This window comes from Nelusetta ayraudi, unplaced genomic scaffold, assembly GCF_046127955.1.
Source record: "Nelusetta ayraudi isolate G7.1 ecotype Tasmania unplaced genomic scaffold, CSIRO-AGI_Nayr_v1 ptg000114l, whole genome shotgun sequence".
NCBI lineage: Eukaryota > Metazoa > Chordata > Actinopteri > Tetraodontiformes > Monacanthidae > Nelusetta > Nelusetta ayraudi.
In genome coordinates this window covers 823,825-880,000 of record NW_027466164.1, presented here as the reverse complement: position 1 = coordinate 880,000, position 56,176 = coordinate 823,825, and the positions used below count along the sequence as shown (strand labels likewise).

Below are 56,176 nucleotides of genomic sequence, written 5' to 3'. Positions count from 1 at the left end.
AGAAGAAGAATCTTGAGCAGGCACAGTGTTTTTTTTTGTTTGTAAGTGCATGAAAAAGACTCAATATCACAGAAAACAAATGAAGATTTTGGCTTTACTCAGCCACGTCAACAAAGTGTGTAAAAAAAACCAAAACAAAACAAAAAAAAAGACAGAAAGACAGAAAGACAGAAAGACAGAAAGACCGGGGCAACAAGTGAAAGGCCCAGCAGTGTGAGACGTCGGTGCGTCACGCAGCCACAAGGTTGGATTGACTGGACAAAACATTTGAATCCATGTGATGTTACATTTTTCCCTTCAAGCAGCTGTGATGTCAGTGTCTTCAGGCTGCTGGCAGTCATTATTATTATTAGCCAATGCGAAAACACAACACTTACAAACGTGATATTTTTTCTCCATTCCATTTCATGTCAATATGACTTTCATTTTTTACACACACTGGGCCTTTCATTCGTTTCATTCATTATTAAATAATTTCTAAAAAAAAAAAAAAAAGAAAAGAAAATCCACTCCCCACTAATTTCCACTGAGTAACACCAGAATAATCTCCCTCAAAAGCTTTATTTTCTCACAAAACTTGAAAGCAGTTGTTGAAATTGCCCTCGGAGGAGAAAAAATTCTGACCAATTACTGACTCCGAGTTAAATGAACTAAAAAAAAAACATTTTTTAAAAGAAAAAAAAATAACCATCGAATTCAAACTTTGGAAGCACAAAAAATATTTTCACCTGTTTATTATTCTCTCTCTCTCTCTCTCTCTCTCTCTCTCTCTCTCTCTCTCCAATCATTATGACTCCCCTCTCCCCCCAAAAACGCGCGTGCACGGACTCACACCTCGCGAACACGCGTGTTTGTTTATTATCATTTCTCCATCCTTTATCACGCGCACATCTCTGCTTTTTTCCCTTTTGTGTGTGTGTGTGTGTGTGTGTGTGTGTGTGTGTTGCCCAGCGGTCCCACGGGAGCCAGAGCGCTTCAGGGCTTGAGGGGCGTGAAGAGGGAGGGAGGGAAGAGGAGGAGGAGGGGGAGGAGGAGGTGTGTGATGGAGGGAGGGATGGAGGGAGAGAGAAGGAGGGAGGGAGGGAAGAAGGCGGTGTTAGACAATACCATTCCTCAAATCTATTCCGTCCCCTCGCTCCGTCCCTCCTCCAGTCAGCCTTTATTAGTGTGGCAGCAGCGCTCGGTTCTTCCATCCATCCATGAGTGAGTGAGTGAGTGAGTGAGTGCGTGCGTGCGTGTGGCTGCTGGAAGAAAGAAGCCGGAGCAGCGAGCACAGAGGCGGATCAGCCGCGAACCCGGAGCCCCGGATACCCCGGATAGCGACCACCACTCCTCCAGCATGGACCACTAGCCCTGGCTGCTGTTGCTGCTGCTGCTGCTGCTGCTGCTGCTGCTGCTGCACTTTGTCCACTATCTATCTATCTGTCTATCTATCTGTCCATCTCATCGGCACCCATTGTCTCCTCTCCCCGTCGCCGGGGATCACAAGCTGGGGGTGACTGACTGATCCCTGATCCCGGATCAACGCTCTTATCAACCCTCATCTTTATTATTTTTTTATTATCTTGTTCAGTCGACTGATCATCTGTGAGACTTCCGGGGCTGATTTTTTTTTGACGAGGTGTGACTCCGACGTCTGCTCAAGAACTGTTTTTTTTCTTCTTCTTTTTTTCCCCCTAAACAATAATAATTAATTTAATTCTTATTTATTTATTCGTTTATTTGTTTATTTATTTATTTATTTATTTTATTGTTCGATTGTCGCCGCAAGACCAAAGTTTCGACATCTGCAGCGCCTGTGTTTTTGTTTTTGTTTTTGTTTTTTTCCGCCAGTGGAATATGAGTTCAAGAACATTTTGAAGTTGCTCTCCAGCCAGACAATTTGCCCCAAACTCTTTGTTAAGGTGAGTCGATTTTTTTTACTTAAAAAATAAAACCGAATTACTCTTTTTTTTTTATGACAGGCTTATCTGTAATTGTTTTAAAAGTATTTTAACACTATTTTAGTGTTTTTATTAATTAATCGTGAATGTAGCAACAATTTCTTTTTTTTTTTTAAATTGCTCAATTGATTTCATGTCTAGCAGATGTCAACATTATTTTTTTTTGCCTTCACATGCTGTCAAGTCAGTGCGACCTGAGCCAAGCAGATGTGTTCATCACACTGTGACAGATGGCCACTTCTGATTATGTTAATTCACAATAAAGGGGACTTTACTTTCTTCCTCGCAAATAATCACAACTCGCTCGCCGTTAAATTAACAAATAAGAAAATGTAAATGAAATCGAGGGAGGGGAAAAAAAAAATGTAAATCGAAAAAGAAATCTGAGGGTGTTTCTGCTTCATTTGGGGGGATGTTTAGGCTAATAAATTAACCATTAACCGCGAGTTTTTCCGAGGCCTTGCATTATTTATGGAGTTTAATGTTATTATGCAACGCATGTAGACTGTTTGGTGGTGGTGGTGGTGGTGGTGGAGGGGGGTGCTTGGCACCTAAACAAGCTCCCACTATGGGGTTTCTCATGTTCGGGCCTCAGGGCGATGGGCAACACTGACGACAATTACCTTATCATTGACATTTGCTTGCTTTCTCTGCGGTTATTGAAACTTATAAGAGCAGGCGATTGAAATGATATTTTAGACCAGGCGTGGGCAAGCCACATGTGTCCCGTTACGCTTTTCAAATGATATTAATAGTCAGTAAAGTCGTAAAATAGCTGTATTTCAGCCATTTATTTCCCCGTGTTTTCAGATTCATTTCAATAAAGAGCTAAACTAAATATTGCGGGGCTTCAAAGACACCGTTTTGTTTGCAACTTGGCTTTGGTTCATTTTCAATTGAAATTAAAGCAACATGTTTATTTTACACATCCCATGATGTATTTTCTCCTCCTGTGAGGTGGCTCACCACAACACTCCATCCATCGACTGCTGCTCCGCTACCCCCCCCCTCTGTCACATTTTAGAACCCATTTGTCAAAAAGTTTGCCCAGCCCTGCTTTAGACTGATGCTACACGCACGTCACGTCGTTTAAATCTGTAAAAGTTGTTTTTTTATTAATAATATTACTGCTATTCTCATTATTTATCGTCACTGTTCACAGTTTCTCCAGGAGCAGCGAGCCTCACAAAAGCCCATCAAGATGATGCTGAGCCCGGACCAGACCGAGGCGGACCTCTGCTGGCCGCAGTCCGACCCGGAGACACTGCTCAACGGCCTCAAGTCGGCGAGCTGCGGCTCGGACGAGCCGACCGAGGGCGAGGACCGGCCCAAGTGCAAGGCCGACCAGCCGCTGAGCCGCGAGGAGAAGAGGAGGCGGCGGCGGGCCACGGCCAAGTACCGCTCGGCGCACGCCACCAGGGAGCGCATCCGGGTGGAGGCCTTCAACGTGGCCTTCGCCGAGCTGCGGAAGCTGCTGCCCACGCTGCCCCCGGACAAGAAGCTGTCCAAGATCGAGATCCTCAGACTGGCTATCTGCTACATCTCCTATCTCAACCACGTGTTGGATGTCTGAAAGTGGGAGCCCCCGAACCCCTCATTGCGCCTCATGAGCCGGTGGAGAAAATGGACTCGAAGCGCACAAGTGGGCAATTTGGGGTCATTTGTATGATTTTATAGCATATAGTGCAAGCGGTTATTAGCTTCAAAAATGAACACGGCCGTTAGGAACAACAACAAAATCCAAACCCTGCATCAGCCTCGCAAAAGAAAATCTAAAAAAAAGATGTGATTATCGAAGGTAACTTCCCCCACCCCCCCCCTCTCCTCCCCCCCCCCTCCTCCTCATTCTCGTTCCAATCGCTGTTTATCAGTCCGATTCCAATATCAAACCCCCTCAACGTTTATCCAGCAGCCGATGCTGTGGACTTGTCATACCTTCTAAACGCCTATAATATGTAGTTTGAGTCGGTGCAGGTCAAACTCCGGGGAAAAGTGTTTTCCGAGTGCGCGTTTGCACATCGGAGAAGTGCAACAACAAAAAAAAAGAAGAGAAAGTGTGCAAAGCGCCGAAGTCGCTGGATGCAATAAAGACTGATGGTTACGCCCCCCGCCCCCACCCACCCCGATTGGTACAAGTGTAGAGGGGGAACCCCCCCCCCCTTCACACACACACACACACACCACTGTACAATCGCCTTTTTAAACAATTAGTTCGTCGGACTGACTTTAATCCGATCATTTCACACAAGTGATATTAGTTTACCAAATGTCAGGGGGTGATTTTTACAGCCCCTGGAATCGAAGTACGAGCCCTCTCACCCTCTCACCCTCTCACCAGCCACCTCACCCCACCCCCACCTTCCCTCCGTGCGTCAATCAGTCCGACAGAACAAACACTGGGGGGGGCGGGCGGGGGTGATTTCAAAAAAAACGGATGTAAACGACGTATAGCTGCTTCTATAGCTTCTAGATTAGGTGATGTTTTCCGTAAGGGAATGAAAATAATGATAATAACAATAAAAAAAAAACAAAAAAAAAAACGATTCAATGCGGAAGTGCCACTTATGACTGATTATAAATTGTGACCTTAATCTGTTTTGTTTTTAATTTCTTTAAAAAAAAAAAAAAAAGTGTATGGGATTATTTATTTTATTGTGTTTAATATTTAATGCTTATTTATTTATGTTGGTATAGGCTGGCGTCTCTTCTTTCTGTATAAGTGTATATTTGTTTGTCGCTACTATACTTTAGACTGTAAAACTGGACAGTGATGGTGTTCTAACTCTGCAGAAAAAAACTGGCACTTTGTGTTCAACCATAATTTATTGGGTTCGATGTTCGCTCGGTGTTTTGTCGTTAATTTTCTGTTTTAATTTAAATGTCTGCCGTCTATCAATAGCAACGATAAGCACTTCATGATGGGGCTGAGCGGCTCCCAAAAAAATGTTTATTTCCCTGAATTATTATTTCGTCCAGAGGTTGCGCCATGAACACAGATTTGACAGCTTAAAATGAATAGACGGATTAATGGAATGAAGTTTCACAATTAAGAAGCAAACCTCTTTTATTTTTTTTTGCTGTTACCAAAAATAGAAGTAATAATGAGGGGAAAAAATAATAGTCTGACTTTAATATCTTCAATGTTTTCGATGTTTTTTATTTTTATTTTGTTTTTTGATGAATCAGTTCATTTGTCCGTCTGCTTTGTATGACTAAATTCAACGAGTAATTTTATAGTGAAGGGAAGAAAACATATCCTCTATCCAAAGATTCTTTGTCTCTTCAGGGTTGAGTAGACTGAACTTGTTGCTTTATGCAGATCTTTTGTAGTAGAGGTGTCGTGTGACTGCTGGTTTCTAATGGACAGACTTTTCATATTTTCCGGTGTTATTTTTAATTAAAACGGAAATACTAAAAAAAAAACACACAAAACAATTTCGAGTCACGTTTTCTTTCTTCTTCTTTTTTTTTTATTTTTTATTCCAGAGAATAAAAAGTGTTAATTTCTGCGGGGTGACGTCACCGCAGCTGGTTAGCAACAACTTCCGCCTCTTGACGGAAACACGCGTTCACTTTGACGCACGCACCCACACACACACACGTACTCACACACACACACACACGGAGGGAGATTGGCAGTGGTCAGCAGCTAAAGGCAGCAGCTCCGAGGCTGCTGCTGCTGCCGCTGCTCCTGCAGGCTGCTGCTGCTGCTGCTGCTGCTGCTGCTGCTCCGTCCCTCCCCAGAGAGGAGGCAGGTGTTACTCCAGACGAGCCAAGACAACCAAATTACTGGCCGTCTGGCACCTCCCGTGGGAAACCCGGGGAGAGAGAGAGGGAGAGCAAAGGCTGGAAATTTATGAGCGAGCAAGCGCTGAGATGTAATATTGCCAAATGGTATGAACCGCAAAAAAGAGAAGGGACCAAAATATTTATATTCATTTTTAAAGGTTCCATAAATATTTACCCCTTGGTATAAAATATGCTATGCATGAGTTCCAGCAGCTATGTGAGGGGATGCTTGGAAGATCTTTTTTTTTTTTTGATCATCATATTAGAGTGGATGAACCTTTTCTCTCTCTCTGTTTTTTCTTTCTGTACTAGCATTAGCAGCCCCGGTGGGACTGGAACCCCCTCGCCCTGGAACTGCCACTGTTAAGCTGCTCCAATTGAGCAACAGAATGTCATGTGATGTCAAAATATGCATCGCTAGAAAAACCATCCGTTGCTACCTGCCTCCTCCGTCCTCGGGCAGCAGCTGCACTCTGTCTTTCTTTCCTTTAACCCCCCCCCCCCCCCCCCCCTTGCAAAGCCACATTTCTCATTTCAGATCTTTTTATCCGTGGAAATGAAGGTAGCATGAAATGCGCTCTCAGTTCAAGGGCCTCCCGTGTGTCTCTCTCTCTCTCTCTCTCTCTCTGGCATCTGCGACTTCTTCACTCATCTGGCCGTGCAAAAACTTTGGATTTCACATTTTTGGGAATCCACCTTAATGCAGAGACAGTGCGTGCCGTATAGACTCCAGTGGGGGGGGGTAGCACTTATTCGACGCTGTGCTTTTATAAGTGGCAATATAAATAATCCCTTCCATTCATTGTATGTGAGCGCTAATCCTGCTCTCAGGGTCACCGGGGTCGCTGGATCTCGTCCCAGCAGTCTTGGGCTGAAAGTGGTGTTGCATCCCCTGGACAAGTCAACAGTTAAGTGCGAGGCCCCTTTGAGACCAACAGCCATCCACCTTCACAACCTCCACCTCAGTCAGCCTTAAAGGAGCAGTGTGTTAAATATGAAAGCGCGTTTCATATTTAGGGCACGTCAGCTTCCTGAAAAAATGACAGCGCAAGATGGCAGCTAACTGGGAGCAAGACCTGTATTGCTCGATTTATATACATGTATATATGTATATTTATGTATATATATATATATATATATATATGTATATATATATATATAAAACATGCATGTGAGGTCAATTGAACATTCTAAATTGTCCGTAGGTGTGCATGTGAGTGTGAATGGTTGTCTGTTTCTATGTGGCCCTGCGATGAACTGGCCACTTGTCCAGGGTGTCACCTGCCTTCGCCCTAAGACAGCTGGGAGGGGCTCCAGCAGAACCCCGTGACCCTGAGCTCGGGACTAAGCGGGTATAGAAATATGAATGAAAGAATATATATGTGTGTGTGTGTGTGTGTACATATATATATATATAATGTACTTTCAGGCAGCTGGATTGTTCACACCAGGCTTCCTTAGAAATACGGTGGTGCAAGATGGAGCGGAACCCTTGGTCTGCGTATATTCTTATATATAAATAAGAACCATTCTATGGATAGAAAAACCAAATGACGGCCAGTATACACTTTTATTCATGTATTTTTGGGCAGTATATTAAGCTTTTACCAATATAATAATCATAAATGAAGCCAAATCCTACACACTGGATCTTTAATGAGCCAGGGACTGTGGATGGGAGAAAGTTGGGGCACCTGAGAGAACCCACACAGAAGGGAATACGTAGGTACCCATCAAATCCACAACCAGTGCTGAACCTGTACCACAGTGTCACCCCATTGAGACAATAATGATAGCATGACAAAAAGCAAAGGATTTATTCAGTCTCGTGCATTGACTTTTCTATTTATATTTATATTTATATTTATATTTATATTTATATATATTTTGACAGAATGCAGCTAATTTTAAAAGAATCCAACTGTTTCGACTGCAAGCAACAATTTTAGCCAAAGCCGTCAACGATCTGAAAAGCATTTTATCCTTTATTTTCGTCTCACCGCAGGTTTTCAAAGCAGCCGAGCATAGCTGGTGTCGCGCGGCTCGTTGTGCCCTCTGTGATGTCACCGCGGCCACTGATACCTCTCCCAGGTGAGCTGCAACGACATTCTCAGCCAGGTGTCGGCTGGCCATTTTCTGAGACACAGGCATGTGCAGGGTGCACAGCAAATCATCACCGTTTGAGCAGGAAGCTGCTCCACTGAAGTCCCCATTCGCAAGAAATACAGATCGGAAAGTAGATGTGAGTGTTGTCCCCAGCTCAGTCTCGAGAAAGATGTGCTCACCTTGATGCTGTGTAACGTTCTTTTGGATAAACTCTCTAACCGAGGGATGGGCAAATGTTTGGACTGGTGGGGCCACAATGGGTTCTAAAATGTGACAGAGAGGGGGTAGCGGAGCAGCAGCAGCAGATGAATGGAGTGTTTTGATGAGACACCTCATAGGAGGAAAAAAAATATATCATGGGATGTGTCAGAAACTTAACAAAAGCAAAGTTGCAACAAAATCAGTGTCTTTGAAGCCACACAGTATTTCGCTCTTTATTGAAATGACTCTGAAAACAGTGGAAACATGAAAGAAATGCAGCTATTTTGTGACTGACTCACTATTAATATCATTTCTTCAAATTCGGTGGGCCGGATTAAAAAGCTTAACGGGCCGCATATGGCCCCCGGGCCGCACTTGGCCCACGCCTGCTCTAACTCACCTGTCACCTTTTACAGTTTGCGTCGCATCTCACAGACGTATTCTATTTCAGAAAAAGACGACACAACACACAGATTTGTTGATCAGCGAAACAACTGTTGCCCCCTCTGTTTCCACCCGGCGCTGCGCTCCAGCAGCTCGGCCCTTTTGTCCAGGAGGGATGCGAGCGCGGCGGCCACAGATTGTCCTCCTTCAGCCACACAAAAAAAAAGCAGCTCTGCCAGCACCGCTCTGACTTCTGCTGGAGCCGATTGAATGGAGGGGTCCATCTGTACGTCGGCACCACGGAGAGGAGACGAGAGGAGCACTTTGTGCTTTCGTAGCTTCGGCCCCTCTTCAATTTATTCTTCACACACCGCCCCCCCCCCCAACCCCTCTACCCCCCTTCTTGGAAAAAAAAAAGGGGTGTGTGTGTGTGTGTGGGGGGGGGGGGCAGGAGCGACAGCAGAAGCCCCAGACTGCTGAGGGCAGCGAACAGCCGGGCTGACAGTGTGGCCCGTGTGCGTTTTTTCATCGCAAAGCCCCCCCCCAACCCTCCAACCCCTTCCCCCAACACACACACACACACACACACACACCCTGCCATCGCTCCGTGGGCTTATGTAATGGGTGAAAGCCGTGGAGTGACCATATGTCAGGAGGTGTGTGCAGACAGCAGGGGGATTATGCAGCGGCCATTATCAATGTTTGGACATCCTTCTCCTCATCATCATTCAGGTATAGTGAGGCCAGGGCCAGCCAGCACGCACACTATACACACACACACACACACACACACACACACACAGACACACACACACACGGAGAGAGCTCTGCGCACGCCCATTAAATTCTGAGAGCTCACTCGCTCACTTGTGTAAATTGGACAAGAGAGGGGAGAGAAGGAAAAAAAAAGGAGTGGGACAACAAACAGCCATATGTTCGCAGTATGAGCAACAACATTTGGAGCTTTTCTTCTGCTGCCTTGTTTTTTGTTTTTTTTTTCAACCCCCCCGCCCCCCTCCCTCCCTCTCTACCCTCTCCCACCACCATGTACTCCCATCACTGCAAAGAGATAGTTCGCCCAGAAGCGGAATTCTACCCCCTTTTTTCAACCAGCCGCTCCATCAAAACCTGAGATCCGGGCGACGGTGTTCTGATCCAGAGTTTCACAGACGGAATGGATTTTTTTTTTTGCCGCCCGTATAGGTAGCCAGCGAGCTTCGCAAAAAAAGGCAAAGAGGAGTAAAACATATCTGGACCGTTTCGGGCCCGTCCCCTGGCATCCAAGAGTCTTGTTTGGATGAGCAACACATTGTGTTTGTTGCATAATATTCACCGTGAAGCCTCGTGTTCATGTGGGTGAGAAATGGAAAATGAAAAATGGATGCAGATTCAATTTGGGGTGGGGGGGTAGGGGGGGGGGGTGGGGGGGGGGGGGCGGCTGCTCCTTTAATTCTCCTTCTCCTTTTACCGGGCAGTTGGAGAAGTGTTTGCGTTCAAAGCGAGAGCCGCCCTCCTCAGTCCAACTCTGCCCCCCCCCCGCCCCCCCCCCATCTCACCCTCACCCCACCCTTCTATTTCTCTCTCTCCTTGTCTCTTCCCCCGGAGGTGTGTGTTGATTCGTGCACATCTCTCCCTGTGTGTGTGTGTGTGTGTGTGTGTGTGTGTGTGTCCGTCCAGCAGAATGAAGAGATGGGGGGTGGGGAGGGGGGTCTTGTTCAGTACAAAGCCAGGTCCATGTGTTGAAATGCAGCCCCCGGGATGGACAGTATTATCCTTGCCCACTTCACCAGCAGGGTACCGGGGGTTTGGGGCTGGCTCGTGGCCCTTTGTCTCCAAACAGATGGAAATGGGCAGAGGAGAGGTGGAGGATCGGAGAGGAGGAGGAGAATGGACAGAGTAAGGAGAAGGGGAGGGAGGGAGGGTGGGTGGGAGTGAGAGTCAGTCTGTTCTCATTAAGTGCTGTATTGAAGACGACATCCCCCCAACAATGCGTCAGCAGCAGCAGCGGATGGTCCCCCCCTCTCATTCAGGCTCACGCTCGGACCATCTGCACCGCCGTGCTGTCGCAAGGTGTGCGCGCATGCATTAAGGGCGTCGACGCACGGCCCAGTCTGGACGCTTTAAATAAAAAAAAAAAAACACACACAAAAAAAAAAAAAAACCTCGGCAATATTCATGAGGTTTCAATTTGGTTAATGTCTCTCAAAAATAATGCGATTGTTCGGTGGTTCCTTTTGGGTGAGCGAGGCCTTGCTGCCGTGAGTCACGGTGAGTCATAAGGAGCGTTTATTCAACATGTTTTTCCTTTAATCTCGGCGGACACACAAGCAGCCACAATGCAAATTTATACTGGGTGAAAAAAAACATTTTATTTTATTTTGTTGACTCTAATATCTGACTGAAATCTTGCATTTAGACCGGGGGGAGCAAACTTTTTCATTCATGGGCCACAGTGAGTTCTAAAATTTGACAGAGAGGCGGGAGCAGCAGCAGATGGATGGAGTGTTTTGGTGAGCCACCTCACAGGAGTAAAACATTTATCATGGGATATGTAACAAACATGTTGCTTCAATGTCAATTGAAAATGAACCAAAGCAAAGTTGCAACAAAAAGTGCATTTTTGAAGCCCAACAGTATTCAGCTCTTTATTGAAATGGCTCTGCAAACACCGAAAACATGGATGAAATACTATTTTATGACTTACTGACTATTAATATCATTTCTTCAAGTTCGGCGGGCCAGATTAAAAAGCTTAACGGGCCGCATATGGCCCCCAGGCCGTAGTTGACCCACGCCTGGTTTAGATGTTTCTATGTCTATTTCATTCAGAACACCAGTGTTGCAGCCTCACAGGATGTTTAACCCTATAGCCCACGTGTAACCCGTATTTAGCCCTCTGTTTATTGTCCTGTTTGGAAAATTGCTGGGCCTTAATCTTCCTGCTAACACAGACACTTGATTGCACCTTCCACACATTTGGAAGTGGACGAAAACAAGGTGGTCTCAGAGGGCGGAACAGCAGGGGTTGGAGGTATGAGTGCTCTTTATGACATCCCAAAGGGTTGATTTATAAAGTTTAAAAAGTAATAAGGGATCAGCTTTTCACGCCATAGAGACACGTTACCATGAGAAACCATCAGTAAAATTAGCTTTGCATAATATTCAACCTTTTGCAACCAGAAGTTTGATGTCTTTGGGTGTTGAGGGTGGGTTGTTGTCGTTTCATTAGGATGAAGGAAGAAAATGAAATTACAAAATAGCATTTTTTTTTTTTTTTATTTATTATGAATAACTATGACTTCCTACATATGCCCACCGATGTGTGGGCCCTGGAATTTTTCCTTTCAGTTTTAACAGAATTGATGTTTACAGAGTGAAAGTCTGTCGCTTTATTTCTTGCATCAGGTGCTGCGACATTTCTTGATGAGATTGCCAAACAAATATCGAGAGAGAGAGAGAAGGGAGGGATGAGAGAGAGAGAGAGAGAGAGAGAGGCGCGTGTCTGTCTTTTGACATCAACCCGATTTACACGTCATTGAACCTCCAACCAACGCCGTGCACATGAGTGAAACGCAATCAAACGGGGGTGGGGGCCTTTAAACCTAATTTATCACACCCTCTGAGCGTAATTGGCGCACTGAACAGCGAGTCTCATCTGGCTGACTGTCAAAGAGTTGCTCCCATCCTTCCTGTTTTTTCCCTCCGTGTGCATGTATGCGTGCGGGCCTCATATAAGCCGCATCTCTTCCCACTTCGTCTTCATTTTTTGCGCGCTTTCATTTCTCTCCCCCCTATTTACCAAAAACCCCTCTCTGAACTCATAAACTGCGTGTCTTTGGGGAGGAATCCATCCATCTTCCGGACACCAAATTAAATTGATCTCCGGGGCCCCCCCCGCTTCCCCTCTCCCCCCCACTCCCCACACTCCTCCCCCCACCCCCTTCAATAGGGGCCATCTGCGCGCGCTTCCCCACTTTTGAATAAACATGAAATAGTGACAGCACGTGCTGCCGCGGCTCGTCGTCACACGAGGCGCGTGCCTACGGGGGCGCCCCCAATCCCAACCCCCCCGCGATCCCCACCCATTCAGCTGTGTAATCGGATTTAATCGCTTTCACTGCAGCTGATTGATTCACACATCCGGCCACGGAGACGCAATGTGTAGTATCCTGCTTCTGAGAGAATGTGATGGTGTAACGTTGTTTTTGTTTTTGCTTATAATTTGTTTCATGAAATTTAAGAATATCGTATCCGCAACCTCGTTATCTAAATTGTTTGTGTGTGGGAAAAATCTTATGGTGGGGAGGGGTTAGGGGTGGGGGAGCCATGGGAAATTAAACCTGTCACCCAGATGGAAGCGCGTATTCAAATGTTATGCATGTAATGGCGGTGAGGTACCACTTGGTGGCGGACTCATCTTAACCAATGACGCTCAATGGTTGCGAAAACCAATAATAAGTTTGTTGTCATCATACAATAATGTGGATTTTAAAAAAAGTACAATAATTGTAGCTTATAAAAAGGTCTCAAAGTGATGTAAAAGACATAAAAACACAAAAGAACACAAATCACCTCACTGTGATATCACAAAGGGCTTCCACCTCTGTCATGTCAGCGACACCATATATTAGCCAGGGGTTTGTTTTGCCCTCCGAGAGCCTTTTTCAGATATATGGAGAGGCACAACAAAGTATGGGTTTCATCCAGAGTGTTGCTCATGCAGTTGCAAACAGCGGGCTAAATGTGCTGTTTCAGTCAACAAAATGCTTTAGTGTATCATGTTTTGTTTAGTTTTGTCAACCTTATCATAAGGCGGAGGTGCCTTATGCCATAGTATACTCACGTAAAACCTGGAAGTGGGTATAATATGGGAGCGTTTGCTTGATGCTCTTCACATCTATAAACCACCTGCATGTGTGCTTTTATTTTTTTTGTGGGAGATATGCAGTTATTGATTTATAGAAAAAACATATCCTCCCCCCAACCTCATCCTTGACATGGCACTGATGTTTATTTTTCTCTCCATGGGGAGGGAAGGGGGTCATAACCCAGTCACGACCTGCATTGTATTCTGGAGGGGGATGAGACATATCCCAGTCTGGGTGTGTGTGTGTGTGTGTGTGTGTGTGTGTGTGTGTGTGTGTGTGTGTGTGTGTGTGTGTGTGCGTGTGCATATGTGTCAATGTGTTTGAGGTGAAGATGCAGTTAAAAGGCAGGCAAAATATTGATTGTTATATCGAAGTGTGTAATTGCTGGAGGCATCTGTTGCCTTGCAGTTTGAACTGAGGTGTGTGTTTGTGGGCTGAATGAACTGGTGTGAGACGCCCCCCTTTGTCTGTGGACACAATAGAAGATAAATAGCACCCAGAGCAAAGCAATGAAGTCAGTCAGTGCGGATGTGTGATTAAACAGTTTTCTCTGACTGGGTTTTTACTCATAGGGTGGAGTGTGGATAACAATGGCGTGGACGTGAATTAGTTGTGTGGTGGTGCTAAAATGCAAGTGTCTGCAAAATTGTTTCAAGGGTTTATGGATGCAAACATCCGCAACCTTCTGCAGTCCTTGAATTTAGATATAGGAACTGGGGTCTCTTGGCATTAAGTGCAATAGAAAACATGTGTTCTCATTAGTTCTCATTATTTGCATTATTGCGTTTTCTTACTGTTTTTTAAAAAAATTATATCTCACCTAATCTTACAAACTGGGCCTGGATATCTCAGTGAAAAGAGCTATATTTATTTACATTCTCTTCAAAGAAGGTGCCTCAATGCCTCAATGACTCCATTATGTCTTTGTCATAGACGAGTATCCAGGCCTGACTTGTATCGCTTTACAATCAGCTGCTTTGAGTGACGTGGCAATTGTTTATCTTGTTCAACGTTGTGAGCTGTGACAACAACACTGAGCAAGCAGCCGGAGTCAGCTCAGTGCTTGTCTAAACTTAGCCAAAGTTTAGACAAGCGCTTAAGAGAAAAGCTCTGACCACTAAACCACCTTCAGACCAGTTCATGGTGTATTTATCTATATGAAAACATGGGAATTAAACAACATTATGGAATCATGTCAAATTCATATTTCTGACCCAGAAAATCTTCGTTAAAAATCTAAGTTTGATTTTGCTTCGGTTGATTTACCCTCCACCACAGGTGTGTTAACAAATATTTCTTGCAAAAAAATAGATTTCATGAAGAAAGCAATGTACATATGCCATCATAAACCTTATGCACAGTTTGTGAATCTCAAAGTTTTTTTTTAATTTATTTTTTTTAAATTGCACTTAAACATATGAACTGACATAAACGACTAAGTGAGCAAATCTGTCTGCAGCTGATTGGGCTGATCGTCCTGCCTTAATACATTTTGACAACAATAAAGTCATATCGAGAGATAAAAGTCAGTTGAAGCTAGAACGGTCTTTTAGGCCTTTTGTTGGCTCAAGTGTTTAAAAAAAAAGAAGAAGAAAAGAAATGTGGGCTTTAGACTGGAATGAACTGTCTTGTTTCTGACGGAGGACTAGACAGGTTATCTCTCCCTTTACGCCGCTCCACTTCTACTTGTTCACTTTTATCGGCGGTGATCGGTAGCCAAGCGTTGCAGACACCCCCCTGGTGGCTCACTTCGGAACTACACCACCGTATGATGGGAAGCACAGCCCCCCCGCCCCGTCCCTGTGAAAATTCCCGACTGCCGGGGTGATTCCTCCGGTTACCAGGGACTGTGTGCTGCGTCCTACTGTGAAGCCGAGCGACCGTGTGCCTTCGGGGGGCAAACTGTCTCCTCAGCTCCGGATTCTATCAAGCACCGGGGGTGAAATGATATCTCCGCCGTCAAAGGGTGAGTTGTGTTGGGAAGGTAACTGTCGGCCACATACGTGGTTGTGAGCAGATGTGTGAGCGTTGCGGTGTGCTCAGTGTGTGTGTGTGTGTGTGTGTGTGTGTGTGTGTGTGTGTGTGTGTGTGTGTGTTTGCTTGCTCTGCCTGACAGGCTGTGTGTGTGTGTCGTGCTCGTCATACGTTAGGCTCTCATATATAAGTGCTTTTCTACTCGTAAACTCAACTAACAGCGGTGCTGTGGCTCAGTTGTGTGTTTGTGTGTTTCTAAGGGTGGAAAAATGGAACACGCCCTTCGCTCTGCCGTCTGTCTACCTGTATCCTGACTGACCAACTCATAGCCCCCCCCCCCCCGCCCCCACCCCGACCTCGAAGTTATTACATGTATTTTAGCGTTTGTATGTTTGTTTTTGTGTTACTTCGAGACTTCATATAGGCTCATGTCGTTGACATTTGTTCTGCCTTAAGCGAACAGTAGCACCGCCGACAAAGCCAGGGGAAGAAAGTCAACCGCGTTTCTTGACGGTTGACTCGATTCGTGTTACCGAGTACGCCGGCCGGCCGGCCGGTGCATTCCTTGCGGCGGAGTTTGACGCGGACGGATACACGGGCTCGTACCTACGAACGACGCCAGTATCAAGCATACGTAGCCGAACTGCGGTGTGTGTGTGTGTGTGTGTGTGTGTGTGTGTGTGTGTGTGTGTGTGTGTGTGTGTGTGTGTGTGTCCTAACTCGGGAAAAATAACACCTAAGCTTTCGAGTATGTTTAGCGGATATTAGAGGGCGACTCGCAGGGTTGTGACTCGGCAGTATCCTGGCAACAGGACCGGCTGCCCTCCTGGGTCACCGGTATGATTGTGACCGGGCTCTTATTAAAAACAAACAAACAAAAACTTTATAAGCAAATCTTTCAGTAACAGGTTCCCCCCAAAAAATATCCTTGAAGCCCTAAAGACTCCTAATTGTTGTTGGTTGGTTTGTCTATGAAAGCATGCTACAACTTTAAGCAAACCCCTACCAGCGACAAGCTAGGCGTTGCACATGCGCAGTGCGGGCTGGGTCGACTTAAAAACCGTTATGCTTACTAGTTGTGACGTATTGAAACTTTGTTGACGAAAAACACATAAAAAGGAATGTTTCTGTATCGCCTTGTTGAATAACCAATAGCAGCAGAGGATACAAACAGGTGTCATGAAGTTGATTTTCTACTTGTTGCAGCCAGTAAGCAATAGTTGAAGGTGTCTGTTATATGTGTAGTCTGGCTACATTACATTTCTGTCTTGTGCTGGAAAGTGTCCAGTTGTGTTTAAACTGATCATGAGCTAAAGCTGCACGTGTTTCCCAGCTCGCATCAAAGAAAGCTTAGTTATTCTTTCGAGGATGACCGCTTGCTCGTCTCTTATGAGATGAACAACACCTGTTGATTCCAAATTTCGTGGAGGTGGACCTGTTGCGTGGCAACCGTCGCTGCCGTCGCAGACGTGTGAGTGACTGCCTCAACGGGTTTAATGATGCTTTTGCAGCGACAAACGCCGCTACGTCACTGTGCCACGCAGCTGTCGAGTCGTTTTCCTGCTACAACAAGTCAGAAACATCCCCGTTTGATTTATCAGAACGGGAACATAAACTCTGCGTGCTCGGAGGCAAAGAGCATTTTATTCTGGCTTTACCTGTCGGAACGCCAAAGTGGGCGTCGTAGGCTTTTTCCTTTAGGTGGACGTCGTTGTCTTTGAAGGTGAAAAGACAGGTGTTTCCTGGTGCTCGAGCAGGAGCAGGAAGTGGATGATCCTGTTTGCCAAGACGAAAAAGAAAACTTGAGAACACTCCAAACGCTCCAAACGCGATGTTTGTTAGACTTTCCATCGTGTCAATTTTGCTTCTTTCTTTCTTTCTCTCTTTGAGGATGAGTTGCAGTCGCAGCCTCTGTCTCGCCAACAGCTGTTTTATTGACTAACAGCTCACATTCAGCTCTCTGTCGGTTGCCTAGTAACTCCAGCACAAAAACAGCGGCTACAGTCTGACGGAGCAGAATGCGTGAGCCAGAGACGCGTCTTATTGTGAGGTCTGTTCCGGTGGTCCTGACCAGCAATAGCTGGCATCGACCCCCAGTCTTCAATTTTTTTTCCCCCATTCTGATGCTCCTTTTGAACTTCAGCAAGTCCCCTTCAACCAACTACATGCCTAAATGCATGGACTTGCTGCCATGATGTTTGGCTGTTTTAGATATTTGTGTTAACAATTTTTCCCATTCAACTGGCCACTCAGTGGGAATCAGCCATTGGCAGCAGGAAACTACAGATCATCTTTAGCCAGAGACACGTCCTTTTGTGAGGTTCTGCTCCGGTGGTCTTGACCGCCAAAAGCCAGAGTTTAGTCTCGTAAAAGCAAGTCGCTACCTTTTCTTTTTGTCGCCGGCATCCTCAACTCGTGAGGACGTTACCGGTCGTTAGAAATTTGACGTCGCCCTGGAATGTTGATTGAATTTGGCCGTCTCCCACATTTTCTCGGCCAGGGTCATCGACGCGGTGAGCATGTGACTGGGGGGGGGCTGGGGGGGGGGGGGGGTGAGCCTGTTTTCATGTGCCTGCGTGTCTCGTGACTGTGTGCGGCCATGAGGCATTCTGCAGGTTGTCTCTGCTGTGAACAGATGCGCTCTCTCAGTGTGACGACAGATGCAGGGAGAGGTGGAGGTGAAAAAAATATGTCTGGAAAACTACAAAAAAAAAAACCTACAAACTACAAAAAAATATAATCCGATTCATTTTAACACATTGTTACGTCAAAGTCAAATCACAGTTTCTCACTTTGTATGTTAATCCAGTCTCATCCTCCGCTGGGGAGCCTTCCCGCTAACAAACAGCCGTCCTAATACACATGAAGCATCCAATATTCACAAACTGGTGCGTGTCCAAGACCACATGTTGTCTGCAAATGGAGCCCCGATGATTCCAATCAGACAGCGACCTAGAGCAGGCGTGGGAAAACTACGGCCCGGGGGCCATATGCGGCCCGTTAAGCTTTTTAATCCGGCCCGCCGAACTTGAAGAAATGATACACAAAATAACTGTATTTCATCCATGTTTTCAGGGTCATTTCAATAAAGAGCTCAACACAGTGGGGCTTCAAAGACACTGATTTGGTTGCAACTTTGCTTTGGTTCTTTTTCAGTTGACATTAAAGCAACAAGTTTTCTAGATATGCCATGATATGTTTTTTCCTCACATGAGGTGGCTCACCAAAACACTCCATCCATCTGCTGCTGCTCCGCTACCCACCTCACCCACTGTGGCCCACCAGTCAAAAGGTTTGCCTACCCCCTATGCTAAAGCAAAAGAGAAAGAAAGAAAGAAAAAAAAAAGAAGCAATTTCCTGGACATGTCTCTTTTTCGCTATGCTTCGCAGAGGGAGTAGTTGACGCTGTTGAGTCTACATTTCGGTACACATCGAAGGCCCCATGTTACCCACTTTCAGTTCACCATTTACAACCTTATACAAGAGGGAAAAATTTCTGTTGATTTGACACTTTGAGATGTGCCATCTTAGGACCCAATTCCCACCGCTAACTCAAAATGAATAGGCAGAAGTAATGAAGGGGCTCTGGGAAAGACACCGAGTGCTCGTGTTACGTGGCTCATTAGACGCCTAATTTGCTGCTGGCAGCGCGGAGACGACCGGGGCTCCTCCTGTTGCCTCCGACTCGTCCAGCGTGCCACTCAAGAGCGTCGGCCTTCTGCTGGGGCAGCAGCTCTGCCCGGTTCACTGACTTCCAGTCTGTGTGTTATGGGGTCAGTAAGGCCTGTGGGTTTGTGAGTCAGCCGTGTGCTTGGGAGTTTCCCTAAACAGCCCAGTCTCATAAAAAAACCTCTTAATCCACTCAAGCTGCAGCTGTAACAATTGCCTGCTTATTGTTGGAGTTTTTTAATTCTCAATAAATGCAGGCATATCCTGGTTTATTTTGGTCCTTGACGCTGTCAAATGAGCGGATACATCGGAGCGGAACAATCTATGATAAAAACACCTGATAAGGTACAAAAGACGTGATTCTTTAAAGTCGAGTGTGTAAAATTTTTCAGGAAGCCTGACAGTTTATTGTTTTCTGGTCACTGTCAGGTGGCCTTCCTTAAACAATGGCAGTGCATGTATGTATGTATGTATGTATGTATATATGTGTGTGTGTGTGTGTGTGTGTGTGTGTGTGTGTGTGTATATATATATATATATATATATATATATATATATATATATATATATATATATATATATATATATATATATATACATATACATATGTGTATATATATATATATATATATATATACATATACATATGTGTGTATATATATATATATATATACACATATGTATATATATATATGTATATATATGTGTATATATATATATATATATATATATATATATATATATATATATATATATATATATATATATATATATATATATGTACATATGTGTGTGTGTGTGTGTGTGTGTATATATGTATATATATATACATATGTGTGTGTGTGTGTGTGTGTATATATGTATATATATATTTATATACATATGTATATATTTATAACAAAATCAATGTCTTTGAAGCCCTACTGTATTGAACTCTTTATTGAAATGACTCGTAAAAACACTGACAGAAATGAATGAAATGACTGATTGACTATTAATATAATTTCTTCAAGTTCGGTAGGCCGGATTAAAAAAGCTTAATGGGCCGCATATGGCCCCTGGGCCGTAGTTTGCCCACACCTGCTGTAGTGGAAGCGGGCAGAATGTATGGATGTGCGCGCGTGCACGTGCGTGTGTGTGTGTGTTTGAGTGACTCAGCTGCCGAGTGAGATGAGGTCAGCAGAGTTCTTCAGCTGATGGTTGCAACGATTCGAGCAGGTACAAAATGCACATGGAGAAAAAACATAAAATAACCCGAGTTTCCCTGAGCAACCGCCGGCGTGAGGTGTGCATGTATTCCACGTTGGATGGCTGTGGTCACCCCACCTGCCCCCCCCCCATGGCCTTCCACTCTGGCTCCAGGGTGGTTTGCCAGGACAAACTGACAAGCCCGCAGCTCAGCAGGGGTCTTGGATTACCCAGACGGAAAAATCTGTCAGAGCCCCCCCCCCTCCATAACCGGGGACTCCTGCTCTTCCACCGGCACTCGCCAGCCCTCTTTTCTTCCGCTCGCTTCACCTGGAAATTTCTTCCTGACTCACTTGAAACTTGTTGCTCGGCGTCGATGAGGCTCTTAAATTAACGACCTCTCAACATCGCCGTTGCTTTTAGCCCGTGGCTGCACTCCCACTGAACCTGCAACGACCCTCTCATTCATCCCCCCCCCCCCCATTAATCCCCAAATAAGCTGCGTGGCCTTGCTGTTAAGAGGATTAAGACAGGTGATGGGGAAGTTTCCCTGTGATTGTGGCCAATATGCTCAGAAGTTCCTGTTTGATCCGTCTTAGAACGCAGCAACCTCGTAAAGGTCAGATCACGTGGCCGGCCAAGGCGGCCCACCACCACCACCACCATCACCACCACCACCATCACCACCACCACCACCACCACCACTACTACTACTACTACAACGGTGATTATTTCCACCTCTTCAACAGAAGAGTCCCCTTGGATTCTTGACAAAAGGAGGATGCCGGCTGAATTTTCACACGCTGTTTGCGCCGCCGAAACGTGCGCCCAATTATTTCAGTCAGCTGACGCGGCTCAGCGGCGGAGATGCAGCAGCAGCAGCAGCGTCGCCAGTTTCACGTCGGCGCGGTAAACAAGCTCGTACTTGCTCAGCGGCCACAGATTGCACATCTTTTTCCTTTTTTTGTTTTTGTTTTTCAAACTCCCGTGAGACAAGTCCCACCGCCGCGCTGTCGCACTGTGGTAGAATTCTGATATAATGACATTCCTATTGAGTAAGAGGAGCAGAGAGATGGAAGAAAAGTTGTTTGTTCTGCCACTTTTAGGAATCCTCGAGGCTTCTCGTTCGTCTGCTCCTTCTGTCGGGCCAAGCAGCCATTTCCACCGCTTGCGCTTCCACTCTGTTGCGGCATAAAGGTGACGCTGCCGCCGTTTAACGACACATTTGCATTCATTTGGACCCCTCACGTGCGAAGTGAGGATATTTGGTCAGAGGAGTCGGTAGCTGGAGTCCCTCCAGACTCCGTGTCTACCAGGCCAAGGGTGATTCAGATGTTTAAAAGCAAAGAAGTTGCTGCACGAGCACATCCAAATATGCAGTTGTGCAGCCTTCAAAGTATTTCCAGGAGTCTTTGACAGACGCACACACACACACACACACACACACACACACACACACACACACACACAGAGCAGAGTTGTTCACAGATGTGCCGACTCTGCACTGCTCAGAAGTGGGTCACACCACTTGTTTTGTGCCACGGTGTATTTTTGGACCTGGAGAGAAGTGTGTTTCCCTCAAGTGGCAGATAAGGCTGCTGTTTTTCTTTCTTTTTTGTCTGTGTGGGCACGCAAAAGAAAGGTGTTCCTTGCACGTGCGTGTGTGTCGTCGGTATCAGAGTAACCAGTGTTTCCTGAACACTCTGCATTTTCACTCAGTCACAGTAACGTTTAGGGAGGGAGTGGCTGCTCGCTCGCTCGCTCGCTCTCTCTCTCTCTCTTGCTCTTTCTTTCTAACCACTTTTCTCTCAGGGCAACCAGAGCCGTAAAAATCATGTCGTAAATCTTGGTACTAGCGCTGGAAGCTCCGGCCCGAGGAGTCGGGCTGGGCCTCGGCTCGGCCGGAGGGCTCATGTGGAGCCCGAAGATGAACCGAGATATCGGAGGGCAGAAAAATCCCTTCCACGTTTGCCAAAACTCTTCTGTTCCTCAAAACGTGGACGACTTGATCTCATAAGAGGTTGTTGTAGGAGTGAGTGAGTTGGTTAGTTTATTTTGAAAGTGTAAAGAGAAATGGCAAAAGCAACAAAATGAGATGCAGTTGTACTGCTACAATTTACATACTCATAAAGCAGGGGTGAAGAAGTGAAGACTAATATGATTGAATCCCACCACACTGAAATTCCCTTGCTTTTAATAATTCCGCACCACCTTTAACACACAAGACATGAATAAGAATGAAATAAGAATAAGAAAGAAAACAAACACCATTGAAAGGTCATGACCTTACCTTCAAAGTATCATCTCTTGATGTATTTTTGCAACCTGTTTCAGATTTGGACTTTTTTCCTCAACTCTTTGCTCAGATTATTCCAGAGTTTCACTCCCGAAACAGAAACACAACGGTTTTGTTTTTTGTTTTTTTTTAAATGTTATGGACACGTGGAATTTCAAATAAAAAAAAAAAGGAAAAAAAAGAACCTCTTAAAGTACACGTTTCCCCTTTTAAACTAAACCTTTGTCGAACGTTTGTTGGGTTTGATATTTAACAAAATCTTCACATTTTAATATCTTTGACTGTAAAGTGAACAGGTGTGTAGTATCCAAGTATCCACTGTTGAAAAGTTCTGGTGTCTTTGCCCCTCCAGGCTGATGACGTTTCCTCAGCGGGAAGCCGCCGGGTCGCTGCCGAGCCCGACCGACTCTTGAGCCAGGGAAAGACCCCCCCCCGCTCCCAGCTGGACTGCCACCTCCGCCATGGACACGGAGTCCACCTACTCGGGATATTCCTACTACTCTGGCCGCTCGCGGGGATCCCACCGACACGGGTGAGCGTGACTTCCTGCCTGCTCGATCGGTCCGTTTCCTCTCTTTTCCTAATATAAGCGATGCGTATTTTTAACAAGGACCCCCTCCACGCTGTGAGACGTCTGTCCTGTAAAGTTCCTTTTACGTGTTTCTGCTGCCACCGAGACCAAAACCTTCAACCTCCCCGCCAAGAAAAGAATTAGAGCAGACTTTTCATTTCTGTGTTTTTTTATTAGCCTTAAAACTCACAACCAGTTGCATTTGATTTGAATTTGTCAAAATGCGAGAAATATTCACGACACATGTATAAAGACAAACAGACGGACCTCTGCTTGCTAAGCGACTCTGACGTATTTATTTCCACTGGTGGGTCACAGAGCGACAGAGAGAGTTCTGATTGGGTCGCAACTTTGTGGGCAGTTTCCCCTCACCTTTTTTTATTTTAAAATATATACATACACATTTATAGAGAAAATGTTTGGCATTTTTATTTTGCGGAGCACACAATGCAATCATTTCAGTAATTTCTTTACGAAATGTGATATAAAGTGGCCTGGTGTCTTTATTTTTGGGTCGTGATTTCATGATGAGGAAAAGAATGTGGGTCCTCAGACTGTATATATGTATGTATATATATGTATATATATGTATACATATATGTATGTGTGTTTAGAACCACTGATTTACACATCAATTTTCAAGCCCGATTTTATAATATTGCATTATTTTTAGATTATTATTATATTTCTATGTTTCTATTTTCATTATTATTTTATCTGTATTTCTGTTTTTCTTATTTTTCTTATTACTTTATCGGGATACTTCTTGCTTTTTCTTTAATGCACAGAGGTAAAAAAAAAAACTGTGGTCGCAGAGCTCGCGGACGGACGTGTGAAAACCGAAACACACTTTCTTTTCCCGCTCACTTCCTGTTAAATCCACGTTGATACACGGCAGGCGGTGAAACCGGATCCCATCACGCGAGTTCGGGTGCAGCGTGAAACTTGGGGCGGCTGGCGGTTCTCCATGCGCGCTCGTCCTTCAAGTGCGAGGGGGGGTGCGGGGGGCGGAGGCACATTAGCCCGTCAGCAGCGGAGCGTTGACAGGTCCCAGGAAGGGCAGTGGGGAGAGAGACAGGTGCTGGAGAGGCCCCTGATGGCTGGCTGGCTGGCTGGCTGGCTGACTGATGGCTCCGCAGATGCACTGAGAGGAGATGAGAGCCACTCCCTGACGGCCCCTCCCAGCTTGTTCACTGTATATCTCCTGCTGCCAGCGCCACCTGCCCTCCGGGGGACACACTTTTGTTTCATGTCAGCAGTCAGGAGCCTGGTGCGTTCCATCTCAATGAAGCAGCGATTTCAAAGGCTTGTTGAGGAAGAGAGAAAGACGGACGCAGACGACAGTCTCGTCTCTCGGGTGTTCTTTTGTTTTTCCTGAATGTAGGTACGGTTATGCGACGTAGCGGCAAATAAAGTGACTCGAGAGGGAAAGAAGAGGTCGAGGGAAGAGTTTGCGGTGTGACCGCTCGCACGGAGTTTTTGCATTAGCTGATCGAGCACCTCGGGGTGTCATACAAATGCGCTGTGTGATTTTTGTGTTTCGTCAGTGCCTCCATTTGCTTCGCCCTTTTTCTCACACGGTGCCAGAAAATGCACACAACAAACAAGATTGAAAGCCGCGTCCTGGTATGACGGCGACGTGACAGCTGCCCCCCAGCCCTCCAGACCCCCCCGCCCCCCTCCCCCCCAAGCTAATTCGCACTGGACTCCCCCCTCCCCCCTCCTGTCCCTCCTCTGCTGGAGTTGCGACTCCTCACAAGGGTCCGTCCTCGTCCTCCTTTCACCGGTATTCCCAGAAGAAGGAATGTGTCCTTGCGTGGGGGGGGGGGGTCAAGGCGGGGTTGGGGGTGGGCGAGGCGAAGAGGTCGCGCTTTTTCAAACTCAAATGGCGGTTGGGGCAGCAATGTAGGCGTGTGGCGGCGGTTAGAGCACCGATGGCCCCGACTCTCCTTCTGAAGTCTCTCCGTTGAGTGACAGCAAAAAAAAAAGGAGAAGGAGGACATTCCGGCTTTGTGCTTCTTCCACTCCCCGCGTCTCAAATGACTGTTCCCGAAAGCCGCTGACTGGCCTCTAATTTGATATTTGCAAAAAAAGAAAAAGGCAAAAAAAAGGCTGGAGGAAATTGAAGCCTTTGCGAGCCTTCATTCAGAGCCTGTAAAGCTAATCTTCAAACAGGAAGAGTCATCAGATATTTTCAGTGGAATTGGCAGCCTTAACTTCTATATGGTCCCACGAAAAAGTTTTTTTTTTTTTTTTCCCAACCTGGCAGGCCCGCTAGAAAATTCCCCAAATCTTTTGGAACAATCTGACATTCCTCTGTAATTGGAATTATTCCGAAAGAGGAGGCGGAATCCCGTCGCCAGGCGGTGACGTTGACGGGATGACAAGTTGTGCTGAGTTGACCTCTGACCTCTCCAGCTCTACCTCCACCCTAGGTCTGACATGCTAGGTTAGGCCCCCCTCCTCTTTCCCAGCACCATAGACGCATGTGACATGACTCTGGGTGTGTGTGTGTGTGTGTGTGTGTGTGTGTGTGTGTGTGTGTGTTTCTCTCCCGCGGCCGCTTCCTAAATAGCTGCTATCATTCTCATGTGCTTGAACCAGGCAGAGGTGGGCAAACTTTGTGACCGGTGGGGCCACAATGGGTTTTAAAATGTGCCAGAGGGGCCGGAGCAGCAGCAGCAGATGGACGGTGTGTAGGAAGGAGGAAAAAAAAAAATCTATCATCAATCAATCATCAATTGAAAATAAACCAAAGCAAAATTGCAACAAAGTCAGTGGTTTGGCGGCATTAAAAAGCTTAGCGGGCCGTAGTTTGCCCGTGCCTGGAATAAGGAGAGAAAAAACAAAAAAGGGGTTCCCAGGACCTAATTGCTGTGCCTCCACCTTGCCAGAACCCTTCCCTTCATGCCAGCCCCCCCCCCCCACACACACACACACACACACTCTCACACACACACACACACACACACACACACACAACTTGCTGTTCCCTATGTGCTGCACAGGTTTCCAAGGGCTGGAAGTCGTCCTGCAGTCAGAATACCAAACGATCTCGGCTGCATGCTGATGAGGGCATATATGCATGTGTGTGTGTGTGTGTGTGTGTGTGTGTGTGTGTGTGTGTGTGTGTGTGTGTGTGTGTGTGTTGCTGGTGAGTTTCAACACAGTGCAATCACCCCTGGAAGCTCGCTGGAAGGTGGTGGTGGTGGTGGTGGGGGGGTGTTAGGAAAACAAGGCGGGAGCAGGGAGGAGCCGCAGACACAGAGGCTGGTGTGTTCGTGTGTTCGCTGCCCGCAGGTCCTCCTCCTCCTCCCCCCCCCCCCCACGTCCTCCCGTCTGCGGCCGCCTCTTGCAATTGTGCGTTTGCTTCGTCTTTTACACCTTTTTCTGTCCTCTGTTGAGGAGACGAGACGACCCAACCTTTCATAATGAGGGGCTGTAACCTCCCCTCCCCCCCCCCCCCCCCGTGACAGGAAGTTGTCCGAGCGCAGGCTTGGAACATTGCCTTCTGTTTTTTTTGAGGTGCTGGTGTGTTTTGCAGCCATTCACTGTCATAGAATAAATCTAGAAAAGTTTAGTGAGCCTTTGAATTCTGCAACTGGCTGTTCAGTTCTGTCAACATTGTCTTGGATGATGCCTTTCTACTATTATACTTTTTTTTTATCATCATTGCTTTTCTCTTATATTGAATTTCTACACCAAAACTACTACTGCTTATTATTGTTCTGATTTTATTTCCCCTACAGTTTGATTCACCAAGAGCTTTTATTGTCAAGATGTTAGTGGACCTTGTATGAGCCTCCCTGTGCTTCCCCTCCCTCTCAGCTGTATTTTGCATTACAAATATATTGTGTTTCTTTCTTCTTTTACTTCTTTTTTGGTGCAAAAACACTAAAACCAAACTTGGATCTTTCTTGTGGAACGGCACTACAACAATAGTGAGCAGGAAGACGCCCGGCCCCGAGGCAAAGGAAGCAAAATGGACCAAACTTCAAATGCCTTGAGTTGATTGTCATTCCGATGCAGCCCTCCAGGGTCGCTTTGCAGTCACAGCTGGTATTCTGCTGTTGGGGCGAGACCTCATTGAGTAGATTGGGCCAACTCTGTGTGTCCATGCTTACTGTGCAAAGAGCTATGAGACGCCTCTGGATGTGGAAAACATTATAACGATGATATAAGTGGATCTAAGCTGAATAATTCATTCTTTCAATTTGATAAATGTAGCTGACCAGTAGCCATGTGATGGCGCCACGGACCCAACCTCCCACCCAATTAATAATCCTAATCAGTGACAGAGTTCGACCGAGCCGACCCCCTCCGCACCCCGGACAGCAGCAGCCATTACATTGTTTAAGGGAGGAATGATGGCTGTAATATATTTACCAGGTTACGTCAACCCCGCTAATCTCCTGGACTTATTAGATAAGGGGTTTGCAGGTCTGTCTGCTGGCCATTGAGGCCCACTGGCTGTTGACGGTGGTCTTCTCACTCTCCAGTGAGTCCAGTGTTTATTTTTCCCTTCAGAGGAAATCGCGTCAGCATTAAAAAGGAAGTGCAAGAATGGCTGGCGGGTGGGGTGGGAGGGGAGGGGAGGATGGGTGAGGCGGAAGGCAGGCGGGTTAACTGGCTCCAACCAGAACGCTGGTGTTGGTAATGCAGCTCTGAGTCCTGCTGATTCCCCCAATATCAAGAGTTAGGGTGCCATATTAGTCAATCTAACGCTTTTTATCGAGCTCATGAAGCCTTATGTTTAGAATATTTCACCCTTTTCATGTCTTAAAAACTGAATAAATCGGACGTCCGTCTCCAGGCCGAAACACTTTTGCTTGTGTTTGCACCCTGCGTGAAGCAACACGAAGGGGTTAGAAAATAATTGAAATGAATGAATGAATGAACGTTGATTGAGGTCACCGGTCAAAGGGGATGGGGACTAGTGGTGCACGGGTCAGGGTTTTTCACGACCCGCACAACCGCATCGATTATCACAACCCGCTGTCATCAAATAGACCGATGTGTCTTTGAACGCGGCTTTTTGTTCTGTCAGAAAGGTGGCTGCAAACGGTCTTAAGAGGCTAATAGGCTAATGTGCTAATTTACCACATCAACCCCAAGCATCTCTCTTTGGGAAATCTAAGTAGAATATAGCAGCCTCGGATAATAAAACCCTTTAAAACATTTTCAACTATCGTTTGTAAAACTCGCTGATCTTTCTACTCTCTGTTGTTGTTGTTGTGCTGCGAGCTGTTCGGTGCTTTCGTGCCGTCTGTGTCAGGGCGCACGGCGGTTACGTAACATTTATGTTCTTAATTTTCGAATAAGTACGATAGCGTGTCCACATAAACTGATTTATTTTTCTTTGTAGTCTGTCAAAAATATTTTTTTTTCATCATTTGTAAAAGTCCCGCCCCGGCCCGACCCCTGCAGGTAACCCAGTGGTACACGCAGGTCACAGGTTGACACAGTGACGGGAGCTCCACTGCTGATGCTTGTACCTCTTTATTCTGCCTCCTCCAGCGGAGGATGCAGGAGGAGACCTGCTGTTCAGGCTGCACAGGATTAGGGCTGTGAGTACAGGGGGTCAGTCCGCCCTGATGGAGCTCATATGTCGGGGGCGGGGGGGCAGACGTTGGCGCTCTCGGGTGACGCGCTGATGAGGCCAGACGGAGGAGGGGCTTCACACGGGGGCCACAGTCCGTCGTCGGAAACGGAGACGGAGGGATGATTTGATTCTCGTGCAGCTGCTCCGCTCTTATCGCGCTGCCGATCGTTTGTTTGGACGCAGGACACTGTGGTCTTTATTCTCCCCGTGACCTGTTTATTGTTTGCCAAGCTGCTGCTGCTGCTGCAAAATAGGGCAAAGAGAAAGACACTGGGAGAGTGGAAGAATAGTCTTTGGGGGCTTGCGTGGATTATACAAGGAAGTGTAGCGCAGGCTACCCACCAGCAGAGGTGTCAAAAGTATTCACATTCTGCGCTGAAGTAAAAGTATGGATACGAGTGCAAAAGTAAAACTCTGGTGAAAGTCAAGGTGATGTTTCAACTCCTTTACTCAAGTGAAAGTAATAAAGTACAGTTTCTGAAATGTACTCAGGCAACGTTTGAGTTTGAGATTTATCAAGTCACACAAACAATGACTGCACGTTCACATTTTTAACAGCGTCATCTAAAAACGAAATCATGACTGAAAAGGCACAGGAGCATATTTTCAGCCTGTCCTAAGACCCATTGAGCCACCCTTCAGCATTTTAATGAATACAAATGAAAAACAAAGACAAAATTCCTTGATATAATAACTGTTAAAGGAAGAAATTATATATTTTATTTATCTTTAACACATCATAAATATTTGTGGCCCTCAAAAATGCCTTTAAAGACCATCTGTTTGAAACACTTTGGTACCTTGGATATACAGACACCTCTTAAATGATTACACTTTGTTTCTTGAGAGCAGAAGAATCCCTGTCTGGGAGTAACGTCGATTGCGCTCCGCACATTATTGCATTATTTGCATTGCAAAAGAAATCTCACGCTCCTCTCCGCGCTTTCTGTCCCTGCAGAGAGCGAAGTCGGGACCATCACCACCAGCAGCACCACCACCACCACAAGTCCCGCAGCAAGGACAGCCGCTCGGAGAAGTCGGTGACCATAAACACGCCGCCCGCCGAGCCGCTGCTGGGCGACTCCGCCCACCACGGGGAGCAGTTCCAGGTAGGGGGCGCCGCCAAGGATCTCACCTTGTCGCTGACGCGGGCCGTCAGGGCCAGCGAGGTCTTCTCTGCTGACCCGAACCAGACTTGGAAAAATACACTCCCATAAATATGACAGTAAAGTTATTTAGCATAGTCTTCTCACATCATGTAATATCCACTTGGTGGCGCTGCTTCCATTGTTGTGTATTATAGTAGAGTTTTTATCCAGTCATATTTCAGCTAGCTTGTGTTGTCAGGTTCTATGGAATCTTCCTTAGGCCTTCAGAACCGACGTTGCATGTTCCTGTTCGTTGACAGTGAACGCACCACCGTCAGTTGCGATAGCCAATCAGATCTGGAGTCTGCGATGCTCAGACTGGCTAGCCGCTTTATGCTGAACTTCCCACGTAGGCGTCCTGTGATTGGATAAGAACCTGAGAGCCTCTGAGACTGAGCTCAACCTGGAGATCCAGTTGCCACCATGACAGTTGGAGGAGAAGATGAAGATTTATTTTCAGAATCATCTGCAGTTTATAATGCAGTTAGTAATTTAGTAGTTTGCTTCGTAATCGTGTCGTTGGTCTCTCATACGACAATGTGCAGTTTATTGGACCAGTTTGGACCAGAGCTGAAGGTCACAGAGTTTTGTGTTGGTGAACTGATGGCTGAGGAACCTCTGAAAGAGTTTGGACAGTAACAGTGGCCTTAGTTACTGAGTCTGAATTATGATATAACTGCACTGGAAACTATGTGTTGCTCCACTAGGTTCCCTGTATGAAGGCGATGTGATGTGTCAGTGTGATTCTCTATGGATTCTCCAGCCATAGTGTCATATTGAGGGTAATATTAAGGTGTATTGATTGAAGGATGGACCAAATCTCACGTCACTGATGGCCTGGGTGTGAAGTGCAGGATTTCACACCGCTGAATGCAGGATTTAGCAAGAGTCATGGGGCGGGCGGGCGGGCGGACGACCGGCCATCTGGTGTTTGAGTGCAGAAGTGGTGTGTGTGTGGGGGGGGGGGAACGGTCCATCTGTGGGCACCGTCGGGGCGGTCACTTCCTGGAAGTCCACGTCGTCCGCTTCAGGATGCCGAGGCCGGCAGGGTCAGTCTTCCCCTTTGCATGCAATTTGTTCCATCCACACCTGAGCCAGCGCTGGCCTTTGCGGCACCATAGAAAGTCTGCATCCGTGGCCCCTCCCCCAACTCCACCCCCACTCCCGGCCCTGATGGATTAGACCAAGCCTCAACGGCTTAACTTTTATTTATTTATTTATTTATTTATTTATTCATATGTGATTATTTTTTTTCTTTTTAATTCGGTTCCAGTCCAAAAAGAAAAGTCTGCATCATCATCATCAGAAATCATGCAGACATGTCAGGGACTGGAGGCCCACAGAATGGACTATGTGTTGGATTATCTGATCAGAGAGAAATACAAGGTAGGAGAGTTGGCTGCTCGCTGGCGGCCCTGCGGAGCGTCGTAATCCTCGGGCCACGCTTTGCCCACTTTCTTTTTTCTTTTTTTCTTTTTTTTACAGGTGTTTTCTTGTCAAACCGTCAATCCAGCAACTTGTTTTTTCTTTCTGTCTTTGTAGCGCCGAGACGTGTGATTATGTTTCTTGGGGTCGGATTAAAAAAGGCGGGACCGGTCCGATGCGGCGGGCACCTTCTGGCGTGTCGGGGCGCGAAATCCCCGGGTGGAGGTTGAGGAATGCGAGCGCTCTGGGTACTGGGGGGGGGGGGAGGGCAGAGAAGCCGCTGTGACTCACCGCTGGTGTGCTGCCGCCTCAGATTGTGCGCGCTTCGCTCGAGGGGAGACGATTGGCCGACTGTCCGACAGATCCGAACCTAGCACATCCTTTAAATCACATTTCGAAACGGGAGAGTGTCCCAAAAAAATACCGATACGTATCTTTGCCGCATTTCTTAGTGGTTGTACGTTAATTCGGAACCTTTTCTAGTAGTCATACGGCGTAGAGCTGCTTATGGCGCAGAGAGACTACACCACTGGCTTGAATGAAAGCCTTGACGTGTTGATCTTGTTGTCGGTTGGACGGCCGGGACGGCGCGGAGCTGAGCGGAGGGGCCGTCTGGACCGCGGTGGGAACCGTCTCGATATGTTCTCATGCTGCACCAGCTGCTGATAAATCATCTCTTTAGTCAACGTGTGAAACTGTTTGTCCCCTCCTGCTGCTCTTCTTTGGTTGGAGTTTGGAGCTGTAGCATGCAGGTGGTGGCAGGACTGACCCAGTCTCACTGGCACACTGGCCTTTATTTTGCGCGAGAGGCAGAGGGAAGAGTTTCCAACACAAACAAGCGCAGATGCCTCAGTCATTAAAGTTGCCATCTCCTCCTGACCTACTTGGCTCTCGCTCTCCCTTGTGGCGAGACTCATTAGCGCTCCCTACATATGTGCGTCGCTTTTTTTTCGGAGTCTAATTTTTACTCATCACTCCGCCGCCGCCGCCGTCTGGACTTATTCAGAGTTTTTTTTTTTTTTTTTTTTGCCTGACGGTGCAACACGCTCCAGGCTGGGATGTCCTCGGATTCCAGCTCCAGCACTTTCTCATGGCTGTGAGTTCTCACGTCTCAGCGCCGGGACTGTTTTGTTTTGTTTTGCTTTTTTTGGCAGAGGGAAGAAGAAGGAGAAGGAGAAGAAGAAGGAGGGCCATTGTCTGACTGTCTGATGGTGTTTTGTGGTGTAAACAGTCAACGAGCCAGAGCTTTGCTCGCTACCGTGCTGCTGCTTTTTGTGAGATAGGAAAAAAAAAAATCAAGATCTGAAAAATGCCGAAAATACTTCTAATCAGACTTGTTAGCTTAGCATTGCAACAACGTACTAAAATTCGAAAGATTTTATTTGTCACGTGTCACGTTTACACGGCTGTGAAATGTCGGTGTGGCAAAACCTGACGTGATTGTGCAGTACGATAGAGAAAAAGTTTTCAAAGTGTTCAAGGAATGAATTTAAAAAGGTGTTGAGTTAAATATAGGTTTTACAAAAGTACAAACTTAAAAAGATTTAAAAAGCGGCAAATACAGATAAAGGTGCTTAAAGTGTTGTGCAAACAGTGGAATGCAATATTTAAAACTATACATTATGATAAATAATAATAAGAGTAAAATAATAGTAATAAGGCAAAATTGTATCTTGTCTTGTGGTCAATAATATAACATAGTAATATGTTGTAATATTTATAATAATATTTGTTAATATTTCACTAAAAGTTAATTTTTCATTTAGAAAAAAGCAGGTAGTTAACATCCATTTGATTTTCCCCCCTCGTGAAAAGAGTGGCACTTTTTTTTTGCAAGAGCAAATACCTGCGTCCACACGATATGTAGCTCCACTCTCCACAAGCGCCTATCAAACGCCCCCTCTTATTTTGGCGGCCTGTTTAAACCGCTCAGACCAGAGCCATAACGCGGCCCATTAATCATTTTAATCCGGCACACCGAGCTTGAAGAAATCATATTTATAGTGAGTCAGTCATAAAGAGCTGTATTTCCTCCACGTTTTCAGAATCATTTCAATAAAGAGCTAAATTCCGTGGGGCTTCAAAGACACTGATTTGGTTGCAACATGTAGTCTACAGATCCCATGACAGATGTTTTCCTCCTATGAGGTGGCTCACCAAAACACTCCATCCACCTGCCGCTGCTCCGCTACCCCCCCTCTGTCACATTTTACAACCCACTGTGGCCCACCAGTCATAAAGTTTGCTCACCTCTGGCCCTTAACTCAGCCTTTGCCTGTCAACGTCCGTCGCCCAGCATCCTATTGGATGAAAACACTTTCTCCTCAGAGAACTTTCCCCGCCAGCCGAAGAAGTCAATCGCAAACTTCTTTTTTTATTCCTGAGATTCCTTGATATGTTTGAACAGCGCACCAGAGGCAGCTCGCTCCAAATCCAGGAGGCAGGCCGATGGCTCCAGGCTGAATGTGTGTGAGTGTGTGGAGGTGGGGTGGGGGGGGCTCTGAATGCGCTCGCTCAGAAGCAACACATCCAGGTGAGGCTGAGTGCTGTCAGATCCAGCAGCAGCAGCAGCAGCAGCAGCCTGCCTGAGCGACGGCTGGTGGGAAGCTGAGCGGGTGGACCGGCCCTGGACGCCATGTGTGATCGGGTCAGTTTGATGAAACTGGATATCCGGGCAGGCCGAGAGCAAGTCAGGTCAGATTGGCGGCGGAGGCGTGTTCTTTTATTTTTTTATTTTTTTTGCGGCTTAGCGAGCGCGACGGCGTGTCAAACGGCGGGAAATGCGATACGTTTTAGAACCTCGCAGCATTATCCGAGAATTAGCGCCTCCCTCCGCACACCAGCCGGGTATTTTTGGAGTATTCCTTCGACGGGCGGGACGGAGTGGGTTGGCCTGGAGGTGTTCGCTCAGAATTAGACGACACGCTGGTGTGAAGTGTATGAAAGGGTTGGTTGCATCAGACAAGACGTTGGTTCTCCAGGGGTTCTCTGAGAAATGCGTTGGCCAGTCCAGTTTTTTCTGCAGTATTCTGTTAATATTCCACCAAAACACTTGAAACGCTCATCAATCAATCAGCAGTCAAACGCTTTCGCACCTTCCCTCTGTGAAGACCAAACACTGAACCACCCGGTCGGTCGAGGTCGCACCAAGTCTCTCGACTTCTCTGAGCTTTTCCCTCTTCTTCAGCTTTTTTGACGTGGCCTCCGTTCCCTCACCCAGCGACACCCAGCGACACCCAGTGGGTTTTTGGGTTTCTGAAGGTGAATCCTGGCTCCTGTGAGGAAGGATTCCGCAGAGCTTTGTGGTTGTTTCACTGTTTTGTATGTGTGTGTGCGTGAGAGATTTGTAAAGAAAATCACTTTCAACTCGAATGTCGCTTGAGAAACTCTCTGGTTTGGAGATTTTGCTCTATCTATTCTAATGGAAGGAAACTCAATATTAACATGTAGTGTTGTGAAAAGAAGTCCACAGTGCACAATGAGGTTCGTGTCGTTGTAGGTGCACACTAATAGTGTGTGTTTGTGGTAAAAGGGTGGTCCACAAAGACAAAAACAGTCTTTGAACAGTAAGTTGGTCGACTGCCACTTTTATTCAGGTCCATGTGTGCTGACACAGACACTGACAGTGATGTGTGTGTCTGTGGTTGATGTCTTAATTGTTATCGGTGTCATTCTTATTGCCACGTCATGATGTGCGATGCTCCCCGTTTGTCGTCAGTTGCTGTCACATGAATGAACGGCGGCAGTCAGAGCAAGAGGTTGAAGCCCTTTAAACATGCAGTCTGTGAGATTTGGCTTGATTTATGGTTTTTATAGTGGTAAAAGCTTAATACTTAATACTGCCCATAAATACACTAATAAAAGTTTATAGTCCTATTTGGTTTTTTTCTACCCTTGGAATGGGTTTTATTTATATTTAATTATATACATAGAGCAAGGGTCTTGCTTCCAGTAACCTGCTATTTTGCATTTTGCATATTCCTAAGGAAGCCTGGTGTGCACAATCCAGGTCACCTGACAGAGTGTTTCTTAATGACGGTGAACACCGACGTCCTCAAATAAACCACAGAAGAAGAAGGTGGACAATGTCTCCCGTAGTTTACTGGCAAGCTCAGGAGGGTGTGCAGGCAAGCACTGCAGTCTAGTGGTCAGTCCATCTGACCACCAGATGGCAGAATGTTACGCACTGTACCTCTTGGGTACAAACCGCATTTTAAAATGCACCAGTGACTCTCGCCGACTGAAACAGAAGCTTTTCTGCCGAAGACGTCATGCTGCTGTGTTTGTGTCGGTCGGTCGCTTGGATAAACTGGCTTTGTCTTTTCCACAAACACTCTCTCACACTCGCTAGCACACACACACACACACACACACACACACACACACACATAGAGCCTTGCCAGTGGCACCGCGACAAAGCAGTGGTGCTCACTGGGTCAGAAGCAATGGACATAGAGTGGTGCTGAGGCGAGGGACGAGTGGAGAATGAAGGGGGGTAGGGGGAGGAGGAGGAGAGTGGATGCCCAGAGGGAAGAAGGAGGGAGAGAGCAGGAAGGAGGACGGGGTTACCGTGGTGGCTGATCGCCCTTTCTGTGAATTTACTCTCCTTCATGTGTTTGTATCCACTCACCGTGCACCTCCACTCCTGACTCCTGACTCCTCCTCTCCTCCTCTGCCCTCCATCCATCCATCCATCCATCCATCCATCCATCCATCCATCCATCACTCCTCCTTTCCTCGCCACCAATCGGCACAACCCTCCCCCGTGATAATCATCATCTGACCTCCCTCCATCCATCCCACCCTCCTCTCCTCTGCGCCCCCCCTCCCCTCCCACAAAGCCCCTTACATTATGTGGCAAGAGAGCGCGCCGTCCCATACAATGCCTCCCCCAAGGAATGATGGGAAAGATTTCTATATAAAGACGGGATAAAGCGCAGCCGGCCGTCAGATCAGGAGGAGGTGGCCGAGGTCGCACCCACGTGCGCCATGGATCAGGCGGCAGCAGCAGCAGCAGCAGCAGCAGCAGACGAGGTTTTTGCGGTGCTGAGCTGAAGTTCTGAGGGACGAGGAGCTGGAGAGGATGCAGTCGCCCACGGGGCAGCCAGGGGAGGCCGGGGAGCAGGTGCTGGAGTTGCTGGAGGAGTTGGAGGCTGCGGAGGAGGTGAAGCCACTGATTGTCACCACCGCCACCATAGCGGAAGATGCTCAGAGCAACTTTCTCCCCGGACGCAGTTCTGGGCCGTCCACCCAGCCGAGCCAGGTAGGACAGAGGGCAGGTCCACCTCGCCTCACCTCATCTCATCTCACGACTGGTAGTATTAGTACTAGTACTAGTAGTAGAAGTATTAATAGTTGTAGTAAACGGTGATGGTGTCGTTTCGCTCTGTACTTAAAATGCTCTTTGGGTTGTCGGAGCGCCAGAAATTTTTGCTGTGACTGCAAATGCACTTGTTTGTTTTTTTTTCAGATAACAGATGCCAAAAAAAAAAAATCTGTTTTTCTTCCTGTCATGTTTTTTAGATTAAGAGCCATTCGCAGTACTGAGCAAAACAATAAGAAAGAAAATATACACTGTATGGGACACGCAGCAAATGACGATTTGCATTTGATTGGGCCAATTTCCATTTTGCAAATGGTTGGTCGAATATCTGTGCTACACCGTGCTGGTGCATTTACTAATTTGCTCATATTCATATATTTTTTTTAAATTATGCATCACAATTATGTTGCTAGTGAAAGGATTCGTTTCTTCACGGCTGTTGTATCATAAAGAATAAAATGCATTTCCATCAGTATTAAAACTTCAGTGACTTGTATAGGTAAATGGGTTATCGCCCGACTGCAAATATTGAACATACATGCATTGTCCCGTGCTAATAACATATGTTTATTTATTATACATGCATGTTAATTGATAAGCCTATACACACAAGAAAATGACCTTTGCCTTCCTATAAATACACACCTTACAAAGCTGTCATGTGTTGCTGGTATGTGCCCTCACTTGGCAAACACACACACACACACACACACAGAGCTCTCTGCCTCCGGAGGTTAAACGTGTTCCGCTCCTCAAAGTTCCTTGACGTTTGTGAAGAGGGCGTTTCAATCCAGTACAATCTACTTCTTAATCAAGCCTGGCTCAGCTGTCAGCCCCTCTTTGTCTCACACGCACCACGTTATCCCCTCGAATTAGCACCAGGGGAACTTTTTCAAGTGCCGCTTCCCCTCCTTGTCCTGACAAGTTCTGAGCAGCAGCCCGTCTTGCGGACGCGGGGGGAAAAAAAAAAAGCGCATTTGAACGTCTCTCTCGGGGGGGAATTGTGTGTTTTGCGTGTGCAGAGTGCGTTTCTCTGCGGCCCTGCTGAAAGCTTGAGCGACGTGTGAGCTTTTAGCGGACAAACTTGGCTCGCCGTGAGAGACAATAGCTTTTTATTCACGCTCGGCCGGAGAAAGAGGGCAGTGGGTGGTGGGGTGGAGGAGAAAGTTGCGTTGAAAGCTTTGTAAGATGCTTTCCGCCGTGGCGTGCTGCATCCAGAGTGCTGCGTGATGTGTCCTCCCCACTGGACAAAGTGCATTGTGGGAGCATCGTGTGGCCGCCCCATGCAAAGCAACTGGAAGGACGGCCGATTGAAACGACGTCCACTCGGTTGGTTTGCGTCCACCGCGTTCGCAGCGAGTCGCCGTGCCAGCGCTCGTCCTCGACTCCCTCGACCAATCCGATTGGACGCGGGGATCAAGTGGAAGTGGAAAACAGACTGACCACCAGACTGTTTGCATGTTATGAAAAAGACCCATCTGATGCCCACGTATCGGATCAGGATTTTCCATCCCGTGCATCACTGATGCTGCATTAAACTCAACGGATCTCCATTAAATTCAAGGATTCAAGGAACTTTATTGTCAGACCAGTTCACATTTTCACATTGGTGGTACGAAATATCTTTTTTTTTTTTTATCCATCTGTTTACACATAAACCATCCGATTGTAGCTTCCTGTTGAATCTGATGCTAACATGTTTGGAAGGGAATATTTTATTTTTTTCTAATGTGTGTAGGTGATTGACATTGTCATTGTGTTTTTTCTTTGTTGGTTTGTTCGGGTATCAGTACTACTAACTATAATAATAATAATAATAATAATTAAGTACTCTCCTCACACTCGTAAAGTACGCGCCAATATCACAATATCGATACCAGTTGTATATGTACAGTACGTATGTGACAGTTTTGTTTAAGTTGTGTTTGTACTGCAGTGAAACCGTGACAGTCGCCACACGTAGGAAAACTGCGGGGAGTGCTGCTGAGGAATGTTGTTCAAATAACCGAGCACCTGCGGAATTTATTATATCGTTACGTTACGTCTCATCGGCAAGGACTGAAACGCGAGCACTCGTACTCGACTCGTTCTGTGCTGTGACTCAAAGACTCTTGAGGGAATTTCTCCGGGTAACCGTACACTCCACTCGCTCTCTCGGTTGGCTCGGGCCGCCGTCCTGCGCAGCCACGCGGATCAGAATACAAAGTGGAAAAACGTTGGCGCCGCTCAGTGCCAGAACATACCACAGGTGTTGGTCCACGGCCAAGGCGTCCAAAAAAAACAAAAAAAACAACAAAAAATCACAACGCCTCCCCGGCTCTGGGTGCTTGCAACAGAACCTGCTTTGAACGAGCGCCCGCCTCGTTAAAGTGTCACTCTGGAGCTTTGTAAATCTCACTCTCATCAAAGGCGTCGCCTGCTGGCACGCTGTGCGCCTGATCAAGCCAGCCGGGGGGGGGGAGGTGATTTCCGTGATAAGGTGGAGCGCGTGAAGCTGTGACGAAGCCGCTGAGGGAGACTGGTGCTCTTTTTTTAAAACAAAAACAAAAAAACAACAACAACAAGAACTGAGCACTGTTTTCCTTCGCTCCGGTCAACTGACAGGGTTATTTGTTATTGAACTTTTTCACCAGAGGAAAAAGTGGGTTATACACATGTTGCTTTTCAATTTGTGTACACCTGTCACTCAAAGGCAAGTGATGGATTCCAAAAAGAAAAGAAAAGAAAATACATCCCGTTACAAAAGCACCCAACCTTTTTCCCATTGCGGTGTTCCTATACAGCGTAGGCTTCAAACTCTATTGGTGTAATTCTATTGAAAAAAAATCGCATGGCTCTTTTTATAATTGCATCCTTCTGATTTAAATTTCAACAGTAACGGTTTTTCAATGTGCTGATAATACTTTTAAAAATAAAATAACAAAGACAAACCAATTATGTCACAATATTATGCTTCCATGAACATCCTGTCCTGATTGAAATGCCAAAATACCAGCAGAGCATTCTGGGATTTGTAGTGTTAGCGCTACATGTGCTGTATCATAGTGGCAGGCCAGCACCTCAAGTAGTGGTTGTGTATTGGCCTCGCGGAGCAAATTTGGCCCATGGGCCAGAGTTTGACAGCTAAGCCGTAGTAATCACCTGCCCTCCGTGAACTGCCCCCCCGCCCCCCCACACACACACACACACCCTCTCCACCCCACCCCCTCCTCTTTAATTTGCTCATCCTGTTACTACGTTTCTCTGCACTGCCCCCCTGCCTCTACTTTGCTGTTCCCCTTATTTGCTGGTGATGAATGGCACTGCGCCCACCCGACCCTAACCCCACACCCCCACCCCCAGCGCCGCCGCCGCTGAACCGGATCAGTCCCCGCAGCGATTGGCTAATCCCGCAAGGCAAAGTGGGTCAGCGGCAGTGTTTATTTTTAGTGGCAGTGTCAAGGCGGGAACAGGAGCAGGTGAGTCCGCCGACCAGGACGACCAGGACTCCTGCAGCACCTTCTGACACCAGCAGGGCGTCTGATTGGCTAAAACACACTCACTGCAGTGGAAGTGGGGAACCACACACCCCGAATAGCTCACTTCTGATTGGATTCTGTTAAAGATTACCATTGCAAAAATTTTTCTTGAGTGTCCTGAAAGGTGCCTTTCAATAAAATGTATCTTTGTTGTTATTATTTATTATTATTATCATTATTATTATTATTATTATCTTTGGAAATTCAGCGTCTTGAGTGTCTTGAGCCGGATGTGTTTGTTGTGTTGAGCGTTTCTCAATACATGTATTTATATATATATATATATATATATATATATATATATATATATATATATATATATATATATATATATATATGTATGTATATATATATATATATATATGTATGTATGTATGTATATACATATATGGATCTGAACTGAGAACCAACAAGTTGCTAAAGTAGCTCCCAACCATCCTCCCGAGGTTTAGCATGGTAACTAGACACCCCTCCCTGCGACAAATACCTATCGATCACCTCACTCACACACACACACACACTCACACACACACACACACACACACACACACACACTGCGACAGAAGAGCAGACAAAGAGCATGTTTGTCTCTCCCAGCAGCAGGGGTGGGGGGGGGGGCGGTTAGACAGGGCAGGATTAAGAGTCGAACGAGTTAAAGACTCACAACGCTCGACTCCACCTGGATCAGTTGCAGTCACGCTGACTCACTCAGATGAATTAAACCTTGGGGGGGGGGGGGGGGTTTGACTGGTGGGCTAAAATGTGACAGAGGGGGGTAGCGGAGCAGCAGCAGATGGATGGAGTGTTTTGGTGAGCCACCTCATAAGAGGAAAACATCTATCATCATGGGATGTGTAGAAAACATGTTGCTTTAATGTCCATTGAAAATGAACCTAAATCAGCGCCTTTGAAGCCCCGCAGTGTTTAGCTCTTTATTGAAATGAATGAATTTCGGAACCCATTGTGGCCCACCAGTCAAACAGTTTGCCCACTCCTGTCATGTCTGGAGCAGCGTCGTCTTGAAACGCCGCAGGCGGAAAACGTACAGCGACGAGTCGTCGTCGGGCATGTCACCCCGCGTCAAACCATCCCGCCGCTTTAAATAGGAGTGCTGCGTCACACCGGCGCTTTAAAACTCCTGGAATCTGTCGGCGAAGCGCTTCTCCCTCTGCCGTTCACGTGCTCGTGCATCTCAGCACTGTTGTTTATTGACTTTTGTATACATATATTTTTTGACACCTCCATCAAGCAGCCCAGCAGGAGGTTTGGCACGTTGCTGGGTTTCACACGTCGAACTGCATCCTGAGGAGCCTGAGGAGCTCCCCGCCCCCCCACTTGGATTTTGTCTCGTTATTTCTCGTATCGTAAACACTTCTGTGGGAACTGCGGTTGTCAATTTATGTATTTATTTATTTTGGGATTCTGAAATCTCGCTCGTTCTACACCCAATTAGTTTCCTTGATACCAGGAAACCGCTGCTGCTGGCTCTCCTCCAGGTGGAGGTGTGAGATAAATCTGAAAGAATGAGGAAGCCTTTTGTTATCTGTAGTGTCATTGTTTTTAGGCGTTGGACCAATACGCTGTTGGTGTTTTTTAATTCAACTAAATTAAATCATGACAAAACACGTAATTAAAAAAATACTTAAACGATCAAGTTTATTTTCCTTTATTTTATTTTTTTTTAGATCAGCTCTTGTTGTAATTTTTCTTACACTGGGTGCAGTGCCTGTGCACTCGCAGTGGATTCCACTGCTTTGTTTTGCGTCCTGAGTAAAGCTTCCTGGCCGCTGCCATTGTTCCACTTCATCTCTGCTGTTTTTAACCCCCGAGGCCATGTGGGAGAGGGTCCTGCTGCACCCTCCTCTTCCTCCTCCCTTCATCCCACCCCATCCCCTCACCTCCCCCCCCCCTCTGATCCTGCTCCGCCGCTGCAAACAATCCTGACTGCACCGCGTCTTTCTTTGGGCCAGTGGATTTTTTTTTTTTTTAGTTTTTAGTTTTTGTTTTTTTTTTGGAAAATGCAAATTTGACAAGGCTTCCTAACTACTATGAAGAATTCCCCCAGCATGAAATAATATACAAAGAACATTTAAGAAAGCAAAATTATTAAACCACAAAATTTTGCACCCTTGTAATTCTCTCAGTCACTTTTAATGAGAAGTGTATCTTGACTCATAATGATGAGTCAAGATCATTATTTCATAAAAGTGGTCATAATGGAGTTCAGTGCAGAAACAAGTCAGTCACTGAGTCAGTGAGCCAAGACCTTTGAACGGTGGTGAATCTTTGGGCTGTTCTCCTGCAGACTGCGCCGACCTTGGCCGACCTTGGCTGACCTTGGCATATCTGCGGATGCAGTCGGCTCCCCCCCCCCCCGGCGTCGCTGTCGGCTCCGCTCTGTTTTCTTTTTCCACTTCCTCGCTTTTTATCCCTTTCTCTCCTTTTCCCACGTGTTTGGAAATAGCCTCCCTCCCTCCCTCCCTCCCTGGCCCGGCTGACGCTGACCCACCACTGCAGGATCTTTGTGTTAGGCCGGTCGGGTTCCAAAGATACACGTGCTGTTTCTGGAATGTGGTTTGGATACAAACTGCATCCTGACTTGTTTTTGCTTCCACAGCTTATTTTTTCTTGATGACATGAAGCCTGATGGTTTTGGTTGATTGGGTTTCGTGACGGCGTGATGAATCTGAGGTCTCCCTGCTCTTGATTAGTCTGTCATCTGTGCGTTGCCTCGTGCGTCGTCTCAGTGGTCCTGCAATTTAAATCTTGCGCTCTTCATTTCATTTTCATTTGGAATTGAGACGTATTTTGCGCCGTTATGTGTGTTTCTTTCTTTTTTTTTGGTTCTGCAGAACAGTTGATCTGCCTTCCCTCCTACCACTTATGGTCTCTGCTGACATAGTTTAATCAGGCCTCTGGTTTGGTTTCCCCCGTTATTCATACAAATTGGTATCCGTGTCCTACGCTCCTAAAAGGACGGTTCACCCAATAAGAAGTTTCTCCCAATTTCCCTCAAACATTGTACGTATGAAAACTCTGAAGACTCTGGAAAGAATTCCACCCAGCGGCAGTACAATGGAAGCCTTCATAGTCAAATCGTCAACGTAGTGGTGAATAGAAAATATGTGAAATTTAAATTTAGGGCGACTTACCGCAAACTTACCTTCAACGCTCAACAAGCATTAAGAACCACGAGCGGTGATTCTCAACTGGTGGAGTCTCAGGAAGCACTTTCCTATTAATGATGTCGGCACACACATTTATTCCACAAAAATTAAAATGCTAGCCCACGTTCTATCATTTCGAGTATTGAATTGAATTGTGTGTCCTGCGAAATAAATGCCCAACATTTGCTCGATAAATACATATCTATTAAAACACCTTTTTTATAAGAAAAAGGGAAACTGGCCAAAAAGCCGCGACCCAATCAAAACAGCTCCAGGACCCTCTTTTGGGTCGTGATCCACCAGTTGAGAAACGCTGCTCTAGACACGTCACACATCATTAGAGACAGCTGACATTTCCAGGACATTCGCGTTAATTGAGTTGAAGCTAAAAGCTGAAATTGATGAGACGTTCCTCTCTTCTTCTTCTCCTTTTTCTCTATGCAGGATGACAACTGGGGGGAGACCACCACGGCCGTCACTGGCACGTCGGAGCACAGCCTCTCCCAGGAGGACATTGTCCGCATCACCAAGGACCTGGAGGACAGCGTGGGGCTCAACTGCCGGCGCTACTTGACCCTCAGCCTGGCCGTGGTGCTGGGCCTGCTGGTCTTCCTCACGCCGCTGGCCTTCCTGGTCATCCCGCACCTGCTGTGGCCCGACAAGCTGCAGAGCTGCGGCACGGCCTGCGAGGGCCTCTTCATCTCCGTGGCCTTCAAGCTGCTCATCCTGCTGCTGGCCGTCTGGGCGCTCTTCTTCAGGACGCCCAAGGCCAGCCTGCCGCGGGTCTTTGTCTTCCGGGCGCTGCTCAGCGTGCTGGTGCTGCTCTTCGTCCTCTCCTACTGGCTCTTCTACGGGGTCCGGATCATCGACACGCAGGTGAGCCAACGGGAAGAAGGCAAATGGCTTTGTGAAAGGACATCATGACTTCAATCGAGTGCAGTTCCGAGATGGAAGTCTTTTCCGTGCGTGGCTGTTGTCGTGTACAGCTGACACTATCAAAAAACAACAAAGACCACTTATTGTCCTTGATAATCATAATCTATAATCCCTGCATTTACATAAAATACACTGTGTGTATATGTATATATATATATATTCTGTATGTGTGTATATATATATTTTTTATTTTTTATTTTATATATATATATTTATATATAGTGTGTGTATATATATTTATTTTATTTATATATATATATATATATATATGTGTGTGTTAATATTATATATGTATAATGTATTTGTGTATATATATGTATGTATATGTATGTGTATAGATGTGTGTGTGTGTGTATATATATATATATACATATATATATGTATAGTATACATACATATATATGTGTATACATACATGTATATGTATGTATGTATGTATGTATGTATACACAGTCATATATGCTCTACTTCTGCTGCATGAATTTACACTCCCTTTTTAAACTCAGTTCAGACTTTGCATGAGTTTCCTCTTCTGATCTGTTCAATGTGCGATCGCTCCTGCCATTAAACCCCCGTGCTTCTCCTCCCCCTCCCACACCAGGACCAGAACTACCAGGGCATCGTGCAGTATGCCGTGTCCCTGGTGGACGCGCTGCTCTTCATCCACTACCTGGCCATCGTCCTGCTGGAGCTGCGGCAGCTGCAGCCGTGCTTCTCCATGTGCGTGACGCGCTCCACGGACGGCGAGACCAGGCACTACAACCTGGGCCAGCTCAGGTGAGACGCCACAAAACACACAAATACCCTGCAGCTGCTGCTGCTGCTGCTGCTGCTGCTGCTGCTGCTGTGTGCCACGATCTGGGAAACTCAACATCAAGCAGTCTAATAGTTCCTCCAAATATCCATCTATTTTCAATACCCACTTCCTCCTGCACTCAGAGTCTTGGGGGTCTGCTGGAGCCTCTCCCAGCTGTCATAGGGTGAAGTCAGGGTGACACCCTGGACCTGTGGCCACTTCATCACAGGGCCACATAGAGACAAACAACCATTCACACACACACACACACACACACACCTACGGACAATTTAGAGTTTCCACGTGCGTGTTTTTGGAGTGAGGGAGGAAGCTGGAGAACCTGGAAAGAACCCATCAGACACAGGGAGAACATGCAAACTACCACACAGACAGGCCCCTGGAGACCCTGGGAATTGAACCAACGACCTTCTAGCTTTGAGGCGGCACCACTAACTGCTAACTGCACAGTCGTGTCGCACCCAAAAATATACTTTTGCCCATTTGCTTCAACTATTTGTGTCATTTAAGAGTCTGTTCCCCTGTAGCCTCTTAACCTGCAGTCTTCAATCAGCACAGTCACAACACAGCCAGCACTCATCCCCTCTATTACCTGCAACCCCCCCCCCCCCTCCTCCATGTTGCATTTAGGGCTGCAACCACTCCTTGAGCAATTCGAGCAATTAATTAAGTAAGCGTATGCTTTATCCGATTACTCGATGAGTCGATGGAATATTCAATAGAATGATCGATTACCAAAGTATTCGACAGCTGCAGCCCTGGTTGTATTTGAAATAACTTTACACCAGCAGCTCCCGCTTTGAGTCTCCGAGGCAGCCGACACAGACGTGTGGGCCCGACGCAGGTCGGCTTCATTTCACCGACGTGCTGCAACTCGACGAGTGTTTGGGGCGAGAGGTAATTGCCCGCGTTCATCATATTTAACATTAAACATTGTTACATTAGAGGCGCACCCGTAGAGGCGCTCAGGAAGACATGTCGTGCCCTGCGCGCCTCACAGCGCTTGATTTATTTTTCTGATGGGCGGCGGCGTTCCGTTCCGCTAGGGTTGGCCGCGCCAAGCCGCGAAGGAAATTTATGACTGCCAATTAAAGTCGTCGTGGAGAAATGATACGGGCGAAAAAAAAGTGTAGAACGCTGTTGTTTCTACAGGGTTGGCAATTATCCGCTGCCACATCGCCGGTGTGATTTATGCCACAGGAGTCGCGGAGGTGCGCGTTGAGATCTGGGTCGCAACCTTGGCTGGCTGTTCAAACATTGGCAGCAGCAGCAGCTGAGAAATGGGGGGGTGGGGGGTTCCTCCGGACACACCTCTGGCTCCGCCTCTGAGGAAAATGGGAATGAAAATGAGCGGAAAGGGGACCGACATTTGAGCTGGATGACAAGAAAGACATTAGAGAGGAATGTTGGAAACGTCGGGATGAAGAACTTTGAAGCTTTTTTCGGGGAAAGCCGAGACAAGGAAGTAGAAAGACAAAGTGTGTGTGTGTGTGTGTGTGTGTGTGGTGGGTGAGGGGGGTCAGAGAGGAACAAAAAGCAGGCGGTCAAGGTGCCTGATGGCAGGAGCAAATCATGCCGGGAGGGAGGGAGGGAGGGGGAGGAAAAAGGAAAAGAAAGAGCAGCGTGATGGGCGGGGAAGACATCAGAGAGGAAGCTGCACAGAGCCGAGGCAGCAGCAGGCCGAGGAGGGCCAAGTACAGAGGGGAGACCCTGGAGACAGGGAGAGAGAGAGTGGGGGAGGACAGAGGGAGGGATAGACGGAATAAAGAAGGAGGGATTAATAGTTAATGGGATGGTGGTGTGGAAGTCATCCTAAAAAGCTACGGTAGGAAATGAAAAGCCAGGAAAGGTTTGCGTAAGTGTGAGGAGCTCCGACTTGACCCGCTCTTTCTTATCTTTTTTTTCTTTTTTTCTTTTTTTTCCTTTTTTACGACTCTGCAGCGTCTGAAGAAAAACAGGAAAGCCCCCATTTTTAGCCCGACGTCGTCAATACCAGGCAGGCCGTGTTATCTGGCCTCCTGCTTCCAGGCAAATGACCAAGCCGATTTCCAGCGGCTGGCTTATAACCCCCTCTTCCACCCCCCCCCAAAAAAAAGATAAACACCAAAGAACCAATGTGTCCAAAGCCAGACATTTTTAATTGTGCTTTGATGTCAATTGAAAATGAACCAAAGAAAAGTTGCAACCAAAGCAGTGTCTTTGAAGCCCCACGGTGTTTAGCTCTTTATTGAAATGACTCTGACAACATGGATAAAATCCAGCTATTTTATGACTGACTCACTATTAACATCATTTCTTCACGTTCTGAGGGTCGGATCAAAAAGCTTCAATGGGCCGCATATGGCCCCCGGGCCGTAGTTTGCCCCGTTTGCCTGGATGAGACGTCGATGCGGCTGCTGTTCTTGCTGGCGTCCGTCCTATTGGAGACCCCACCCGGCCCCCCTCCCCCCCGGGGGCCCCTGAGTGCACGTCTCCGTCTGCCTCTGATGCCAATCTGAAGTCCAGAGGAAGCTGCTCCCCCTTCCCCACCCCTCCGCCCTTGTCAAACAGGCCGAATACAAATGTAGCCCTCAGGTTCAGGTCGCTCTCTGGCTCACTGCTGCTGGAGGGCGGCCCAGTCCCACTCCCAGTCCCACTCCCAGTTCCACTCCTAGTCCCAGTCCCAGTCCCAGTCCCACTCCCAGTCCTACCCCAGTCCCACTCCCAGTCCCACTCCCACTCCCAGTCTGTGTTTCCTGATGGGTCAGTCCCCCTGCAGGTTTGATCCAAAGGCCCCATGTTGGCTAATGATATACTGTATCTCAGAATGTACAGTAGATAGCTGTAAATCCATCTGTTCGTAGAATCTTGTTTTTTTCCTTTTATACCCCCAAAATATTTTGTTTTTATTTTTTACTGACTTATTTCTTTTAATTAATATAATGTTCCATCTTTTTTGCAAGATACAGTTGCTGTAATTATGCAAATTTCCCCACTGTTGGATTAAAAAGGTGTTCTGTTGTATTCAACACTATTCTAAAATGCACAGAAACCACCGCATGCACACACGTCACTGGTAGAGTGAATGTAAAGGTTTGATTCATTTTGCATAAAATGAATCAAAATTTGGAAAAGGCACAACCGTTTTATAATGAGAGAACCTTTTGTCTTTACAGATCTAATATAGTGAAAGAAAGAAAGAAAGAAGAGGAAAGATATTGATTATTATGGCCATTTCCATACTTGATAAATTGCTGTTGCTAGTTTAACAATAAACACGGTTTGTTCGGCCTGACAAAACAAGCGCTCCTCTCCCCTCAACCTGAAGGGGCTGTTTGGTCTCTCGTCCATCACCCCTCCCCCACCTGTTCCGCCTTGGAACGCACTCCCTCGTGATTGGTCCTGGAAGGTGACCACTGAGATGTCTCATTCCCATAAACGGTGGCGCCCGTTGCATTGTGCACCAGAGTTACTTGTGTGAAATGTCGCTGTGTGTGGCTTGGAGGTTTTTTGTCGCGCTTGTGTGGGGTTTTGTTGTTGGTTTTTTGGTTTTCCAGCGAAGCCAAGCCTGCAACCTGCAATTAGGAGCTTCCAGCTTCATCTGGAGATCATCATCAAAGGCCTCGTCACAACTCCAATGCAGTTTGCAATGTTGGACTGATGTCCCCACTCCACCGAGTGTGATTTCTGTGTATAATGTAAATATAGTTGTTTAAAAACAAAGCAGTTCATGCTGGATTTTTGTTGTTTCAGTCTTGTAAACTACTGGACTATTCGGTCTTCAAAGGCCTGAACTCTTTTTAAGATGTGAACCGAGTGTGTTGCCACAACAATGGGCACTAGGTAGTGTTGAAAATGAAATTGTCCACGCAAGCCTGAACACGACGTCCCTGTCTTGTCTGTTTTTAACAAGCCACTTTGGTATTTCTGGCCTTTAAAACGACCCCAAACATCTGTTGCCTGATTCTGCATGTGACAGAGGCACGGGCAAACTCCGGCCCAGGGACCATATGCAGCCCATTAGGTTTTTTAATCCGGCCCGCCAAACTTAGAAATTATATTTATAGTCAGTGAGTCATAAAATAGCTGCATTTCCTCCATTTTTTAGTGTTTTCAGAGTCATTTCAATAAAGAGCGAAATACCGTGGGGCTTGCAAAGACACTGAGTTTTGTTGCAACTTTGCTTTTGTTCATTTGCAATTGACATGAAAGCAACATGTTTTCCACATATCCCATGATATGTTTTTTTCCCCCTATGAGGTGGCTCACCAAAACACTCCATCCATCTGCTGCTGCTCCGCTACCCCCCCTCTGTCCCAATTTACAACCCATTGTGTGCCCCCCCCCCCCCAATCAAAAGGTCAGCCCACCCCTGGAATAGACAAACTGGACAACAGTCAGACAGTGCTCCTCAGTCTGCTCCATCTATGTGCCGCGGGTCAACAATGCAATTCTCCTTCATTGGCTAATTGTGAGTTGCATGCTACAGGTTAGCTGGCTGATTTAGTTTTGCCTCCTCAAGGTCGACTGGGCGCACACTCTCAAGCCCTGTGAACACGCACCTCGACAGACAGGCTCGGAGTGAACAGGGTCAGTTGTTCTGCAGCAACAGCTCCTGGAAGACGCAGCACTCTGGCAATGTGACACTGCGGTACTGTGCCGTACCGCAGCTGGCCGACAACACTGGGTTAATAAACTGCAGGGACAGCCTCAACTGGTGGCAAGTTTTTTTTTTTACATATCCCATGATAGATTTTTTTTCCTCCTATGAGGTGGCTCACCAAAACACTCCATCCATCTGCTGCTGCTCCGCTACCCCCCCCCCCCCCCCGGCACATTTTACAACCCATTGTGGCCCCACCAGTCAAGAAGTTTAACTTTTCCAGTGTGAAGTCTGTCATAAAGGAATGAAGGAATCCTGCAGGGATTTTTTTTTCCCCTCTATTTACCTCCACCATGTTTTGTCCCCCCCCCCCCTCCCCCAGCATTCAGAGAGCTGCCCTCGCCATCCTACAGCACTACTACTGCGACTTCCCCGTCCACAACCCGGCACTGCTGTCGGCCTCCAAGTCGCGCGCTGCCAAACACCTCGCCGGCCTCAAGGTCTACAATGTGGATGGTGAGTTGGCAGCGCCCCCTGCCGAGGGTGAGTGGGCTCTTTACTCCAACCTGAGAGAAATCCAACGCAAAATCCAACTGACTTCAAGGTCCAGTGTGTAAAATTTGGCCTTATTTATAGTTTTTATATTGGTCACAGCTTTACATGCTGCCCAATAATACATGGATAAAAGTGTACACTCACAGTACAATAGAAGTCATTTAGTTTTTCTACCCATAAAACGTTTTTTGTTTTTTAGATAAGAATGGACATAGAACAAGGCTCTTGCTCCCAGTTAGCTGCCATCTTGCATATTTCTAAGGAAGCCTGGTGTGGACAAACCAGGTCACCTGAAAGCACGTTTCGTATTTAGGGTGAACGCTGGCGTCCTCAAATAAACCAACAAAGAAGAAGGTGCACGAGGTATCCAGGTTTGTGCTTGCAGGCCAGCGTAGTTCACTGGCAAGCTTGGGAGAGGGAAGGTCCCTAAGGGAACTTCAGCGAAAGAGCGCTGCAATCTAAAATGTACCCACCTGATCTTGCTTTTTCTTCTTAGAAATCTCCAAATATTACACACTCAACCTTGAAGAAAAAAAGTTGTTCCGCCATGCATTCCTTTTTCCATACAGATCACTTTTCGACGCTGAGAAAAAGGGTCATTTTTGGCTTCCCGGATCTTCCAAAATCTGCTAATTATTTTCTGGGTCGCTTCTTGCAGCCGCCCCTTTTCGTGTCTCTGCAGGGTTGATTTGCAGACTGCACTGGAATGTGTTGAGAGAACCTGCCAGCTTGGAGGAATGTAGAAAATTGATCCGCGAGTGCGCGTGTGATAAATGACAAACTGCTGACAGCAGCGCAAAGGCATGGAAGCGATTTGCAGAAAGTGGTGTAGAACATGTGTTGCCTTCACTGATGGATGAAGTTCTCAGCTCAAGACATTGACCTCCTTCTCCACCCCCCCCCGCCCCCTCTCCCTTCCTCAACCCCCGTGTCTCTTAATGCTTTTTAGACACCTTTAGAGCTAAACTCAAAGCCTACCTGTTTGACAGTAAGTAAAAAAAACGTGGCAGTCCCCAAGTTAAACAAAAGGCCTCCCCGCCACTAGGGGTCGCCGCTCACCGCCACCGTCCGCATGCCACAGGTTGATGAAGGACTCTGTCGTCCTCACCAGCTCGCAGGAATGCCGCCACGAACCCGCCCATTGAGTCATTGCACTCCCCCGAGTCGAGTGTGCTCGAGCTCTGGTGACGTGCACTAACTTCACCTCCACTCTCCCACTCTCCCACTCTCTCACGTCAGTCAATGTCAGCAGGCGCTCCTGATTTAAGTGTTTTCATCTGTTCTTTTCTTTTTATTACTTTTTTTCTCACGCGTTTGAAAGAAAACCTTCATTAATTCATTAGCACGCGCCCTCTGAAAAGTTGCGTGCATGAACTCTGTGAGTTAGAGCATTTCTTTCAGGCAAATCTATTCACAAAAAATGCTCTTGAAATGGCAGCAAATATCAATGCTCAAGCCTCAATTGGCTGCATATTGTCTGCATTGTAGGTGCCTGGACTCTCTTTTTTTAATAGAGAGTCCAGGGAAAACACAATCTGCCTCTGGTCTTCACGTTATGATACTTTGATTGTTTGATTTTATTTTTTATTTTATTTTTTTTTTAATTTTCAATTTCCAGATGTGAAATCTTCTGTCCGAGTGAGAAACACTCGACTCACCACCTCTTCCTCCTCCTCAGCACAGGCACATTTTTACTCATAAATCCTGCCCCGCTGCGGTGATAACGCCAAGCGCAGTTTGTCCAACACTCCCTCCATGAATTATTCCGTCGGCGCTCGTTCGCTGCCCCGCATTAATAATTCACCAGCTCTGCCTGCTTTTAACCCCGCGTTGCCGTCGGGAGACTTCATCACCTGCCCTGATTAGTGCAGTTCCAAAAAAAAAAATAATGATGTAAACTGAATTTTGCAACACGCAGGCCATCCTTCCTCCTGAAGGCACCACGCTTTTTAAAAGGGGAGGAATGATCTAAACAGTGAGAACAAATGGCTCTGCACCACTGAATACATCATCCTCTCTGGTTTCAATACAGCTCTGGTCTGTAGCCCGTAAAGCTTTTTAACCCTGCCCGTCGATACTTGAAGAAATGATCTTGGTAGTAAGTCAGTAATAAAATAGCTGCATTTCATCCATGTTTTTTTGAGTGTTTTCAGAGTCATTTCAGTAAAGAGCTAAATACCGTGGGGCTTCAAACACACTGATTTTGTTGCAGCTTTTCTTACGTTAATTTTCAATCGACATCAAAGCAACATGTTTTCTACTCATCCTATGATATATTTTTTCCTCCTATGAGGTGGCTCACCAAAACACTCCATCCGTCTGCTGCTGCTCCGACCCCTCTGTCACATTTTAGAACCCACCGGTCAAAAAGTCCCGCCCCCCCTGCACTGAAAGCATGTTGCACTCCATGTTATTCTTTGTTCTGTTCCCTGACTGCCTCCGAGCACTGCCGCAGGACGACGAGAGAGGCGCGCGCCGCTAGCTAACGCCCTGTTATGTCCTTTGTTTCTGGCAGGTCCTGGGAACAACGCGGGTGCGGGGATGGCCCAGTCCCAGTCCAGAGCCATGATTGCAGCGGCCGCCCGCCGCAGAGACACCAGCCACAACGAGCTCTACTACGAGGAGGCCGAGCTGGAGAGACGCGTTCGCAAGCGCAAAGCTCGGTATTCAGCAGCCCGAAAGTTACCTCTGCTCCCATGAATATTCAAACTTAATATTCCAAAATATTCAAAATTCTAAATGAATCATCTACAAACTGTTAAGTCTTCGTCTCTTTCTTGCTCATGGTATAGATTCTGTCTTTTCCACCAAGAAAAGGCAGAAATGTTCTTTTCCAAACACAAATCAAATGTTAGAATAAAAGTTTTTGGTTTTTTTTAGGGATGCAGCACTTTTTTTTTTTTTTTTTCATTTCAGAACTCACCATTACTGATACCGAGTACTTTACACACAATATAATTAATTGGATTTTTTATTAGTTAGCTGTTTGAGCAACATTGATCAGCATGTTTTTCTACAACTTGGGGCAACTGTCAGTGTCAGTTTCACTGCAGTACAAATACAACAAAATTGTCATACAAACACACAAACAACTGGTCTCAGTGTCGTGGTCTCGGCTCATATTTTACAAGGACGAGTAGAATACTCAACCCTGGTACATGATACTGGTATCGGTATCATTGCATCCCTAATGTTTTTAACTAAGTTTAAATTCCCTTCACAAAAGTTTTTTTTTTATCAACAATAATGTGCCTCTTCAGTCTGATGTATGAATGGCCTACAAATCAGAAAAAAAAAACCTCCCTTTGTGATGTCACAAAGGGCCCTACGACTGATACCTTAACAGTATTACCTCTTCTTTAGCTTACAAACCCGCCCCCCCCCCCTCAATCTTAAATGAATGTTCCACGAAAAAAACCGCCAACGCTAACCGCTAGTCTCCTCCTCCTCCTCCCAGCCTGGTGGTGGCAGTAGAGGAGGCCTTCACGCACGTCAAGCGCCTGCAGGAGGAGGAGCAGAGGCGAGCGCCGGGCGAGGTGATGGACCCGCGCGAGGCGGCGCAGGCCATCTTCCCGTCCATGGCGCGAGCCCTGCAGAAGTACCTGCGCACCACCAAGCAGCAGCACTGCCACAGCATGGAGAGCATCCAGCAGCACCTGGCCTTCTGCATCACCAACAACATGACGCCCAAGGTTGGACGCAAACACACAACTCATTCTATGGAGTCACAGACAGTCCGCATGGCCTTTACAGTTAAAGTAGACCATGTAGCCCTGGTGTGGCCACGATAGGTTCTAAAATTTGATGGAGTGGGGTAGCGGAGTAGCAGCAGGTGGATGGAGTGTTTTGGTGAGCCACCTCATAGGAGGAAAACATATATCATGGGATGTGTAGAAAACCTGGTGCTTTAATGTCAATGGAAAATGAAGCAAAGTGTCACAACAAAACATCTCTTTGACGTCCTCTTTGCTGAAGGGACTGAAACAGTTGCAGTTAAAATGAATTAAGAGTCATTTCATCATCGTCACTCTGGCAGAAAACGAGAGAACCCAGGGAAAAATTAATAAGGTTTATTAATATAGTTTTAAATTGGGCGGGCCAGATTAAAAAGCTTAACGGACCACATCTGGCCCCCGGGCTGTAGTTTGCCCATCAAATTCCCCCTTCGTCCACCAGCCTCTTACATCACACTTGAGAGACGTCAAGCAGTAAATTAAATAGTTACAGTGTAGAAAAAAGAAAAATAATATGAAATAAGTAACTGAATACTTAAATAGAAAGAAAGAAGAAATACATTTAACAGCTGCTTGCATTGCAACCAAACTGGCTGCACCAGGTGATCAACTTGCTCTGCCAACCTCAGTGACAGACATGACAGGCATGGGCAAACTGAAACCCGGGGGCTATGTGCAGCCCGTTAAGTTTTTTAATCCAGCTCGCCAAACTTGAAGAAATTATATTAATAGCCAGTGAGTCATAAAATAGCTGTATTTCATCCATTTTTCAGTGTTTTCAGAGTCATTTCAATAAAGCGCTAAATGCTTGCAACTTTGTAAATAATTGCAACTGTGCTTTTGTTCATTTTCAATTGACATGGAAGCAACATGCATCCATACATCCATTTTCAATACCCTCTTCTTCCCGAGCTCAGGGTGTTGGAGGTCTGCTGGAGCCTCTCCCAGCTGTCATAGGGTGAAGGCAGGGTGACACCCTGGACAAGTGGCCAGTTCATTGCAGGGCCACATGTTTTCTACATTTCCCATGATAGATTTTTCCTCCTATGAGGTGGCTCACCAAAACACTCCATCCATCTGCTGCTGCTACCCCCCTCTGTCACATTTTACAACCCATTGTGGCCTCACCAGTCAAAAGGTTTGCCCACCCCTGGTCTCCAAGTGTGATCAAGATGTGAATAGAATAAAATAGAAAAGAATAGAACACCTTTATTTATCCCACATTGGGAGAATTTACATAATTACAGCAACAATATAGTGCAAAGAGAAGGAAAATTATATAAAATAAAATGAAATAAAATATTTATAGCGTAAGAAAACAGTTATTACAAATCATCACGGAGGAACATCTGTTGAAGGAAGTCAGTCAAATGATGTGCTAATGTGCTAACCCCCCCCCCTCCACCAGGCCTTCCTGGAGAGCTACCTGGCTCCGGGTCCCACCCTGCAGTACAGCCGGGACCACTGGCTGGCCCGCCAGTGGACGCTGGTCAGCGAGGACTCGCTCACCAGCGGCCTGAAGGACGGCGCCATCTTCCTGCTCAAGTGCGTGGACTTCAGCCTGGTGGTGACGTGCAGGAGGATCCCATACATCCAGCTGGCGGAGGAGTACATCGACCCCAAGTCGCACAAGTTTGTGCTGCGCCTCCAGTCGGAAACCTCCGTGTAGGACCGCACCGCAAACTGTTTTCTTGTTGTTTAAAACAATCCTCACCCTGTTTTTTTGGGCTCTCGTTGGGTTAATATTTTTACTTTTGAAATTTTTATATGTATATATATATATATATATATATATATATATATATATATGTATATATATTATATATGAATCTACACATGACTCACGTTGAATATATTGATCTTTTTATGTTTTGATTTGGATGAAAGCAAAGGAAAGGAGCGAGGTGAGGCTGCGCTTTGTGTGGCAACACTGTCACTCGCTCCTCGTGACCTTTGACCTTTGAGACGTGTCGCGGCAGGACTTTTGCTGTCTTAGACAAACCACTAAGGACTGCGACCGCGTTTGGATGCTTTTCGTGGGAGTCGGCGGCATGAAAATGTCAGCTGAACACTGAGAAATTCTTCCCTCAATGGTGTTTGGCGAAAAAAGACAAAGCGAAGGTCGAGACTTGGAGCGCACATGAAGTTCCAACACGCAGGCAAAGTGGGTGGATTTGGATTCTTCTGGTGGGCCGTCCTTCTCCAGGTGCAGCGGAGCAAAATCAGAAAAAACACTTCCACTCCAGTTGGAAGCGATGCGGGCGCGCACACACACACACACACACACACACACACACACACGCTGTGTTAAACAGGAAATGCCCTGGTCGACTGAAGAGGCCAAGGTGTCCAAACACTGTCAGCATGTAACTTTCAGGACAGG

At 46.5% G+C, this 56,176-nt stretch overlaps 2 protein-coding genes across 3 annotated transcripts; both read left to right on the top strand.

The window, feature by feature from the left end:
- Window positions 1–1,699: 1,699 nt before the first annotated feature.
- nhlh2 (nescient helix loop helix 2) lies at window positions 1,700–3,756 on the top strand. The gene is made up of 2 exons (XM_076049370.1): window positions 1,700–1,904; window positions 3,106–3,756. Exon 2 carries the CDS (start codon window positions 3,145–3,147, stop codon window positions 3,514–3,516), a length of 372 nt encoding a protein of 123 aa, XP_075905485.1. The 5' UTR covers window positions 1,700–1,904; window positions 3,106–3,144; the 3' UTR covers window positions 3,517–3,756.
- A 19,007-nt stretch (window positions 3,757–22,763) lies between these two features.
- LOC142903642 (vang-like protein 1) lies at window positions 22,764–55,750 on the top strand. 2 transcript variants are annotated; one of them, XM_076049396.1, is made up of 8 exons: window positions 22,764–22,950; window positions 29,550–29,700; window positions 43,617–44,048; window positions 44,710–44,885; window positions 49,887–50,047; window positions 52,575–52,722; window positions 53,517–53,751; window positions 55,202–55,750. In XM_076049396.1, exons 1-8 carry the CDS (start codon window positions 22,880–22,882, stop codon window positions 55,460–55,462), a joined length of 1,635 nt encoding a protein of 544 aa, XP_075905511.1. In that variant the 5' UTR covers window positions 22,764–22,879; the 3' UTR covers window positions 55,463–55,750. The 2 variants fall into 2 exon arrangements, with proteins under 2 accessions (XP_075905511.1, XP_075905512.1); XM_076049397.1 differs by having other exon boundaries at window positions 22,765–22,950; window positions 49,887–50,020.
- Window positions 55,751–56,176: the final 426 nt, after the last annotated feature.

What these genes read in the sequence shown, in the direction of transcription:
- LOC142903642 (XM_076049396.1), top strand. Translation starts at nt 22,880, where the DNA reads ATGGACACGGAGTCCACCTACTCGGGATATTCCTACTACTCTGGCCGC. An exon ending in GGCAGCGCCCCCTGCCGAGG is followed by an intron (nt 50,048 to 52,574) that starts GTGAGTGGGCTC and finishes TGTTTCTGGCAG; the next exon opens with GTCCTGGGAACAACGCGGGT. An exon ending in CCAACAACATGACGCCCAAG is followed by an intron (nt 53,752 to 55,201) that starts GTTGGACGCAAA and finishes CCCCTCCACCAG; the next exon opens with GCCTTCCTGGAGAGCTACCT.
- nhlh2 (XM_076049370.1), top strand. Translation starts at nt 3,145, where the DNA reads ATGATGCTGAGCCCGGACCAGACCGAGGCGGACCTCTGCTGGCCGCAG.